The sequence below is a fragment of the Xyrauchen texanus genome, chromosome 5 (genome assembly GCF_025860055.1).
Source record: "Xyrauchen texanus isolate HMW12.3.18 chromosome 5, RBS_HiC_50CHRs, whole genome shotgun sequence".
In the NCBI taxonomy this organism is placed as follows: domain Eukaryota; kingdom Metazoa; phylum Chordata; class Actinopteri; order Cypriniformes; family Catostomidae; genus Xyrauchen; species Xyrauchen texanus.
Genome location: NC_068280.1, coordinates 32,978,494 through 33,050,582, shown reverse-complemented (window position 1 = coordinate 33,050,582; position 72,089 = coordinate 32,978,494). Strand labels below are relative to the sequence as shown.

Below are 72,089 nucleotides of genomic sequence, written 5' to 3'. Positions count from 1 at the left end.
CTGTAGAGCTTGCATCAGTGTGGGCTCTGCAAAAGTGCGCATCGAGGGCACATATCAACCACAAAGTATGCAAGAATATGTAACGAGGCACACGTGCCAGGTCTTGTGTGTCACACTTGTATAAGGTTCAATATAATTCGATATGAGCCAACTGATCAGAAGATAAGGAGCGGCTACTGGAGAGAGGGAAACAACACAGCAGGTAGGTGAAAACCAAGAGCTTTTTTTTACTGGTTGGAATCTTGTATTCGTTGAAGAAATTCTTAATTGCAATTTGTCTGGAGCATGTAAATCTCAATACTGTAATTTGACAACATACAATGTATGATAATGCTTACAATCAAATCTCTTTTTTGAAATTCCAGGAAGTTGGACTCATCAACTCAAACAAATCAACTCAATTGACAACAGTTGTCATATACTTTGTATGAAAATGAAATAATAAAATGAAACTTGGAAAACTCAGACTCAGTTTGGTTATGACCCAATAACATTTTTAGAAACAATAAACAATGTTCTCAAAACAACATATTGCAACTTAATAACTCAAATCACTCTTTCAATTTAAAATGTAACAGTCTTTTCAGCCAAATGAATCAAATGTTCAAAATCCACTGAATTGATTCAGTTAGTGTCAGTTCAGAGTCAAATGACTCGGATCAAAAGAGTTTTTGACTCTTTAGAATCGTTCAGTTCAGAATCGATGTCTCTCCGTTCAAAGCTCGAGGAAAAATATGCAAAAACAAAGTCTCGGTCCAATTTGTCCGAAAACGAAAAGGTTTCTCATACCAGTTTCGATGAGTTCAAGATCAAAGTTCAATCAAATGGTCTCCGTGGGTGGCTCGCCTTTTACATATGCTCATATGCGTTGCACGTATCCAGGATGTTGATCACAATTTCTCGGAAGAAACACACATACAACAAAAAAAAACAGCCTTGCAAAAACACAAGGCAGAACAATAATTAATCTTCCATTCAAACACTTTCATCAACAAATATCATGTATACACTTCAAACAACGTATTAACTCAATATCTTGACACTTACACACAACATTGTCACTTTTCATCGACTCGTTTGCATCTTCACATGTGATTAGCTTTAGCCCAACGTGCAAATTAACACTAGCTCACACACTATGCACAAGCGGCCTATATGAACTCTAATGTCACACTACTGATTTGCCGCTGCGTCTGCAACAGTTTCTTGTAAAATGTCAAGTCAATAAACAAAAAAACAACTCACCAAGGCAAGAATTTCACATCTTATTTTGCAAGAAGATAATTTGCGGTGCTTTTTGGCGCTCCGTGTATCTACATCGGTTTTTATTCTCGACTTCGGCTCAGCTCTTCAAAGTTATCACTTTCACTCAAATGTAATCTTTTGATTGCATTCAAGTTTCTTTTCCTCAATATCTACTTTTTAATGAGGAGTATCTGCTTCGTCAGGCTCGCTCGCTCTCTCCCAATGTTTTTTTGACAACAGCAGTGTGGCCCGCGCAGTCTCAGTGCGCTGCTACCATTGGCTCATTGGAGTGTCAGTCAATGCAGCACGATCCATAATTGGATGAAACACTTTCTCTTCTAAAGCACTCGTTGTTCTCTCTTATTCGCTTTTTCTTAATTTTCCCATCTTTTTACACATCTCTCAACTCTTCTACTGGTAGCCTGGATCATCTGGGTTACAAATATCTCAGCTCTGTTGGTCCTTTCAATGTAAGTAAATGAGAAGTGGTGAGAAACAGATCAATAATTAAGTCATTTTTTACTATAAATCTCTACTTTCACTTTCACAAGCTCTTCTCTCTTAAGAGTTCTGTTTCAGTTGTTTTTTGTTTTTTTGGGTGATTTACTTAAGCATATCACCCCTCCTGAGCAGGGTGGACAATTTATAGTAAAAAATATAAAAATACTATATATACTACATACAATATATACTATTTATCTTTTTCACACCCACACCTATAATATCCCTTCTGAAAGTATGGATTAAACCACTGGAGTGTTATGGGTTACTGTTATGTTGCATTTATGTGATTTTTGGAGCTTCAAAGTTCCAACAGAGAAATTCCCTCCCCCCCCCCACACACACACACACACAAAAAAATGGCAGGCCATTCTGTCTGTCAGAGAGAGACACAGAGAGAAAAAACACAGAATGGGAGGGGTCACTCTGTCAGGAATTCCAAGAAATCCACATTCAAACCACAATATCTGACTTTCTGTTGGTCGGAGCTAATGACTGTAAATTAGAAAGTTGTTCGGCTTGACGAGAACAATATACACGCCGAATTTTGTAACTGTAGATAGAACTAACTAAGTTATAACACACTTCATGTGTCCTTTTTTAGTCCTAAATCAATTTCCTCACCACGGCCAAACCGTTCGAGATATCAAAAATCCGTCCGGAATGTAGCATCCTCAATGTCTTGACTTCATGCCGACCGAGTTTGGTGGCGATTGGATTTATTCTCTAGGAGGAATATATATAATTCCAGAGCACGTGTTTCCAAACAACCCATAATAGCCGACTTCCTGTTGGGCTGGCGTAAAACTTAGAGCACGAAAGTTGTTCGGTCCGATGAGATCTACAAGTGTACCGAGTTTCATATTATTACATGCAAGCATGTTTGATATATGGACAAGTGTTCGAATCCCATTCCAGGGGGCGCTGTCGAGCCTCCCTGCCACGCCCGGGTACCATCTTCGGCCCGGCCCTGATGGCCGCGGGTTCCGACCCGTGTGCAAAGTTTCAAGAGTTTTCGAGCACGTTAAGGGCCCCAAAACCTTGAAAGACAAAAATAAAAGCATTCTCATTCAACAGCCAAATCACCCCCCTCCCCCCAGACACAGAGAGATGTAGGGTCAGTGAGAGAGGCAGAGAAAATTCTCCAAAACATCCACATTCAAACCAAAATATCTGACTTTCTGTTGGTCTGAGCTAATGACTGTAAATTAGAAAGTTGTCCGGCTCGATGAGAACAATATAATTACTGAGTTTTGTGACTGTGGGTCAAAGTGTAAAGCAACCCCCCCACTTTTGACAAAAGTGGGCGCTACTGAGCCCCTGCACCACACCCGTTTCTGAAACTTTGCACATGTCTACTGGCTAATAAATGTGATGTGTCTGTCGAGTTTCATGCAATTTCAAGTATGCCAAGAGTCTCAAAAGCATCAAAAAATAATATTCGAGTTTGAAGCGTTGCCGCGGCAACAGTATCAAAGATATCAATAATCCTTTCACATGTCTACATCTGCCGTGTGTTTACATTATACACCTAAAGTTTTAAGTAAATCGGGTAAAAATAAGAGGGTAATTTCAAAGCATTGTGAAAGTGACACACTTCCTTCTGCCAGTTGGTGGCGCTATAACTTTGACTCACAATAGTCACATCCATGCGATCGGCCTCTTACAGCGAAAACACTGCTGAAGTTTCATCGACATCAATTAATGTATGCAGAAGTTATAACACACTTCCTGTTTCTCTTTTCGCGCCATCATTTCGTTTCCTCGCCACGGCCAAACCGTTCGACATATCAGAAATCCGCCGGCAATTTTTCATCCTCAATGTCTTGACTTCATGCTGACCGAGTTTCGTGGTGATAGGTGGAATTCTCTAGGAGGAGTATTTCAAATTCCATTGCATGCGTTTTCCAAAAAACCCTAAATAGACGATTTCCTGTTGGGCTGAGGTAAAAAGTAAAAGTATGAAGGATATATGAAACGATGAGATCTATATGTGTACCGAGTTTCATATTATTACATGCAAGCGTGTTTGATTTATGGACCAAGTTTTCGGACCCCGTTCCAGGGGGCGCCGTCGATCCCCCCTGCCACGCCCGGGTACCAGCTTCAGCCCGGCCCTAATGGCCGCGGGTTCTGACCCGCGTGCAAAGTTTCAAGAGTTTTCGAGCACGTTAAGAGCCCCAAAATTGCCCCAATAGTCGTAAAAAAAATAATAATATTAATCCTAACGAAAACAATAGGGCCTTGCCTTTTCAAGGCTTGGGCCCTAATAATAATAATAATAATAATAATCCTAACGAAAACAATAGGGTCCTACGCACTTTGTGCTTGGGCCCTAATAATAATAATAATAATAATAATAATAATAATAATCCTAACGAAAACAATAGGGTCCTACGCACTTTGTGCTTGGGCCCTAATAATAATAATAATAATAATAATAATCCTAACGAAAACAATAGGGTCCTACGCACTTTGTGCTTGGGCCCTAATAATCCTAACGAAAACAATAGGGTCCTACGCACTTTGTGCTTGGGCCCTAAATATAGCTGCAAGCAGCGATGGCGGGCCCAAGCCGGTGGCACCGCCACCCCCGTGCCTTTAGGGTTGCTGTGCACGATGGGCAATAACGTAACCTCGCTTTGACTGTCGAGAAGATGTGTGCTGTAGACCTTGCATCAGTGTGGGCTCTGCAAAAGTGCGCATCGAGGGCACATATCAACCACAAAGTATGCGTGAGCACCCTTCTGATACCTAAAATGAAAAATGAGACACCCTACGGTCTCATGGAGTTAATGGACACATGAAATAAGTACACAAGACTGAAAATTCATATGAAGTGTGCCATTTGGGACAGGGCCTATGACCGTGAACCACAATAGTCACATCTATGAGGTAATTCAAATGTAGAATAATTTTTAATGTCATAGGATGTCATAGGCCAATATCTTTTGCAGCACTTAAATGTGTTAATCCAGAAGGCCAGTATTTATCTGGAGGTCTTTGTACAGGTTTATTAATGTAATTATAATTTACGCTTATGTGTTCCTATGATATGCAATGGAAGTATATTTTTATGTTTAACATGGGTGTATTCACAATACATAGCATACGATATCATATTTTACAATTATTTATCATTATGTTAAGTAGATCATTAAAGTTAAGATAGTAAATGTATTTATATATTTTGTAGTAGCTAATATAACAAGCAAGTACACTGTGGGAATTATGAATTATACCAATGGAGTCGTATGGATTGCTTTTATGCTCCCATTATTATGCTGTCCTTTTTATTCATAAATTAATTTCCTCGCCACGGCCAAAACGTTGGAGATATCAAAAATCCATCCGCAATGTAGCATCCTCAATGTCTTGACTTCATGCTGACCGAGTTTGGTGGCGATTGGATTAATTCTCTAGGAGGAATATATATAATTCCAGAGCATGTGTTTCCAAACAACCTATAATAGCCGACTTCCTGTTGGGCTGGCGTAAAACTTAGAGCACGAAAGTTGTTCGGCCCGATGAGATCTAGAAGTGTTCCAAGTTTCATATTATTACATGCAAGCATGTTTGATATATGGACCAAGTTTTCAGACCCCGTTCAAGGGGGCGCTGTCGAACCCCCCTGCCACGCCCGGGTACCAGCTTCAGCCCGGCACCGATGGCCACGGGTTCTGACCCGTGTGCAAAGTTTCAAGAGTTTTTGAGCACGTTAAGGGCCCCAAAAGTCCCGGAAACCTTGAAAAACAATATCTTAATGCAAATCTCACCCAACAGAGAAAACCCCTCTCCCTCCCCCTCCCCTCCCCTCCCCTCCCACACACACACACACACACACACAGAATCGCAGGTCTGTCTGTCAGAGAGAGAAAAATTCAGAGAAATCCACATTCAAACCACAATATCTGACTTTCTGTTGGTCGGAGCTAATGACTATAAATTAGAAAGTTGTTCAGCTCGAAGAGAACAATATACACGCCGAGTTTTGTAACTGTAGATAGAACTAACTAAGTTATAACACACTTCATGTGTCCTTTTTTAGTCCTAAATCAATTTCCTCGCCACGGCCAAACCGTTCGAGATATCAAAAATCCGTCCGGAATGTAGCATCCTCAATGTCTTGACTTCATGCCGACCGAGTTTGGTGGCGATTGGATTCATTCTCTAGGAGAAATATATATAATTCCAGAGCATGTGTTTCCAAACAACCCATAATAGCCGACTTCCTGTTGGGCTGGCGTAAAACTTAGAGCACGAAAGTTGTTCGGCCCGATGTGATCTACAAGTGTACCGAGTTTCATATTATTACATGCAAGCATGTTTGATATACGGACAAGTGTTTGAATCCCATTCCAGGGTGCGCTGTCGAGCCCCCCTGCCACGCCCGGGTACCATCTTCGGCCCGGCCCTGATGGCCGCGGGTTCCGACCCGTGTGCAAAGTTTCAAGAGTTTTTGAGCACGTTAAGGGCCCCAAAACCTTGAAAAACAAAAATAAAAGCATTTCACTCATCAGCAAAATCAGCCCCCTCCCCCCAGACACAGAGAGACGTAGGGTCAGTGGGAGAGGCAGAGAAAATTCTCCAAAAAATCCACATTCAAACCAAAATATCTGACTTTCTGTTGGTCTGAGCTAATGACTGTAAATTAGAAAGTTGTCCGGCTCGATGAGAACAATATAATTACTGAGTTTTGTGACTGTGGGTTAAAGTATAAAACCAACCTCCTCACTTTTGTCAAAAGGTGGCGCTACTGAGCCCCTGCACCACGCCCGTTTCTGAAACTTTGCACATGTCTACTGGCTAATAAATGTGATGTGTCTGTCGAGTTTCATGCAATTTCAAGTATGCTAAGAGTCTAAAAAGCATCAAAAAAGAATATTCGAGTTTGAAGCATTGCTGCTGCAACAGTATCCAAGATATCAATAATCCTTTCACATGTCTACATCTGCCGTGTGTTTACATTACACACCAAAAGTTTTAAGTAAATCGGGTAAAAATAAGAGGGTGATTTCAAAGCATTTTGAAAGTGACACACTTCCTTCTGCCAGTTGGTGGCGCTATAACTTTGACTCACAATAGTCACATCCATGCGATCGGGCTCTTACAGCGAACAAACTGCTGAAGTTTCATCGAGATCAATTAATGTATGCAGAAGTTATAACACACTTCCTGTTTCTCTTTTCGCGCCATCATTTCGTTTCCTCGCCACGGCCAAACTGTTCGAGATATCAAAAATCCGCCGGCAATTTTTCATCCTCAATGTCTTGACTTCATGCTGACCGAGTTTCGTGGCGATTGGTGGAATTCTCTAGGAGGAGTATTTCAAATTCCATTGCATGCCTTTTCCAAACAACCCTAAATAGACGATTTCCTGTTGGGCTGAGGTAAAAAGTAAAAGTATGAAGGATATATGAAACGATGAGATCTATATGTGTACCAAGTTTCATATTATTACATGCAAGCGTGTTTGATTTATGGACCAAGTTTTCGGACCCCGTTCCAGGGGGCGCCGTCGAGCCCCCCTGCCACGCCCCGGTACCAGCTTCAGCCTGGCCCTAATGGCCGCGGGTTCTGACCCGTGTGCAAAGTTTCAAGAGTTTTCGAGCACGTTAAGAGCCCCAAAAGTGCCCCAATAGTCGTAAAAAAAATAATAATCATAGTCATCCTAACGAAAACAATAGGGCCTTGCCTTTTCAAGGCTTGGGCCCTAATAATAATAATAATAATCCTAACGAAAAAAATAGGGTCCTACGCACTTTGTGCTTGGGCCCTAATTACTACTGGTCTTTACTGTACGATTATTATAGATTAATACTTTTTAAAGCTGCTAAACTTACTCAGTCAAGAGCAGTGAGTGGTTTTCTTGTTATGGTTGTTTGATTATTATAATGGCACACTAGACAGCAGCAGGTCTATTAGCTTACATTTACACTTATAAGGCTGACATATTAATACAAATCTGCTTTTTTCTTCACTGTTTATGTTCACTTTAGAATCACTCTCTGTGTTTACATGAATGCCTCACCAAGATGGGCATTTGGAGGTATTTTGAAATGTATTTGATCGTCCAGGCATGCATTAGCGTGAGCATTTTCGGAACACATGCACATGTTCAGCACACACACACATCTGCTGCCTATCAATCAAAAATGTTGCAGCTTTTACTAGATCACTAGCAGGGCTGGACAGGTAATCTGGCATACCGGGCATTTTCCTGGTGGGCCGACACACTTTGGGGCGATCATGGGCGGACTGGCCAGCGGGAGAACCAAACGTGCCGGTGGTGTGTCCGTGAAACATGCCAAATGGGCCCCGATAAGCAAAAATGAGCCGCCGCGTTATGCAGAACGGACCACAAAACGGAAAATGCAGAAAAGGACAGCGAACAACCCCCAGTCCAGCCCTGATCACTAGCAAATTATAAAATTAAATGCTCTAGATTATTTTCAACAGCAGAATATGAATATTAACTTTGAAATAAGTGATAAAGGCCTAGCCTATCACAAATATAGCCAGTTATGTTTTCGTTATTGACATTTTAATCAGTCTGCTTGTCCGGTCGGCAAGTAAAATTATCATTCACTGGCCCCTTCAAAGATGTGAATGTCTCCCCAACGGCACCCTGTCAATCAAGGCGTGGCAAGCTGATAGAGCAGCCACGTAAACCCTGAGAGTGGCGGGGCATGTGCCTGCTGACAATTTTTCCTGCAGAACGTCCAGAACTGAAGCAATCTGGCAGTTAACTGGATGTGCATTATGTGCACTGCACCATCTTTCAAAGACACCCCATTTATTGGCGTAACTTCTTCTATTAGAGGGAGCCCTTGCACTTAGAATGGTCTCGATAACTTCAGGTGAAAACCCGGTGCCCCTCAGTTGGGACCCTTCAGGGGCCAAACATGAAGGTTCCACAGCTCGGGCCGGGGATGAAATATTGTCCCCTGCACCTGGGACAGAAGGTCCCTCCTGTCCGGAATCGCCCAAGGCGAGCTGTCGAGGAGAGACATGATCTCCGAGAATCATACCCTGTTCGGCCAACGTGGCGCTATCAGTAAGAGGCAAGACCCTTGCTGGCGAACTCTGGCCAAGACTCCCGGGAGCAGAGAAACAGAAGAAATGCATACAGGCGCATTCAGGGCCATGCATATGCCATCGCGTCCAGACCCACGGAGGCTGGGTGACTCAGAGAGAAGTAGATTGGACATCGCGCTGTCTGTTGGGAGGCGATGAGATCCACTTCCGCTCTGTAAAATCTCACCCAGATTTGTTCCACTACCTCGGGGTGGAGTTTCCACTCCCATGTCGGTATTTTCTGTCTGGACAGTAAATCTGCTCCCACATTCAGGCATCCAGGGATATAAACTGCTCTGATCGACAGGAGCGTGCCCAGGGCCCAAAGGAGAATCTGCCGTGCCAGTCTGTTGAGATGGCGTGAACGTAGACCTCCTTGATGGTTTATGTAAGAGACTACTGCTGTGTTGTCCACCTGCACCAGGACATGGCAGCCTCTCAAATACCGGAGGAAGTATTTCAGAGCCAGAAATATCGCCATCAACTCGAGGCAGATGATGTGCCAATCGAGCTGATCACCCTCCCATTCCCCTTGAGCTGGACGACCACTTAAGACCGCACCCCAGCCCATCAAGGAGGCATCTGTCGTTAGCAATTTGTGACGGCAAGACGCACCTAGAGTGGGACCCAAATTGAGGAACCGGGGTCTGAACCACATAGAAAGGGTACGAAGTGCGCAGCACGTAACCCTTATCTGCCTTTCGGGGCTGGCCCTTGGATGAAATCCCCTGGCTTTGAGCCACAACTGAAACAGTCTCATGTACAGAAGGCCCAAAGGGATCACCGAGGATGCAGATGCCATGAAACCTAGTATTCATTGATACTGATGAACAGTACAACCTTGGCCTAGCCTGACTTTGCTCAGGGTGTTCTGAATGAACACGATTTGAGCGGGAGACAATTGTGCCCTCATCATGATCAAATTCCATACAACGCCCAGATAGGTAATTTCCTGAGTGGGAGAGAGAACGCTCTTTTTACGTTGAGTCTCGGACCCAGAGAAACCAGATGAGCTAAGACGATATCCCTGTGCTGAACTGCCAGTTCTTGTAACTGTGCTAGAATCAGCCAGTCGTTTATGTAATTCAGAATGTGGACGCCCCAGAGTCGCAAAGGAGCCAGTACTGCATCCATTCACACATCATGAATGTGCAGGGTGATAGGGCTAGGCCGAATGGAAGAACCCGATATTGGAAAGATTCGCCCCCGAAATCGAACCTCAGGAACTTTCTATATGAAAATATGCGTCCATGAGGTGATCGTGACCAACCAATCATGATGCTGGATTTGAGACATGACCGCCTTGACAGTTAGCATCTTGAACTTGAATGCCCTGATTGAGCAATTCAAGCCTCGAAGGTCTAAAATCGGAACCAGGAAGTATCTGCTGTAGTAACCTGACTCTTTCTCTGGAAGGGGAACATGTTCTATGGCCCCTTTGACCAAGAGATTTTGCAGTTCTTTCCACAGTAGACATGCTTGTTCCGGTTTCACGGTAGTGGAGACCATACTATTGAAACGCAGAGGACGGCAATCGAGCCGGTCCCCAGTCTCTACGAGGGGGAGTACGACTCGCCACGCTTTGTTTTTGAGCCTCCCTTCTAGAAGGACCGGGGAGGGGCTGGGTGGCCGACGGCCCCTCCCCCTGAGTGTGGCGAGGAAGGAATTGCCTGAAGGCTTCCTTGTTACTCTTTGCCTCCTGGAACCTGGTGATAACTAACTTTTTTTTTTTGGCCACCAGACAGAAATCTGTCTTCTAGTTTGGAGTGTTTGGGGAGGTCTCTTGTTCGTGTGGCCGGTCTAACTGTTGCCTGGCCACAGCCCGAGTAACCACCTCGAGTATATCCTCAGCCGTTTTATTATTGTGTGTGGAATGTTCAGAGGTTCAATGTCCCCCTCATTAACCGAAGAGGTGCCGAAGCGCGCTTCAGGCTTACGAGAAGGATCAGCTGGATCTGGGGAGACAGTGAGCGATAGGGACGGACCCATCTCTCGCTCCTCAGCCAGATCTATTCGAGAGCCCCATGATGAAAGAGTGGGCGCTGGCTCTTGAAAGTAAGCGAGACGAGTGCAAAGCATTTTGACTGTAAACAGATTTCAATGCTCGCACCCGCCCCGCCCCAATGCAAGAGCAGTTGTGTTCTTCCCCCAAACACACAAAACAAAACTGGTGTGTGTCCATTTCAGCCATAGAGAGTAAACATGGGAACACACACCGCTTGCTTTGTTTATCAGTCATTCTTTTTCTTCTTTTTTTTAAAGAAAAGAGAAAGAGAAAGGTTTCTGTGCACTGCTTAACAATACTAACTCCTAACAGAGGAAAGTACAAAGTTCTGGCAGTCAAGAAGCACAACATACACATAATGATCTGAAGACAAAAGATCTGACGATGCACCTGCTACAGGTGCATCCAATGATGTCACCAGGAGAGGCTATAAATTCTGGTCAATTTAATTGACATGTTGCACACATATTCACACAAGTTGTTCCCAAAGCACTAAATCAGCGCAGCATCAAAGTGTAGCTTTTTGACAGGGAACGTTTTTGTTTTTGCACTGGTGACAAAACGACACAGCAAGGCTCTGTTTCTACACTGTCTAAATGCAGTAACCACAGTACCATACACAAACATTTTAAAATCACACATAGCTTTACAAATAAGACTGCATAATAAGATCACGTAACAATCAACATAGTGTTGGGTTTAAACAATCGAGTCCGAGTTGAGTCTGAGTCCAAAAGGGACAGAGTCAGACTCAAGACTGAGTCCATAATTGTCCGAGTCGAGTCCATGTCTGAATGGATCTGTTCATGAATCTGAATTAAAATCGTAACCGTAAATTCAATATCAATATTTTAAGTTTATTTTAAACTTCACAAATAAGAAATACAGTTTGTCAATATAAATGTAACAAAAACACCACCTTTCATATTTAAATTTTATAATTAGTATCCTGCTGAACAGACTTTAAAGTGGTTCAGAATGTCCTTCAACACACTTCTTATAGAGTTCTGCTGACATTTCAATTATTTGTTGCTTTTTCTCATCCACTCAAACATACAACAAAGAAAGTGAAAGCTGCAATAGTCTTTACAACCAGAGTTATTGTTATTTAATTTAGTCTTTATTTCTACTTCATTTTCAGTGTGTCAATTCAATATCTAAAAAAAAAAAAATATAGAAATAAATAATAGTCTATACTGAGATTTCTTGCTGAATCTGCCGACTGATTTGGGAGTCAACACAGTAGTAATTAGCACTCACTGAGAAGTTACATCTCATGATTTGACTGCAAATGCTACATCCTAAAACACTGGAAAAGCCCACTGATAATATTAAGGCCATGTCATCAAGGACATGATTTTCTAGTTCATTTGAGGGAAACCGCACAATGCAGGGCAGTTCTGTATGCTGCTCATGAACCTAAATTCCTTGATGCGTCCGTGTGTGTCTCACAGCAACTGCCGCAGAAGATAAAATAATATTAATTGATATTTGCTTGAGCGACAGCCACGTTGGTCTGCAATCAGTCTGAAATCTTTAAATACCAACCAAAGAAAGTCATCAATTTAACAGAATTGTCCTTCAAATGTGTCAGAGATATAGGCTAAAAAACATGTGCATAAGTTACCCAGTGGTTTACAATAAAATTAACATTTAAAATAAAAATATTATAAACAACTCAAGTCCAAACTTGAGTACCCCAATTCTACAACATTGTACAGTTTTAAACAAATAGCATGTTGTGGCAGGGCGGAGGGTGGGGCCGGGTCATGATTCTGCACACCAGGCCCCTAATTAGGCTGATGAAGCCTGAGAGGGATAAAGGTGAGAGAGTGACAGGCAGCTGCCCGACGCCTGTGTGTGTATTTGTCTTTTTGGTTAAGTTTATCATTAAATTATCATGTATATCATCAAGCCGGTTCTCACCTCCTTCTTTCCATTGAACTGTGTTAAATATGTCAATGACTATTACCTGTTAGCAGGGGTGCCATCACTAGCGCGGGACAAACGTTCAATTAACTTTGGAATGCTGAATGAGAGAGGTAGAGTGCAGTAGAGCCGATTTGCAAGAGTTAAAATGCAGGATAATGAAGCTACACGAGCGGAGAAAATAAATATTGCCGTACAGTATATTAAGTAGTATTGGCATGGCATAGCAATGCCTGTTAGAAGAGACCCCACTGTGCTTGCATTACAAAAATTGCTGCAAACTTGCCACTGACTATTTTCACATGCAAATGAGCTTTGAGGAAAACTTGTGAATTGCAAAATTGTCCATTGTTGCCAAAGGTTTGCTGCAGATTCACCACTACCGGTGAAAAACTGCAAACTTCTGGCAAACATTTGCAGCGAATCCCAAGCTCATTTGCATGTGAAAATAATGAGTGGCAAATTTGCAGCACTATTGGCAGAACTCTAGATTTTTTGTAAGGGTGCTTACGTCAGCATGATTGTGTGTGAACAGACTGCCTACAGTATATGGTGCTGAATATAGTATATATCAGGGGTCGGCAAACTTTTTGACATGGAGTGCCATTTTTTATTTTCCTGGTCAGTAGCTGTGCCGACGAGAAAATATATTGACATCAGAATAAAGGGTTACAGCAGCTAAATTCAGATGTAGAAATCTGCTTTGCATATGAGTACTACTAAATGCTCAGTCTCAAAACACTCTACAATCATCACATCAATGTAGGGACACATACTTTTTATGATTATACTTACTGAGGTTGTAAAATGTTAATTTATAATAAAGTATCATCAAAAATCTACAAATAAAAGCACTGACCCTGTTCATAGTCAATAATCTTTGTTTACAGAGGTAATAATTAGCAAGTAGGCATTAGTGAGAAAGGTCAAGATCATTGTTTGTGCTTTTAAATAACTGTCTAAAAGTGTGAACAAAGTCATTGTCTTTGAATGGATGTGAGAGTGTTTTTTTATGTACCAAGGTGTGTACTGCATTTGTGTGTGTCTGTAATAGAAGCTGTCATTTGCCCTCGGGGCTTCAGTCACTCATATGGAGAGCATAATCAGATTGGTTTCTGTTCAAACCACTATCTTACTCGCCTAGAGCCACTTACATGAATACTGACACAAATTGTCAATTTCAGCTGTCAGCAGCTTGTAAAAAGTTGGCCCATATCTAAAAGACACATTTGCAATGAAACGCTTTAATGTGTAGTACATGCAAGTACATGCAAGATCACAGCTGCAATTTTAATCAAACTGTGTGTTTTAAGCATTATTTTAGGTGCTCATGCATTTTATTGTGATTTACTGATAAATGCTGTCATTGGACTGTCAGGTTTTAAACGTGGCAGACATCTATGAATGGTCTGTTTTGGTAAAATAACATTTACAAGGCATCAAGAATTCACAGTATACAGCTGCTCCTAAATATAACAGCATTAATGAATTATAGGTCTTTCCGAAGCCTGCCTCATCTCACTCTCCATTCTTGCATATACTGGCAAAATACGTAACTGTTAAAACATCAGGTTTAGGACAATGTGTGTGGACTGAGCAGTCAAGTGCTTGATTGACTTCCAGTAAGTGGTGGTCTATTCCTCTTGTGTTTGTTTTTATTACACATTTTGTCCAAAACACACACATATTCATCTGTCTCCCCTTGGCTTCACCACACATATCTTAAATCTATTTACAACCCTGTTGTGTAATGTTTACAACTAAAAAGTAAAACCACATCAATGAATGTGAATGGAGAAAATGTGCAGCTCTTCAACAATAGATGCATCATAAAGAATGCATTAATGACTGTCCCAACTTCTGTTACATTATGAATCCACATAGAATTAATATATGTTTTCAGCTTGCTATAACTTATAATATGAAAGAATATGTTGATACATTGAGATACTGGAAGAGAGGAAAGCACCGAATTCATCTCTCACTCAAAAAACAAGGTTAGCTCGCATTCCTTAAAATGCTGTAAGGAGATAATATAATATTATATGGCAGAATATCTGTACCAGACAATTGCATTGAAAGACAAAATAGTAATACTACTAGAACTTACTGTTATAGCCTAATAGTAATAATATCTGTATTTCATAGGTTGTACGTATTTCTTAATCATTGGAAATTAAACGCCAGCACAACGAAACTGTAAAATAAAAATGTTCAGTTACGTTTGCCAAATTTGAATCAATTTATACAAAACGAATTCTCCATTTCTTTATAATCGTAATAAATACATCAATTTGTCTAGAATCGATCACATTGCGTTTTAGAGGCGGTGCATGAAAGTACTACGGTCTTAATTCCCTTTAATCTGTCAAATTCGTCTCGTCTCGTCCCCTCTGAGACGCGCCTTATCTTTACGCCATAACGTTTATCAACAATATTATTATGCAACATATCACTCACTTTACATGAAGAGTAACACTTTAATTGGGCTGGTAAATAAATGAAGGAGTGAATTGAAGGAGGGTTAGTCCGATTGGAGTTTCTAAGCACTAGAGGACGAGAGACACTTCAGTTTAACCGTTTAATCAGCTTTCAGCGCGAGATCACTCAAATTCAAATTCAAAATGCTTTATTGGCATGACTGTACATAATACAATATTGCCAAAGCTTGGAACACATAGATTATACATAGAGAATAATTATAAAGACATCAAAATAATAAAGTATATAACTTAAATTTAAATGTACAAATTAAATTCATTGTACAAATTAACAGAGTAACAGATTACAATATTTGTGAACATTCGATACCACAGTGTTTTAACACATATATACATACACACACATACATTACGGAGGGTCACTGTGGTGGACAGTAGGGAAACACACTGAGGTCAGACACACACACACACACACATACATTCACCTGCTGTCTCTCAGGCTGTGGCACACACACACGTATCTGGCAGCCAGTGCTGCTGTCTGTCCCTCTCCTAGTAAGGTCTTTATCTGATCTATTTCAGTCATGGCTGTAAAGTCCTGTATTAAGTCAGTGAGTTTGTTGAAGTAGAGTTCTCTGACTGAGCTGTATTTGTGACAGTGAAGGAGGAAAATCTCTCTCTCTCTCTCTCTCTCTCTCTCTCTCTCTCTCTCTCTCTCTCTCTCTCTCTCTCTAAATACATACATATATAAATAAACATTGAGAAAAAAAATATTTTTATAGTGAAACATTTGTTGTAGCCTACATATAAACACATAATAAACACAAGTTTATTTACATACATTTTCCTTTTGTTTGGCCAAAACTAAATCGCGAGTGCTGTGTTGTATTGTTTGACATACAATCCACCAGATGGCACTGTACTCTTTTTCACTCATAGCCAGATTAAGAGAAGCAGACGTGAAATCGTGTGAGAAGAGAGGGCTGTCATGAAGTAGAACAGCTGGGACATTTAAAGGGATTGAACTGCGTGCCCACGATCACAGTATTCTGAGGTATTTGTTATCAATACATTTGAAAGGTCGCGGATGTATTAAGATCACATACTTGGCTTTATCTAAACACTATGGTCTCAGACAAGAACTTTGACAGAAATACCGTAAGACTGGACATTTAATATTGTCCATCTGTCAGCTAATATGCTAACTGTAAATAAACCAATAGGAGAACAGTAAATATGTTCTGTACGATTAAAACCATAAAGCAGAAAGTTTGCATCTATGCGATTAGAATGTATACGTGAATTTCAGCCATAGTTCGTATTTGCTGGATTTTATACCAGTGTTTTATCAGCAGATAATGGAAGTGGGCCTGTATTAAAAAGAACAAACTCATGCAACTTGACGCGTACCCTGTGCAACAAGCCAGTCTCAGTCTTGATGCATTGAGCATCAGTAGTAAATTACACGATATACATAGGGCTGATTTAATGACAGATTAAATTACATTCTGATTTAATGACAAATGATATCAGAATAAAAGCTGCTGTAAATGATCACAGACTCTTTGGTGTTACTGTCGGTTAGACGGTCAGTAATCGCAACAAAGACGGTGATCAAATCCTTTTCATCTGATTTGGCTGTGCAGTTCACATGAGTATGCATCGGGAAATTAAATACAGTTATTGTCTGAAAATAATAATGACAGTTAAAGTAATTCAGTTAAAGGCCGTTTAGATGTAGCTGTTCTACTTTTGTAACCTCCAAACACTACAAATTTGGGCAGACCATATCAAACTGTTGATTTGCATGTAAGGTTAAAAATGTGAAAAGATTATTTGCACGCTGTGTGGTCTGCAGGGAAAGCCTCTGGGAGGCAGGAGGGAGAGGTCAGGATGGCTGGTGTTGGGGCAAGTGCTGCTAACCTTGCCTGTAAAATCATGACCTTCAGACCTACCATGGAAGAGTTTAAGGACTTCAACCAGTACCTGGTTTATATGGAGTCACAGGGAGCTCATCGCGCTGGCCTGGCCAAGGTGGGTGGGTGTGATGCATGCATGTATATTTATGCATGTATGTATGTTTATGCATGTCAGCGAGCCATCCTTACAATGTGGGTTTGTATAGCATCTGTTTAAAAGTCAGTTGATGTATTGAAAATTTGCAATTTTCGTGATATATTTGTACATTTAATAGTATGTTGCAATGTTTGTGTGCATAGTGGTATCTTTGTGCATTTAATATTTGCATGTGAAAAACCACTTAAAGGGATATTTCTGTCATCATTTACTCATGTTGTTCCAAACTCTTATGTCTTTCTTTCTTCGGTGGAACACCGTTGTTGACAGTATTACAGCCTTAGTCACTATTCACTTTTTTTGTATGGAAAACAAACTATCATGACTAACATACCTAACAACTCCTTTTGTGTCCCACTGAAGAAGAAAAAAAGTGATACAGGTTTTAAATCACACAATTTTCACCAACTATCCCTACAATAAAGTGATTTTATATGTATATATTGAAATACACCTCTGCATATTTTAGAGCCTATGATATACGATATAGCCTATGTTAGCCTTTGCCACCAAAAGAGCACCCCTCTCCATGATTCACACAGCAGATCTGAATTATTTTCACAGGTAATTCCACCCAAGGGCTGGAAGCCTCGTAGTAATTATGATGATATTGATGATTTCGTTATACAAGCACCTATTCAGCAGATGGTGGCTGGCCAATCAGGACTCTTCACCCAGTACAACATCCAGAAGAAACCGCTAACTGTGCAGGAATTCCGCAGACTGGCCAACAGTGACATGTAAGTGACACACGCACACACACACACACAAAACTATATTTAAAAGAAGTATGTATATGGAGTACAAATTCCTGTGTCTTGTATGCACATCATCAGTACAATTGTTTTGTAAGTAATTGGCTAGGAACTAAAGGCTAGGCTGCTGCTTTGTATTTCCCAAAAATGCAATGAAATGCATGTTTATGCAAATGTTCATTTTCTCAGGAAAATATTAGGGGATGCAGCAATTTGTAGGTTCCAAGGATGTAGTGTGCAACATTTGGAATTATTTATGATTGTATACTGTACTGAATGCAATAATATATACACACGCACAGGTGGATAAAAGTTTGGAATAATGTACAGATTTTGCTGTGTTGGAAGGGAATTGGTACTTTAATTCACCAAATTGGCATTCAATTGATCACAAAGTATAGTCAGGACATTACTGATGTAAAAAACAATCTTGACAGGCATAATTCTTGACAGGCATAATTTCTTACAGCCATCACTCCAACACCTTATCATTGATTAATCATGCTAAATGGCTAATTTGGTTCTAGAAAATCTCTTGCCATTATATCAAACATATTTGAAAGCAATTTGGTTCATGAAATGAAGTCTTTGTGTTTGTTTTTGAGTTGCCACAGTATGCAATAGACTGGCATGTCTTAAGGTTAATATTAGGTCAAAAATTGCAAAAAAAAAAAAAGATTTCTCTAGAAACTCATCAGTCAAACATTGGTTTGAGGAATGAAGGCTACACAAAGCTTGAAATTGCCCAAAAACTGAAGATTTCATACAAAGGTGTACACTACAGTCTTCAAAGACAAAGGGCAACTGGCTCTAACAAGGCCAGAAAGAGATGTGGAAGGCCAGATGTACAAATAAACAAGAGAATAAGTACATCAGAGTCTCTAGTTTGAGAAAAAGACACCTCACATGTCCTCAGCTGACAGCTTCATTGAATTCTACCTGCTCAGTTTCATGTAGAACAGTAAAGAGAAGACTCAGGGGTGCAGGCTTTATGGGAAGAATAGCAAAGAAAAAGAAAAGGTTAGAGTGGGCAACGAAACAGACACTGGACAACTGATAATTGGAAAAGAGTTATGGCTAATGTTTGGAATAATCTACAGATTTTGCCCTTATGGAAAAAAAATTGGTACTTTTATTCACTAAAGTGACATTCAACTGATCACAATGTACTTTATATAAAAATATATATATGTATGTATGTGTGTGTGTGTGTGTATATATATATATATATATATATATATATATATATATATATATGCTATGCAGTTGACCTAACACTTACTTAGTTGGTTTTAATTCATCGTTCCATGCGTGTGCTAGACTTCTGTTGTACTCTTAAGCTATGTTCACACAGGTAGACATTTTTTGTCATATCTGACTAAAATCCATTTAGGTGTTTTTTGTCTGAACAGGACAAAATCACAAAGCGTCACAATTGTTGACATGCCTGATCTAAACCACATTCATAGGTGGTTTGGAATCTGATTAAAATAGTTTTTTTCTTAATCCGTCTCAGTCTGAATGGTCAGGTAAAATTTGTATGTGTTATTTCCATGATTTGTTGCGCACGACTGGTTGTTTGGTCAGGTGTTGCAATGAGAAGACATATACTGTGTTCTAAGCGGCATCAATGAGCGCGTTTTCATGCACGTTCTTACACCAATTATGTTTAATAAGCCGACAATGCGTGCAGTCATGTAAACTAAATAAACCGCATTCCTTTATCGCCTTAAAGGCTGTAAACAGCTAAAAAATAACCCAATCGACATTTAGCCCATTATATCAATTTCACGTGCCACATGAACACCTTACCCCATGTTCTTACAAGCTCATCCAATTTGAGCATGTGTTGAGCGCATGCCTCTTCACAGTGACATCAAAGTAGAGAATAACGAGATTATTTAAAAAATAATGTAAACGTGGATTTTTCCCTTGTCAGATTTTTTAAATGAGCTGATTTTAGAGAGTAATCGGCATATTGGTGTTCATGTATGATGCCATCATAGGGCACTTTGAAGATAAAACAATAATGATTGCCATGCTGTAAGAGAAGGAAAATAAATTATCACTTTTGAATGGTACACACCCATATGTCATTTCTATGTCACAGGGCAGCCAAAGCAGTGAGATTTATAAAATAATACAGACACTGGCTTTACTCATCAGTCAGAGAAGTGCCAAGATGCACCCGCTGTAAGCCATCACGACTCAATAATGTATCGAATACGGGAAGCTTGAGCATTTTTAAGTGCTTCAATTCAGATTGGGGTTCTCTTCAAAAGTCTCGCTGTCCAACCCTTTTATGCTTTAATATGGGACGCAAAGCCTTCAATACACTAAAAATATAGGACAGTAAGTGTCCCCGTATGGGATAAAATACAGAATGTCCGACTAAAACGGGTCCGTTGTAAACCCTAGCAGCAATTAACATTGCATATGCCTCAAGTTTTTTAAGCTGTTGTCTGTGACAAATGTGTTAATATCTGTATACTGCCTTGTGAAAAGCATCCATTGCTAAACACTCACGCATGGTGAACCTACGCAAGTTTGCATCATTACTATGACAGCAAATGTGGACGTGCTAGCAAAAGTGACTGCAGTTTGAAAAGAGAAAATATCTGATCTGTCCACACATAACCTGCAGTTAAAAAAAAATCTGATTTGAGTAAAAATCTGAATTTTCATGTTGTGAGAACTAAACCTGAGTTTCCTATGAATGAGGTTACCCATCATGAGATGTGTGATTTACCTACTCAGGTACTGCACACCCCGCTACCTGAACTATGAAGACCTGGAGAGGAAGTACTGGAAGAATCTGACATTTGTCTCTCCCATCTACGGTGCTGATGTGAGCGGCACCCTCTATGATGAGGTGAGGATGCAGGTGCACTTCTGAACGTCCAGCGTACAGTTATGTACCTCAAATGATACATTTAACCACACATGAGATGATAGTGTGAATATACCTTTTCTTTATGATGGGAATGACAATAAGACTGTTAGGTATAGACATACAGCCTCTTCAATGGGTTGTACAGTTGTTTAATTATTTTTTTTTGGATTGTTCCACTGACTAAACATTTCAGTAGACAAAAAAACTCCAGACAACATGAGTTGTGGAAAATAAGATGTGATCTAGAAGCTTATGGATAGTTTTGTACAGTGCATGCCTTTTGAAGAGGTGGTAAGTCTATCCCTCACAGAATTTTAATTCATGTCAAAAATCAAAGATGGTGCTACTGTGGACAAGGTCTATACATGTGTTTTATAAGAATTGCTTACTACAGGTCAACATATTAAAGCAAAAAAAAAAGAAATTTTTTGAAATTGATAGAATGTGTAAAATACACATTTTCATAACTGTGTTACAAAACTAAGACATAGTTCTGGTTCTTTTTTTATATAACTTGTATACCATGGAACTGAATGATTATCATATTTATGTACAATGTTACATGGAATTCCATGATATTTATATAAAAAAAAAAAGATTACCTTGGAACATATCCAAAAACAAACAAACAAACACAATGGTACTTTTTTGTTAGTGTTGTATTCTAGTAAGAAGGTGATAGTTGAGATATTGTGTTCCCCCTTGTATCTCAGGATATTGAAGAGTGGAATATTGGGCACTTAAACTCAATCTTGGACGTGATAGAGGAGGACTGTGGTGTTTCCATTCAGGGAGTAAACACACCCTATTTATACTTTGGCATGTGGAAGACCAGCTTCTCCTGGCACACAGAGGACATGGACCTCTACAGTATCAACTACCTGCACTTTGGCGAGCCCAAATCCTGGTAGCACTCACTTTGGTGTATTTTATTAGATGTACTTCATACAGTGACTATGAGGATGTCTTTCAGTCCTGAAATATTGCTATTGAACCACCATTTTATGTGAAAAAAATAAATAAGTGTACAAATTCTGCAGGTATGCCATCCCTCCAGAGCATGGGAAGAGACTAGAGCGTCTTGCTATAGGTAAATCTCTTACAGTAGTATTCTTTCAAAAAAGTATAATAATAATAAAAAAATTATCAGTAGCCAAGGAATGTGCTGCATACAGATATCTTAACCATAGAAGTTAAACCCATTCTGGTGAACCATAGTATATTTCTATTTTTGCAATTTTTATATAGCTCCTGTAATCTACATATTAGAATTTTCTTTAAAGCATTTTTCCATCATTGGGCTGAACAGTTCTGAGCATGGTGAGTAAACGGTTCCAGTAGCATCTCCATTTAAGAACAGTTTGGTATGGTACGATTACAAACCATTCACGCCCTACATTTTCATGCTAGTAGAATGCTTTTAGTATTTGGCGACTCACAATTGGTGACTTGCGTAATCAGATCATTCTAATCCTGATTTAGCAGCACCACAGCAACAAAACAAACTGTAACTGTGCCAACGTCCCAGGACCAATATGTAGCGGTATGGTTCCGTTCGGAGAACCATTCGGCTCGATGGTGGAAAGGCTCCTTTATATTTTTTACAATGTTGTATTTGGTGTGATAAATGTGTCTTTGTCTTTAGGTTTCTTTCCTAACAGCTTTAAAAGCTGTGAGGCATTCCTGAGGCACAAGATGACACTGATATCCCCATCTGTACTAAAGAAATACAGCATACCATTTGATAAGGCAATCCAGTCTTTTTGAATACATTTTAATACATTCATTTTAATAATTTTTTGTAATATTATGCCTTAAGAATACAGTTGTGGTGTCTCCGTTCTCCTCATATATACTGATACATCATACCGTTATATTATTACAGATAACACAGGAGGCGGGCGAGTTTATGATCACATTTCCTTATGGTTACCACGCTGGCTTCAACCACGGCTTCAACTGTGCTGAATCCACCAATTTTGCCAGTATCAGGTGGATCGATTATGGCAAAGTTGCCACACAGGTATTCAGAGGCACTTTTAAAGAACTGTGGCTGATATGATGCAAGTCTGACAAACAGTTACATCTTACATGTTAGCTTCATCTACTGCTGGTGAACATTTGACACCTTTTTGTTTTGAGGAAATTAATTAAATTAATTGGGCTGTATATTAATTAACACATTAATTCAGTTTGATTAAAGGGATAGTTCACTAAAAAATGAAAATTCAGTCATTGTTTACTTACCCCTGTGCTGTTAAACCCATTTGACTTTCTTTCTTTTTCTTAACAATGGGAGACATTGTGAAAAATTTTGAGCTCCGTGACATGCAATGGCAGTTTATTGTGACAACCTCTTTGGCTGTCTTCAGGCTCTTCTATTTCTCCCTGTTTGATTTCTGAGTACTCCGGTTCAAATAAATAAGGCTGGGCATAGAAATGCATATGTTTTTCGACTTAGAACACTTTAGACATGTTTTGGAAGTTACATTTTCTGGTTTGTGTGCAGCTGTGTTTAGTTTTCTGTTGTTATTATTGCTGCTGGTCCAGTTGAATCGAAACTAGGGCTGCCCCCGACCAAAGATTTTCCTAATCGATTAGTATCCATTAATTTAAGCCATTAGTCGACTAGTCATCGCACGTTTATGATATTAATTTAATTACTTAAATATATATATTTTGGGGGGCATCCGATAATGGTTTGAGTTCCAGGGCTGAGAGAGAATGTTATAAGTAACATTGCTAACACTGTTCTACATTACTGAGAAATATTAAACCTTATTAATGAGCCTTTAAAATATAAATTTTACTAGCGCACGCACAAAGTGAATTGCAGCAACACCGGCAAAAGCGGTTATGATTCTGAATGTATCGAAAAAACCAGCAAGAGACTGTCTGAACATTTTGTTAATTTATAGAGAGAAATGCACATTAGGGTTGTGCCGACAGACGATGATCTAGGAGATCGACGATGGTCAGGGTGATCGCCAATAGCTGATACCTTTGACGATGTCAAGACGATAGTTGGCTTGTTTTCCCAATAATCTATTAAATTATTATGATAATCAGACTTATTATTATCAAATTAATATTACAAATAATTTGCCTGTAGACACACCGAAGAAACACACGCGCTTGAAGAAACACACTTTATTATATTATTAAGAACAGATGACAGAGAAGCCGTCTATGCACATATATGACATGCTGATACGGAGGCATGCAATCTCGTGGAACACGCGCGTTTGATTTTAAATATTTTGTTTTTTAAATAAATACATTTTCAATGCAAAATCACTAAAGCAAGAATATTCACTGATCCCTCAGCTCGGGGTTGCGATGTAATTGGATATATATATATATATATATATGAGGGGAACAAAACAAATTTATTCAAACACATGATGTATTTTCCTGGACAACGAAATACCCGACGGGTAGAGAATGCACAGATGAAGCAGGTTCTTTGCCAGAGAGATGTTGTAAAGCCTTCAATCTTTCAAATAGGAGAACAACACACAATTTAATTGCACTTATTGATTTCCAGTTTCATTTGAACTTTTAGTTAAAATAAATAAAAAATAAAGTTTAAAGTTTGAAATCAAGGTGTCTTGCTTTATTGTATAGGTTTAACCCTAACCCGACAAAAAGCTCACTTGAAGCAGGTGCAGCCACGTAAATTCTGCTGTCGTGCAAGTAGCTCTAAAGCTTGCGCAGGAGATCAATGGTTGGTCAAGAGTTTCACTTAATAATAAATTAGATTTCAGTTTGTCAAGTTATTTTTTTATTTTCATTTTCATGTGCCTTCAGAACAAGCATGAGGTGCATACAATAATTTATTAGACTTATGAATTATACTTTTGAAGCTCAAATAGGTGGTCACCATAAACTTCCATTGTATGACATCAATGAGCACAATTTGTTCATAATTTCTCCTTTTGTGTTGAGAAAAAGAAAGAAAGTCATATGGGATAACAACATAGAGGTGAATAAACAATGACTGCATTTTCAATTTTGGGTGAATTATCCCTTTAATACTATAAAAACAAAATATACATATTTTCTTTAAGCATGCCCCTGGACCATAATTAGGAACAGTACAACCATCGAAGTAATTCAAGCTTGTCTAAATATATATATATATATTTTTTTTTATTTGTTCTTTTGATGGTTCTGCAAGACCGAAACAAGTCTGATTATCCTTTAAAATTTCCATGTCTACAATTCTACTAAGAGATTTCAGCACTGCATAGTGTTTAAGCATCATAAGCGTTTCCCCACAGATGAAAACTGGAGTTTTTATCAAGCTATACAAAAAAAGGGCAACAATATTAGGCATAAAAATTATGTGTTTCAGTAACGTCTGTATGTCGTTGTAATGTGGTCATCACTTTTATTCATAATTAATCTGGCCTAATTTTATTCATAATTAAAAATTATATTTTCTCGTTGAACGAGATTGCCGAACTGATCAAACGACTTGTGTCCTCTTGTTAAGCTAGTCAGCAGATCCTCTTTCATGAACAAGATGCCTGATTTATTCATTTAGTTTGTGAACGAGTGTATTGGCTTAATTTTATGCAATGCACTGCTGTCACATGATTGGCTGATTAAATAATCGCATGAATAAGCACCTTCTATATTTAATTATTTGGGGCCCTTTCTCTGCAAATATTGACATATGCGATTAATTCGATTGACAGTCCTATTAATTATTTTTATTTTATTTTTTATAAATTACTTAATTTAAATCGGTCTTCTTTGCTTGCAGTGCACATGCAGTAAGGACATGGTGAAGATCTCCATGGATCCGTTTGTCAAGCGATTCCAGCCAGACCGCTACCAAGCGTGGACACAAGGCAAAGATACATTCCCATTGGATCACACCCTGGCCACGCCCAGCACTACTCCTGAGCTGCAGAACTGGCTTCAGAGGCGTCGTTGGAAAATGCCCACTACCCAAAGGTATGAAAGAGTTGACCAAACCAATCTTTTATGTATAAGGCATAAAGCATATTTATGCCAACATATGAATGCTTCTAGCTTTGCCAACTTGATTTTTTCATTGCATTGCAATGTATCAGAACATTTCACAGTGAAAGATTACAAGTATGCTTTGCATTCTCAGTGTTGCAGCAAGGGCTGCCATAGTAGGCATCAGCATAAACTGTCTTCAACAGTCAGTTTTCTCTTTCAGATCAACCACAGACTTGGCAGCACAACAGTTTGAAGAGAATCTTGCTTGTAGAAATGTACATGTTAAAAATGTTCAACTCTGTCTCCACTTCTTTTAAATAGAGCAGATAGCTCAGACATTTGAGGGTAATTCTATTGCCCCTCTGTGTACTGAGGATTGTGACTGCCTCAGTAATGCATGAAAGCATGTTACATGTGTTCAGTGGGACAGCATGCTTACAACAAAAGAAGCAATCACCTCTGTATTTGCGTACCTATGCATAATACTACAAAATGCTACAAGATATATAGTAAAGAAATTTGAATTTATTGTCAGTAAGAGAGCCACATGAATCCAAATAGCCAAATGCTTCCTCTGCCAGCATCATTATTGGAAAAACATCAGTCTCTATTAGCTAACATAATCGGTGTCTATTAGCCATTATCTTGAACCATAAAGTTTTTAATTTGCAAAGAAAAAAACACCCTTTACTAAGAAGCTCAAATAAATGCATCCATTTGCTTGACATGTTCTATTCTTTCATGGTGATTTGTCAGTCAGTCTAGGACAGTGAGTTATACGTCTTTATTTATTTTGTTTAACAGTCTCCATTACCCACGCACATGCTCCAAACGATTGAAAACAGTGGACACCATGCCAATGAAAGGGATTGGTCGAAGGAGTAGAGGGGCAGCTTTAACATCAAGAGACAAGGAAGAGGAAGACCCAGAGAAACCCCAGAAAGAATTGCAGTACTCAAGTGAAATAAAAGGCTAGTACCTTCTCTTTCATTCTCACAATTTGACAGAGTGCCTTTTTCTTAGTTTTAGCCATACACTTAACAATAAGTAGCTAATCTGAATGTTTTACTTCAAATGTTTGTCTTTATTTAGGGCTCACTGGTCCATGTCGACAAATGTGTGTCGTTAAGGTAACAAGAGTTGAGAGTGATTTGTTGGCACACTCCACCAGAAAACTTAAAGAATCTTCTCCTGAGCGAACCGTGACCCCTCCACTGACCACAACATCCAGCCAAAGTGACCCTTATCCTGGTCACACGAACTCCCAGGCATCTTTAACTTTAGAAAAAGGTCAGGTATCCACCAAAACAAGCTCCAATGCACAGCCTGGGCCTGAAACATCCTCAGATAGAGACATCACTATGGATGTGACTCTCGACTCACAAAAAACTTCTAAATGTTCAAATCAAACATTAATGCTAAACTGTGAATCTGCCTCAGAAACAAGTGTACCTTCTATTTCTGTGACCTCCAGTGGTGAAGTTTTATTTTCAGAAAGTGATTCCCAACAAGCTAAAATGAAAACCGATCAAACAGCCACCGATATCTTGATTGAAAGCGGTATTGACTGTTGCACCTCAGCACTTTACAAAGAGCAAAGCTCAATCTATCGACATTTTGAAGACGCAGAACACAAAACAACCTCAGAAATGCAACAGACTATTCAATTTTCCGAAATGCCTCTTCTGACACCTGAGCTCACTGAAGAGGAGAGAGTGAATCCTCAATGTCTTGCACCTGAAATGCCCTCACTGACTCTCGCTGTCCGACCTGACAGTCAGAACACTAGTGTGTCACCTGATTTCCATCTGGAAAAATCACACTCACCTTTTATAACAGATGATATGGGGACATCTTCTGAAATCACCTGTCCAAGTTGGCGATTCACTTTACCCCAAGAAGTTGTCAGCCTACAGAATTTAAACCCAAACATGTGTACAACAAAGCCAGTATCTCCTTCCTTGGTCACACAATGGGAACCACCAGAGAAGAAGTACAAACAAGAAGGACATGAACACACACTCCCATCTGTAGAACAGAACACTGTGGACACTCACACTCCAGTGTCCACTGCACAATTTAGAATCACTACTAACAGTCTTTTACAGCTCTCTACAGTAGCAGAGATGGATTTTATATATGCGCACGACTCTGCATTGATTGATAACTCATGTCCTCCCTCTATTTCATCAGACAGCGAGAATAAGCAAATTTCTCTATGTCTTGAAAAGCAGTCCTGCTCTCTCACTGCGTCCCAGAGCTCCTTCTCAAATTCTACACCCTTTACTTCCACCATTTGGAAAAACCTCAGCTCCCAGAATCCTGCAGTGCTGATTGAGAGCTTACAGCCTGAGCTGGTTGTGGGTCTTACCAAAGGTGAGAGCAATATCACAGACTATGCCCATGACACAATGCCCTACACCCTGTGGTCCGATTCAAGCTGCCAACAAGACAAGTTTCCAGATTCTCTAAACTGCGCACAGACATGGGGCAACCTGGAAACCAGCTCCCTGCAATGCTCAGAGTCAGAGATGGCACAAAATCTACCACGAGATCTGAAACAGCTGAAGGTGGAAGCAGCTGAAGCTTGTGAGCTTGATAAGCAGACTAGCTCTCAGCAACCACAGGAGAATGAGATCAAAGGTCAAGATTATTTTGAAGGTACAAAGTCAGAAAATGATGGGTCAGTGAGTGATTCTGATTCCTGTGAATCTGGAGAGAAAGGTGCTGACACCAGCAGTGAATCCAGTGAGGAGAATGCCATGAGTGACCCTGAATTTGTGGAACCAGGTCTGGAGCCAGGGGAAGTCTGCTCAGTAAGTCCTGGCTAGTGTTGCACCAGCTGTGTGTAAGGTCTCACGTAAGTTGGGATGTAAAGTTCACACTAAGGGGTTAGCAACTACGAGTTAGTTTGTAAATAAGTCAGTGATTCATTTGGTTGCACCACCTGTTCTTAAGGCAAGATTTAGCTAGTAGGTCGTAAGCTCTCCATAATGCGTAGTGGCATAAGATGATGTATTGATCTAATAAGTACCCTTCAAATTTGTACACAGACATATTAAAAAGCAGTGAATTTTAGTTTGATCTTGATACATTGATGTTCAAACCTTGTTTACTTGTGTAAATCTCAGATGTAATAAATTAAATCCCCATTAATATATGATATGTAATTATACATATGCATATACATATGAATGATAATAGATTAGATAAATAGTATATTTTTTCATATGTAAATGTATAAGATCTGTATCTAAAATAAATGAAGGGTGATAAATAAATTCTAATACAACAGGCTGGAAAAATAGACATTTATTAATTTTAATATCCTATATATTTTGAATGTGTTTACCGTGCGACGCCCATAAACTCTGCATTGTGTCTTTACAAGGCCTGCAGAAATAAAATAACAAGCAATAAATCTTCTTTTTCATATGGACCCTTTTCATAGTCTGACACATTTCCACATTATTTAGCAGCAAGTGTAGACTTATAACATTATACTATATATTATATTACCATGGTATTAATTACAAAAAAAGTAGTTACCACTGCAATGGGGTTTTAAATGCAGCTGCTGACCTGGTAGTGTACATCAAGTACATCTTTCTCTTTTCTGACTGTCGAAGTTCATCGCTCACTATTTTTCTTTTTCCTCTTTTGAAAAGTCGTCGAAATAGGCCTTTTTTTTTTTAACTGTTGAGCAAATAAGAATAGAGAAGTAGCTCAACAGGTAGAGCATGGCGCTAACAACACCGAGATCATGGGTTTGTTTCCCAGGGAACAAACAAACTGATACAATGTATACTTTGAATGCATTGTAATTCAATTTGGAAAAAAGCATCTGCCAAATGCATAAATGTATATGAAAAATCATATTTGCTCTGGTCTACCATTCACAACTATAGCAGTTTACCATGCAGTAGTTTACTTCTAAAAACCTGTAAATGGAAAATTGTCCATTGAGCAGAGCTTTTGTCCTAGCCAGCAGAGATTGTGACAAATGATAAGACAAGTGAAAATAAATTTAGTTGATCTTTGGTATCAAGAATAAATATCTTCTGTTTGACTGGTTTTGTTTCGCATTTTCTCTTTTAGTGTGAAATGATCAATAGCTTCGCTGGCAACTTGTCACAACGCACCTGGTTAGGACACACTGTTATATTAACTAGATTTCACTATGAAGTATTAAGTGTTCTCACCTTCATTTCCATCACAATTTGCACTTTTTAATCTGTTCCTTTATATACTTTTACTCTTTCATTATTGAAAGAAAGTTCTATTGGCACAATAAACAAAGCGTCCCATTGCTAAAGCATCAATAAATGTACATATGCATATACACAGATGCACAATAAAGGGAACAACGGTATTTAATGTTTGTATGCTTTCTCTCTCACTGACTTCTCTTCTATCTCTCTCTCCTCACAGTATCAAATGCAAACTTGTAAGAAGACCACCAAAAGTTGGCGTCACCCCCTAAGAAAGCCCACCGCAAGAGCCGTTCCCAGTGCAGTAAAGCAGCAGGCTACCAGTGATGACGGTTAATGTTTAACCATTTTAGTTGTCTATGCAATCAAATTATGATATTATTGGGGATTAGGGATGGGAATCTTAAGAAATCTATTAGTTCTGGGGCTTTATTTATAAAACATGCATACAATCAGATTTTTATCCTAAATTCCATGAATTATATCCTAATTCAAAATAGAGGAATAAATCTGGATTTATAAAGACAACATTTTCTCATATGTACATCAACTGACAAGCATGTGTAGGAATGTTTTTGTGCCCGTGCTCTGGTGTGCTAGTGCACTGACTTGATTTTGATTTTTAGTGGTGCAAATGTGAATCCGTGACAGAATGAATTTATTTATAAATGAAATACATATTAATCCACAGTAACAGAATATTTATTTATAGCCCTGCATGTTTAAATAAATAAATTTTGAGACCTACGAGATGACAGGCTGGAATAATAATTGGTATGTTATATGTCAAGCACATTTTGGGAGGGTAAAAAACATTCACAGATCACATAAAAACATATTTATTACTATATTTTGAATTTGACAATAAACAATAATAGTTATACAAAATATTACTATTAATAATAGCCTACAAAATAAAGGCTGTAAAAGTATTTTTATTGTTAGTTCATTTTGTTAACTAGTGTTAACAAATGGAATGTTTTTGTAGAGTGATTTTAAATGATGTTGCATTCAAGTGTCTTAAGTCCAAGATGACAAAGTCAAACGTTAATGAGTGCACCTTTAAGATGAATTATGATTTGAAAATAGGATGCATTTAGGAAATAGTTTTCAAGTGTACAGACATTTTCATAAATCATTTGTAGGAACATTTATGAAATTGTTTTATGTTCACATTTAAGATCATTTTAGGAACGTCTTAATAAATTAGGCAATTAACAATTTCAATTCCTTGAGAAAGCATATAATTATACTTTATATTAAGTATTAAGGTGTAAGAATATGGACATTGATTGAAGAATGGTGTGGATTTACATTATGGACATATTATGTGATTGTGCTACTGTATAATTTTGATGAATGCAACTGGCTAGGACATCACAATAGAATTTTGTGGTTGTCTTGTTTATTGCCTGTGTCTATTAATTCATGGGCCTCAGTCTTTATCAGCACATGCAGTTCAGGCTGCAAGTTCACTTGCTCAACTATACAATTTGTTGTACTATATGTACTGTAGAAGTGCAGTGGTTCTTGAAAATATTTGTACTTCTCATTTTAATAGAGGGTAATGTGAGTAAATGTTCATGTGTTTGTGTGTGTCTCAGAGACCATAGAGGAGGGCATAGATGAGGAAGAGGAGCCCGAGACTGAGGAATGGGCAAAGCCTTTAGTGCATCTGTGGCAGCACAGGAAAGTGCATCTCCAGCATGAAAGAGAGTACAACATAACTGCAGCTAAAACTGCTCCACACTGTGCTGTCTGCACCCTCTTCATGCCGTATTATCAGGTAACGTTTTGATTGATACTGGACAACCATAGGTACTAATCTTGTGTACAGTATATGCATTATATATCGAGATAAATGCATTTATTTCAAGGTTTTGTTTTGTTCTCTGTCAGCCTGAGAATTCAGAGGAGAGAAGGCATGAAGACTTGATGAGTGCTGCTTCAGAGTCACATGAATCATGTTTACGGGAAGTTGGCTTGAGATCACGACCCCTGATCCCTGAAATCTGTTTTGCGTACGAGGAGGGTCCATGTCCCTTGAATACACTCCTGGAGGAGGATGGATCCAGTCCACTTGTGGCCTGCAACAATTGCTGTGTTCAAGTTCATGCCAGTATGTTTATGAGATCACCCAACAACACACTATCTCTTAACAACACACTAACTTATACTAACTAACGCTAATATTAATGCATACACAAAATGTATGTTTGTGGTGTTCAGTTGCACTTTAAATGACTATATAATGTGTTTGTCTTAAGTACAAAAATCATTCAAACTGACTTTATAAAATTCCATAAAACTTATACCAGTAATAGGCTTCTGCAGATAATTTAACTAGAAGTTTTTTTTTTTTCTTCCTTTTGTTTGATAATAATTTATTATGTGAGAATTAGCCACACAATGTGTACTGTATTTGATGAAGGATTAACTTTTAGGCCAATAAAACAGCACGTTATTTTATGTATGCATGCACAGGGACGTGGGCATTGTCTCGTGACAATGCCCACGTAAAAACAACTGTGAAAACTATCTGCTCTGGTTTTGTTAAACAAGCACCATTTAAGCACAAGGAACAATTATCTTGGTATATATAACACTTACAGTTTAGAAGAGCCGTCTGACTCACGATTCACCGCTGTTCATTTATACCCAGTATTTTGAACATCATGTCGCCTCAGCTGACTAAGTGTCAAGTCGATCCGCACTTCTGGAAATAGTAGGTCATCTGGGTATTTCTCGCTTACTGCTTCAAGAATACTGTGGTCTTGGACGTACTACTCCATTAGCGTACAGTTTTTTTGCATACTATGTAGTAGGGAAATATGGATATTCGGATGCAGCATAGATCTCAAGATCGGTGCTCCATTGCTACAGGCTTTGGTCATACTTGATTTAGAAAAAAATTATATTTAGTAAGTGGTGCTTTTTAAGGCAAGCATCATTTTTACTATTGCTTGCAAACTTCAGCATGTAACTTTTTCTGCACCATTCGTGCTACTGACATGAATGATACCTTAAAAGTCGGTGTTTAACAGAAGTTGTGACCTACTTGCATATTGTGACCTGAATGCGAGTTTGCAGAGACACAGGCCAAACACACACCCCTTCCACCGTGCTGCTGTTGTGCACAGTTGGTTACAGGGGAAATTGAGCAGCAATCTCGATGCACAAATGATCAAAATGGCAACATAAACGCATGAGTGCAATTGCTTACAATGAGGCTGCAGACATTGAGAAACAAGCGAGTAAAAGTTCACATTATTTAAACCTTTTGAACCACAATACACTAAATATAAAGGAAAAAAAGCCCACCGCAAGAGCCGTTCCCAGACTATTCATATTTCATTAGCTTTATTTTTCATTTGCATTCATAAACACTACCTTTCATTAGCACAATGGAGATAATGTAAGCGCTTGATTGGTCCACAGGTTGCTACGGTGTTGCTGCTCATGATTTTGGCCCACCATGGACATGTGACCGATGTTTAAGCAGAGACTTGACAGCTGTACGTAATCATTCAATCAAAGTTTCTTTATCACTGTCACCCGTTTCTTTTTTTACAAACACTTTTTTAACCTAAAAATGGAAAGTGTGGCTGTTTTTTGGTTGCTGATTTACTATGTTTGTCTCTGTTTGTGTGTGTTCTAATAGGAATGCTGTTTGTGTAACCTGAGGGGAGGTGCATTGAAAAAAACCTCAGATGATAGGTAATTTACCCCATTTAGTGCCCATAATGGATAGCTCAGCCAAAACTGAAAATTGTGTCAACATTAGCTGAATCTCATGTTGTTCCAACCCAAATTACTTTATTTCTTCCATGGAACACAAAAGGAGATTTTAGGTTGAATGTTAGCCTCAGTCACCATTACATTTTATATTGCAATAAAAGTGAATGTTGACTGAGGCTAATTAGCTTATTATTAAGCTATTGTTATCTGCCTAACAATTCATTTTGTGTTCCACGGAAGAAAAAATTTCGTACAAGGTTGGAAAAACATATGGGTGAGTAAATTATTTAAAGACAGAATTTTGGGCTGAACTATCTTTTTAATATGAATATAGTGTTGTAAATGTTGAATTACTGTTTATACAAAACAGCATAAGATTGGGCATACGTTTTTTTACAACAATTCTCCACTATTTAAATAGACATATTAAGGCCAGTATTCTCAGATGTAGTGCAAGCAGCTCATGAATTATACATGCTGTAGATGGGCCCATGTGATGTGTGCTGTGGGTCTTCCTGAGGTGAAGTTCATTGATGTGGTGAAGAGAGCTCCTATTGACATCAGTGGCATACCTGTACAGAGATATAAACTGGTGAGCAATAAGCACGAACACACACGCACACACACACACACGCACACATATTCACATTCATAGACACAGACAACATGCAGGGCCACATAAATGTAAAGCCCCCGATTCCCTCTGGAGCCCCATTTGCCGTGTCCAGCAACATCCCCCAGCCAGAGGTCGATCGGCAACATGGGAGGTGCACATGTAAACACATTTTAAATGGCGTGAAACGTTGAAAGAAATAGATGGGAGTGCCGCAACTGCAAAAGACGTTCGTGTAGCTTATGTTTATGTTGAATAACAGTCTGCAAAATATCCAAAAATGAGCCACTTTCTATTGAACGAAGATTGCATGGGTGTATGCTTGATTTTATGCACCTGTTAGTAATGAGTATAGCTGAAATAGCCAAACCCTGTAAGAAGAAGAATAGGAAGCGTCTCCATTCTTTTTGCTGCATAGTGTAGGTAGCTATGTTTGCAAAATTGCAAACCAAATTTAAATTTGTGCAAAACTCTTCAAAGCTGAGCATGTTAATGTCTCTTGGAGCACCGGTTTAGTACAAAAAAGGTCAAAGAACTGTTCTCTTCTCATTTCAATTTTAGACAGTTTGAAGTCTTGACCTTCTTTTATGTGTACTCTGTATACTTTCTCTCTCTGTCTGTAGAAGTGTATATATTGCCGTAACAGGATAAAAAAGTTGTCTGGAGCGTGTATACAGTGCTCATGTGGCCGTTGCCCCACCTCTTTCCATGTCACCTGTGCTCACGCTGCTGGAGTGCCCATGGAGCCTGATGATTGGCCGTATGTGGTTTTTATCACCTGTCACAGACACCAATCACGGAGCTCCAGTGCTGTGAGTATACTCACTGCTGCTGTACTTCCAGACCAATATGAGGACCTCTTATACAGACATACTGATTGGATGAAAATGCTCAGATAAATTCAGTTTGTTACAGATTCTTCACGGACCCTTTTCACTTTTCCGGGTTTCATTGTAGAAGTAAATTGTTGCAGGGTAAACTTCTAAGGTAGTGAATGAGAGACCACAGCAAATATAATTTTTGAATTCCCATTTGCTTCACCATAAAAAAACTGTTAAACTGTAAAAATAAATAAGAGTGCGGTGGATTACGACAGAAGAGAGAAAGATGCCAAATTTACTGTCACTCCCTTAGCAGCTGTATTAGAAAACTTATCACAGCTGTGGTAAAACTTTTTAAACTAATTTCAGTGTAATATAATACAAAGTATCATATAAATTTACTGTAAATAATTTAAACATTTTAAATATAAAAAGGATTGCCTTATTCACTCTGCTAAGTAAAGTGGAAATGCGTCATCACAGTCTGAAAAGGTTCCATTGCTATCTGTCTCTTGACAGATTGACTTGGCCCATTGTTCGGATTTATAATTCTCGATCAGTTGTCTTTTCTTATTTTTTAGACATGGGCTTAGTCTCTTACAAAACTAAAGAAAAGAGTTCTCTTTCTAACATTTGTTCAGTATCTCACTATGGGTAAACACCTCTGGTTTGGCCAAAGCTTGGAAGCACTAATAACACCACGTCTGTCAGACCAAGTGATGAGGGAGTCCCACCTAAAATAAACCACTGTCATAGTTGCCTACATCATTCTCGTTCTTTTCCTCTTGAAGATCATTGGAAACTATCCTCAGCAGGACTCACAAGAAGTGGTCGTTAAACAGATCATCCAACGAGCCGTTCAGGTACGTCGCAGAACACGGCTGTTCTTTTTGCAGGTATATTTACTGTCAAAGTGAATATACTTTCTGCTGTATTTATATTGTGTTTCTTCGGGTGGTGTTAACCAGCGCGTGGAGGTGAGCTTACGTTTTGAGTTTTGAGCTGATATAGTTTCTACCTCTCTGGCACGTTGTGGTGGTGTGGTAGATCGGCTGCTCTTGTCACATTAAGGGTATTACCACAGAATCAAGTGGCACTTTATGGCAAACTGCTTCTTTGTTGTTGAGTTCTGGTTCTGTCATGGCAACTGAGAGCTCACAGACCGGCAGAGCGAAGGTAAAGGATCCCTCCCATCCGTGGGCTTGTGGATCTAGGATCTCGTCTAATAATTCTGGGGATCAGGCATGCACAGGCTGCACTCGATAATCCCGAGCATTATCCGCATTGTTCCTGTTTTGTATGGAGAGTCTTGGAAAGGAGGATGTGGGTCGCAGCTTCGAATATTGAGATCCCTGTTTTACTCTGCCGCTAACAGAGAAAGACCCCCTCCCTAGGTGCAGGGACAGCGAAGCTGGGGTGAACTCATGGACAAAGTCTCTCCCAATCTTCCTCCCCTGTTTGAACCAGCCCCTTTAATGGGGAAAAGGGAAGTGGATGAGCATGATAATCGTCATTTAGAGGACAATGCGAGGAGGTAGATGATGCCATTCTCACTGCTGTTCTCCTTACTGGATGGCCAGCCAGGGAGAGCTGGACCTTATTGAGATCTGTAGCAGGGTGGCGGCCAAGCTGTCCATTGACTGACTGCCACAGCAGGCTGGCCAGGTTACAGAGAGGGATCTGTATGATGACAAAGGCTGCCGTCATGTGCTGCCCTGGTCAAACAATTCCTTCCGCTCCAGCCTGCACTGTGAAGTGTCGTTTTTGGGACAGCTGTTTTCACACAGAGTTCCTGTAAAAGGTTTCTCTAGACTGGATGTACACGAGATGGAGGAGCTATAGATGTCCAGCACCCCTCCAGTGGAGGCGTCGGTGGTGAATCAACTTGCGATCTTCGGGCAGCTGAATGGCTCCCCCTTTATTGCCGGGATGGACGTTGAGATTGTTGGCCTCCATTTAACAGAAGGTCTACCGATCTTCAGCCCTATCTGCAAGGGCTCTTAATGCCACCTCGCTCCTCACAGCTTATCAGACTAAGTTTATGGAGTAGATGGGCCGACAAATTGATGTGGGGTTACCGGATGCAGCATTGTGGGAAGAGACCTGTGTTTTGCGGATCTCAACCTACGTACGCCAAGAGAAGCCGTCCAGAGCTGCGACCGCAGCTGAGGTCTCGCAGTTGTGGGCGAACGGGCTATTTGGCTCGGTCTGTCTGGCCTGTCTGAGAGGGAGAAGACAGATTTCCCGATGCCTCAGTGGATCTTAAAACCCAGAGCTGAGGGCACAGCAATTTGTGAAAACTCAGAGCTGGAATCCATAGCTCCACCGCTAGATGTTGCCACAGCACTATCATTCAGTGAGAGCTTCAGCAGCCCCCTCTCTGTTCACACAGAAATTTGCCGCTCATGCGCAGATCACCCCTGGGTTTTGTCTTCGATAAAACAGGGTTATTGGCTGCAATTCATGGTTAAACCACCTCTGTTCAACAGTGTGTTAATGTCAACAGCGGAGGGGGAGTCAGCTTGGATTTTGGAGGAGGAAATAGCCAATGTAAAGTCCCATTCTGGATTTGCGGAACCTCAACAAACACCTTGGAAGGTACAAGTTCAAAATGCTCATGCTCAAAACACACTCAATTTATTAATTTTAGAAACTGGTTAACGTCTGTCGATCTGAAGGACGCATACTTTCACATATACATCTAATCATCACACAGAAATTTCCTGAGATTTGCCTATTAAGCTCCCATCAGGGAGTAGATTATAAATATTTGAAGGTGCCTTTCGGACTTTCATTAGCACCAAGAGTCTTTTAACAAGTGTGTCGAAGCACCAATAACACCACATCTGTCAATTGACAGACCATTCACAGCAGTGACGAGGGAGTCCCAACTCCCTAGTAAAAACCACTGTCATAGGTGCCTACTTCATTCTACCACATATCTCTTCTCCGTGCAACTGCAAGGAGGGAAGTGTGGTGCAGGGTTATTGTCGTTAACAAAAATGAAAACTAATAAAAACATTTTCGTTAACTAAAATAAAGTAAAATATAAATTTTAAATAAAAAAATAACTAAAATTAGATGAAAGCAAAAAATCTAATTCTAAAAACTAAATTAAAAAATAAAACACACAAAAACGATATTTAGTTTTCATATTTTTTATTTTCATTTCATTATTCCATCCAAATTACAGTATGTGAATATCAAGAAGCAATATAAACTCTGAATTTTGAATGGTATGATCATGCCTTACAACAATAGGTTGAGGTGTTCGGCACCACGCCTACTCTGTGTCTTCAAAACGTGCGAGATGTGTTTCATGGCAGAAAGCAAAGGAGTGCTGTGTGGGAATACCTTGAATAGAACAGTGACTCTAAAAAGCAAATGCGTTGTTGTGTCGCAATTCATCTGTGGCAACGAAATGAAGGGTAAAATCCTCACTAATTTGAAGTCGCACCTGTGCTCTCACAGAGATTTTTACCAGGCATTCCTAAACTGTGGCAAAGACAGCAGAAACGAGGTAATGAAGGAAAGCATTATACAAACTGAATAAAAGACACAGCAAACGTTATCATCGTGTCTTGAAAGATATCACTCCTGGGCCACTAGTGCAAATTAGTATTAAACATGAGAAGATGCATTAGTTAAATTATTCACAGACACAGGCATGTCTAAAAGACTTTGCAATGCACCTACATTCTTAAAAATATAAGTAGAGGTGAGGACCATTATTGTAAAAAAAAAAAAAAGAATCTCCCTGTTTGTTTTAAATTGACATTATATAAAGATTTTTTTTTGTTCCTTAGTTGGCAGTAATTGGAAATACATTTATCTCGGTAGCGAAGTGCACAGTTTGCATTGATTCTGTATAAAATAAATAATATTTTGGTTTAATCTGTATAGTTGTATAATTATCTCTGTTAAAGAAATGAACTATTTAGGTAAGTTTAACAGAATCACCAAAACTTAAAGGGATAGTTTACCCAAAAATTATAATTCTTTCATCCTTTACTCTCCTTATGTCATCCCAGATGTGTATGACTTTCTTCTGCTAAACACAAATATTTTTAGATGAATATCTTGGCTCTGTAGATACAATGTAAGTGAATGGTGACCAGAACTCCAAAAGCTCCAAAAAGGAGATAAAGTCAGCAAAGAAGTAATCCGTATGACCCCAGTTGTTTGTTTAATGTCTTCTAAAGTGATGCACTTGGCTTTGAGTAAATACAGACCAAAATATAACACCTTTTTACTATACATCTTGTCATTGCAGTCTCTAGGCACAATCGTGATTTCAAGCTCTATTAAACTTCCTAGTTCTTGATGCATGCTCGGAACACTAGATGATGTTATAGGAAGTGTGATTGGTAGTGTAATCAACTATCTCAAGATACAGTGTATAGTGAAAAAGGAGTTTTGGTCTGTTCTCACCGAAAACCCAACTATATTGTGTCAGAAGACATTGATTAAACCACTGGAGTCTTCTGGATTAACTTTATTCTGACTTTATTTGCTTTTTGGAGCATTAGGAGTTCTGTTTACCATTTACTTGCATTGTATGGACCTACAGAGCTGATATATTCTTCTAAAAATCTTTAAAAAAAAAAAAAGTCATACACATCTGGGATGGCATGAGGACAAATTATGAGAAAATTTTACTTTTGGGTGAACTAACCCTTAAAGTGTGCAATAAATAATGTTTTATTCCATTTTAACTCAGTCAGCTAAAGTACTTCATACATTTGTCAATTCCTAAAATTACTAAAACTGAAATAAATATAAGTAATAACTAAAAAGAAATATCTTTGTTTCAGAAAAAATAATAAATACTACAGAAAACATAGAATGCTGAAACTAAAACTGCAATTCCAAAGAAATTTTAAAATAATAACAATAATAATAATAAATATAGCTGCAAGCAGCGATACTGGGGTAAAGCCAAGTATCGGAACCATGAGCAGCAAAATAAGTTAATAAGTATTAATAATATAAATAATAAGTTTGGTATGAATACAATAAAGCGTTATGGAGATACACCCTCACGTCCATTTTGGCATACTCTTTGTCCAATTCGTTGAAGAGCCATTAGAGAACGGTATGGTTTATCAAAATTCTGTGAATTATAATTTTGCCTTGAGTGCCTCTAAGTGATGCAGAGTTTGAAAAAGTAGGTTTTTCAGAAAATGTATTCATAGAAATTAATAGAATTTCATTTCTTGGACTAGAGGTTTTGAGGTAGAGATCCCAAATTTGTTGTGGTAACATATCAGGCTGTAAGCTGTTCTATGGGCAGCCATAGAATGGAGCGGAATAATAATTATAATAACAAGTGGTTTGGACACCTTGTACAAAAGCCTTGCGCTCCTCATAAATCTGCAAACAAGCGGGTGAAATGCTCTCACACACACAACTGAAATGCGCTCACACACGCAACTGAAACGCACTCTCACACACACAAGTGAAATGCTCTCACACACACAAGTGAAATGCTCTCACACACACAAGTGAAATGCTCTCACACACGCAACTGAAATGCGCTCACACACGCAACTGAAACGCACTCTCACACACACAAGTGAAATGCTCTCATACATACAACTAAAATGATTACACACACACACAACTGAAAAGCATTTCAGTATGTTGTATGCAAGCATTTCAGTATGTTGTATGCAAGCATTTCAGTATGTTGTATGCAAGCATTTCAGTATGTTGTATGCAAGCATTTCAGTTGTGTGTGTGAGAGCATTTCAGTTGTGTGTGTGAGAGCATTTCAGTTGCGTGTGTGAGAGCATTTCAGTTGAAACGGAAGCACATTTCATTTGAAACGGAAGGTGGTTAAAGTACCCACTCCACTCCAGTTGGTGGCAGTAGTGTATGGCGTTTAATTTTGGACAAAACAGCGCAAGCGCAAAAACACAGCGCGCAAGTGAATTTCAACAGTGTGAGCACCATGACACAGCTCGCACGTAAAATTTAAACCTGCAGAACTTGCAAATCACAAACTCGAGCACAAAAATATGATTGTGCACACAAATTAACAAGTCCCACACACGCGCGAGTTTTTTCTGCACGCGCGCAGAACTGTACACACACGCGCGAGTTCTTTTCTATGGGAAGCCAAACAAAGCAAAAGTGGGACGAGACAAAGGGGGTTTACAGAGCTCGCGCCACGCTGACATGTCATCTCCGCGGTTCAATGGTCCGAGCCGCGCGGCCAGTTCGTCAGCGCAGCGCGGACATGTTTCCTAGCGACACCCAATGGGCAGCGCGGCGCGAACAATCCTCAACAGCGCTGCGCTGGCCAATTTAAACAGCGCAGCGCAAACAATACATGCAAATAAATGTAGGCCCTACAATAAAGAAACCCCTCCTTCCTTACAAAAAATTGGTTCTCTGCTGAAGTTTAGCAGTTTTTCCCTACAGAAGACAAAGAAGAAGAAAGACAAGATGAAATGCATACATTTCTTATGTTTATTATCTTTAATAGTGTTAGTAAAGAGTACTAACTAGTAAAGAGTGCCCATTGGGTGTCGCTAGGAAACACGTCCGCGCTGCGCTGACGAACTGGCCGCGCGGCTCGGACCATTGAACCGCGCAGATGACATGTCAGCGCGGCGCGAGCTCTGTAAACCGCCGCTGTCTCGTCCCACTTTTGCTTTGTTTGGCTTCCCACAGATCTGCGCGCGCGCGTGTGCAGAAAAGAACTCGCGCGTGTGCAGAAAAAACTCGCGCGTGTGTGGTACTTGTTAATTTGTGTGCACAATCATATTTTTTGTGCTCGAGTTTGTGATTTGCAAGTTCTGCAGGTTTAAATTTTACGTGCGAGCTGTGTCATGGTGCTCTGTATGGCGTTTAATTTGTCCAAAATTAAACGCCATACACTACTGCCACCAACTGGAGTGGAGTGGGTACTTTAGCCACCTTCCGTTTCAACTGAAATTCTCTCACACACACAACTGAAATGCTTGCATACAACATACTGAAATGCTTTTCAGTTGTGTGTGTGAGAGTGTAATCATTTTAGTTGTATGTTTGAGAGCATTTCACTTGTGTGTGTGATTGCGTTTCAGTTGTGTGTGTGAGAGCATTTCAGTTGTGTGTGTGAGAGCATTTCAGTTGCGTGTGTGAGAGCATTTCAGTTGCGTGTGTGAGCGCGTTTCAGTTGCGTGTGTGAGAGCGTTTCAGTTGCGTGTGTGAGCGCATTTCAGTTGCGTGTGTGAGCGCATTTCAGTTGCGTGTGTGAGCGCATTTCAGTTGCGTGTGTGAGCGCATTTCAGTTGCGTGTGTGACAGCATTTCAGTTGCGTGTGTGACAGCATTTCAGTTGCGTGTGTGAGAGCGCGTTTCAGTTGCGTGTGTGACAGCATTTCAGTTGCGTGTGTGAGAGCGCGTTTCAGTTGCGTGTGTGAGAGCGCGTTTCAGTTGTGTGTGTGACAGCATTTCAGTTGCGTGTGTGAGAGCGCGTTTCAGTTGCGTGTGTGACAGCATTTCAGTTGCGTGTGTGAGAGCGCGTTTCAGTTGCGTGTGTGAGAGCGCGTTTCAGTTGTGTGTGTGACAGCATTTCAGTTGCGTGTGTGAGAGCGCGTTTCAGTTGCGTGTGTGACAGCATTTCAGTTGCGTGTGTGAGAGCGCGTTTCAGTTGCGTGTGTGAGAGCGCGTTTCAGTTGCGTGTGTGAGAGCGCGTTTCAGTTGCGTGTGTGAGAGCGCGTTTCAGTTGCGTGTGTGAGAGCGCGTTTCAGTTGTGTGTGTGACAGCATTTCAGTTGCGTGTGTGAGAGCGCGTTTCAGTTGCGTGTGTGAGAGCGCGTTTCAGTTGCGTGTGTGAGAGCGCATTTCAGTTGCGTGTGTGAGAGCGCATTTCAGTTGCGTGTGTGACAGCATTTCAGTTGCGTGTGTGAGAGCGTTTCAGTTGCGTGTGTGAGAGCGCGTTTCAGTTGCGTGTGTGAGAGCGCGTTTCAGTTGCGTGTGTGACAGCATTTCAGTTGCGTGTGTGAGAGCGCGTTTCAGTTGCGTGTGTGAGAGCGCGTTTCAGTTGCGTGTGTGAGAGCATTTCAGTTGCGTGTGTGAGCATTTCAGTTGTGTGTGTGTGTGTGTGTGAGCATTTCAGTTGTGTGTGTGAGCGTAATATTTTCAGTTGTATGTATGAGAGCGTTTCAGTTGTGTTTGTAAAAGCATTTCACTTGTATGTGTGTGAGCATTTCACTATAGTATGTGAATGAATTTGGTTTCATAATGTGTATGTGAGAGGAAAAGTACATGTATGTGCATGGTAATTCTGAATAATGTCCCTAGGGGCACCTCATAGTTTTATGTGACTACCTCAAACATAAAAAAAACATGGCGTGTCACAGTGTTTGTGTAGCCTACAGTTTTAACTCCTGTTTTTTATAAGGACATATTTAAATGCAGATAGAAATGTGATCCCACATTAATAAATTGCTCAAGATTGCCAGAGATGATATTATGCCTAAGAATAATGTAGTGTAATTACTTTATTATTTATAAACCTTTTAAAGTGGATGCACTGTAAGTTGCTTTGGATAAAAGCATCTGCCAAATGCATAAATGTGAATGTTCCAGGATTGACCACACCCAATGTGTTTACCCATAGTGAGATACAGTACCTCACTCCTGTTATCAGAGAACTGGTATTTGGTGAGTAACCTTTAAGTTCTTGTAAATGTTCTTGGAAGTCCTTTTTGGTTTGGTCAGTAATAACCTTCTGGTATTTGTTAAATATGTGAAGGTACTCTGACTCCTCTAGCCACTGATAAATCTCCTCATTCATTTTACAAACTCTTTGTTCTGCTTGTGTGTTCTAAAGGACTCTAAAATTACCCTAAAAATAAAATAAAATAAGCAGTATAATCATCAAGTAGAAAATAGCATGTGTTCCTTGCACTGAATAGATGTTATCAAAAAGGTTTTTAAATTATACTTTTAAATGTAAAAAGTATTGTTGTTTATAAATTTCTTAACTTTTTATTGATTTATTGAATATCATGACTATTGTCAACCTGAATTCACCTTGCAATGTCTTAACGTATTATTTGATATATATTTGTTTAACCATTTATTGACTTTTGGGTCAATTTGACCCATTTAAACTTTTAACAGTGATTTACATCCTTACATTTTTTGGCTTGAAACTTCATGACATCCTCCACAGAGGTGATCTGAACCTGACAATGTAATTTAAAAAAAACTGTAATGTGTCTATAAACAAAGTTCATCTGGGTCAGTTTGACCCAGATCACATACCAGCACAAACGCATACACACACACACACACACACACACACACACACACATACATAAACTCACCTAAAGGATTATTAGGAACACCATACTAATACTGTGTTTGACCCCCTTTCGCCTTCAGAACTGCCTTAATTCTACGTGGCATTGATTCAACAAGGTGCTGAAAGCATTCTTTAGAAATGTTGGCCTATATTGATAGGATAGCATCTTGTAGTTGATGGAGATTTGTGGGATGCACATCCAGGGCACAAACCTCCCGTTCCACCAAATCCCAAAGATGCTGTATTGGGTTGAGATCTGGTGACTGTGGGGGCCATTTTAGTACAGTGAACTCATTGTTATGTTCAAGAAACCAATTTGAAATGATTCGAGCTTTGTGACATGGTGCATTATCCTGCTGGAAGTAGCCATCAGAGGATGGGTACATCCTCAGAGCATTGATGGGAACAATGCTCAGGTAGGCCGTGGCATTTAAACGATGCCCAATTGGCACTAAGGGGCCTAAAGTGTGCCAAGAAAACATCCCCCACACCATTACACCACCACCACCAGCCTGCACAGTGGTAACAAGGCATGATGGATTCATGTTCTCATTCTGTTTACGCCTAATTCTGACTCTACCATCTGAATGTCTCAACAGAAATCGAGACTCATAAGACCAGGCAACATTTTTCCAGTCTTCAGCTGTCCAATTTTGGTGAGCTCTAGCCAATTGTGGCCTCTTTTTCCTATTTGTAGTGGAGATGAGTGGTACCCGGTGGGGTCTTCTGCTGTTGTAGCCCATCCACCTGAAGGTTGTGCATGTTGTGTCTTCACAAATGCTTTGCTGCATACCTCGGTTGTAACGAGTGGTTATTTCAGGCAAAGTTGCTCTTCTATCAGCTTGAATCAGTCGGCCCATTCTCCTCTGACCTCTAGCATCAACAAGGCATTTTCGCCCACAGGACTGCCACATACTGGATGTTTTTCCCTTTTCACACCATTCTTTGTAAACCCTAGAAATGGTTGTGCGTCAAAATCCCAGTAACTGAGCAGATTGTGAAATACTCAGACCGGCCCGTCTGGCACCAACAACCATGCCACGCTCAAAATTGCTTAAATCACCTTTCTTTCCCATTCTGACATTCAGTTTGGAGTTCAGGAGATTGTCTTGACCAGGACCACACCCCTAAATGCATTGAAGCAACTGCCATGTGATTGGTTGATTGCATTAATGAGAAATTGAACAGGTGTTCCTAATAATCCTTTAGGTGAGTGTACATAAATGCATGTGAAGTTTATAAAATAAAAATAAAAAAGTCTTATGTCCAATCTAATTACTGCCTCTGTAAGCCCCAAATGGCCACAAACTGGTTGTTTTCTACAAAATATGTCTATTTTTACTAGTCTCTCAGCTTGTCTGGGTATATAATCCACTGTTATGTCTCTAATGCAGTTCAGCAAAAAAGGACTAATTAAAAAAAAAACAAAATCATCATTTGAATATGTTCCTGACTATTGATGATTCAATTTTATTTACAATAGTTTTTAGGTTTTTAACTTTCAAATGACACCAAGATCACATTTTAAGTCCAGTCAGAGGCCAAGATATTCCAAAAAACATGCAGGGCTTTCCAAAAAAGACTGTTTATGGGTGGACTCACAAAACACATTGGGGCACCCCCTTTTTCAGATCTGTAAATTGAGATGGATGCTGATTAAGAAAATATATATTTTTCTAGTGTTTGCTGCCATCTAGTGGAACGATCTAAAACTAAAGATAGGGAGATAACACAAACAGAGCCTTTGTAACAAGCTATTGAAGCTTTGACTTTTGAAGCTGCATTGAGGTGTCTCCTGACTTTCAGATCTGTATATTGTGAGAGAAGGTGATGGAGAAAAAAAAATTAAATACTAGTATTTGCTGCCACCTAGAGGAACAATTTAAGACCAAAAGAAGAGAAATGGAGCAAACAGAGCCTTTATTACAAGCTTTCAAAATTGAAGATAAAGAATGGGTTCATTTGACCTGGCAGGTTCAAAGTAGGGAGTTGAGCATTATGACCATCCAAGGGTTAAAAAAACTTGATGATCATGACAGAATCATGAGGGTTTTCAGGGGTCCTCGCTCCATGTTTCGCAATTTTTCACATCACATGGTAACAAAATGGTTTTCTGCATTTTGGTTATAACACACTGACTTTGAAGTAACACAAAATTACTTTACTACTAATAATTTGTCTTGGTTGTGAAATTGGAACAGTTTTTAACTTTACCCCATAAAAATATAAAAATGAAAATAGACATATTAAAATAATTCTTTATTTGCATTGCATTTTTTTTAATGTATTTTTAAATAAATTAGTAGATCAAGGCACTGAAAATTAGTGTTACGTCATTGACCTATTAACATTAACAGGATTTTTTTTCTCCCCTTAGAAAGTCAAAGTGAGCAGAAGTGAGTTGGCTGTGGGCCAGACCGTGATCTCCAAACACAAGAACCTTCGCTACTATAGCTCTCGTATTACCCAGGTTACGGCCCAGACATTCTACGAAGTCATGTTTGATGATGGTTCATTCAGCAATGATACGTTCCCTGAAGACATTGTAGTGAGTGACTTTATTACTGCTAGTTTCATCATGTCTTTGAAAAAGTTGTCTTTCTGAATAGTTTGTGGCATGTTTTTAATTAACTGAGGCACACAACCAAACAAACAATGCAAGAATGGCTATCCATTTCTCACTGACCCAATTTTCACCTTTTATTAAGATGTGTATGGGGTTATCCGATCACAAGTGGACAGCACTAAGTACAGGTGTAAATGCCATCCAAAATGTTTTGTGATTGTATCACTGAAACCTCATACAGAGATGGTCAAAAACACATGCGACCACATTGCATTTTAGATGTATATGTTAATCCGTTCTGATTCGTCACTTGCATTAATCTGCTTTCTGAGTGGAATTCCTTCATGTCCATTGCAGAGCAGAGATTGTGCCCAGCTTGGGCCTCCTGAGGTGGGGGAGGCTGTCCAGGTGAAGTGGCCCGATGGACTTTTTTATGGAGCCAAGTACCTTGGCTCTAACACTTCATATATGTACCAGGTACACGTAAACTCTCACAGCCATATTATTTCATTGACCCCGATATGAATGTCTGTTAAAGACAACCTGGAATCTGGTTCCAGATACTGCTACTCTACTAATCATCTATGGTATGTTCTTTGTTTTGTATGTGCAAGGTGGAATTTGAAGATGGATCTCAAAATTTGGCAAAGAGAGAGGACATTTACACACTGGATGAAGATCTGCCCAAAAAAGTAAAAGGTCGTTTGGTGAGTTCTAACTAATAAAGATCAATTTATTAGTTTTTGAATCTCTATTAAAGACTAATAGAGATTCAAAAACGATATGACTTTCTCTCTTATATGGAAAACAAAAGGAGTTAAGCAGAATGTTAAAGCTGATTATACTTCTACTTTCAACCTACGGTGTAGGCTCCACATATTGGCCAATGCATTGGTTATAATTTACATTTCTGTGTTGGCTTCTGCGTCATTCTGTGATTATACGAATGAATAATCAAATTAATTAATAAATGTACCTCACTTGGTGAACTCTTATCAGGTGAAATATTTGTATTTTTTATTTGATGGTTATAAAGTGCACCAGTTAAAGCTCTCGTGTAGCTTACAACAGCATAGGTTCGAAGGAGAAGTATAAATCGACCTTTAATCTGAGTCACCATTCACTTTCATTGTATGGACAAAAAGATACAATGAAATGGGGAGCGAGGAAAACACTCTGCCTAACATCTCAGCTGAATGCATGATAGAATTTTAGTTTTTTAGTGAACTGGCCCTTTAATGTCCTCTTCGTTCTAATCATGTACTTAAAAGGAATGTTCCCCCAAAATGAAAATGATGTCATCATTTGCTCACCCTCGTGTTGTTCTAACAGAACACAAAAGGAGAAATTTCGAATAATGTTCCAGTGCTTTATTTCAATACAATGGCAATGGATAGTGACACCTCTTTAAAGGAAATTATTAAAATGGGAATTTTGATTGGATTCTCCTTTTGTGTTCCACAGAAGAAAGAAAGCCATACAGGTTTGGAACAACATGAGAGTAAGTAAAATATAACAGAATTTTCATATTTGGATGAACTATTCCTTCATACTATACAAAAATTTGTATTTCCATATTTTGTTGAGCTGTTATTCTGTGTTTGTTTAATTAGTATCTGTGGTCGGTAAATGCTTGATTGTTGTTCGTTTTTTGCATGAATCTATTGGTTGTGTGGTTTTGATGTGTTTGTATACATTTGTGCTTTGCAGTCCACGGCTTCCAGTATGCGTTTCGAAGATGCATTCTTCACCACACAAAGTGAAAGGAAAAGGCGACGGACACCAAATTCTCGGTTCCAGGAAGATTACATCGCCCATATCAACCCTCGAACCTTCGCTAGATCCTCAGAAACACACAACAGCAAAGCCAACTAATGGAGAAAAGGAGTTCTGTTATAGGTCCACTTAAAGTACAAAATGGACTATTACATTTGAATTGATAAAGATTGTGTGTCAGTGAGATCATGATTTTTAAAAGTGGCAGAAATACTGTGGTCTCAAATGTCAGGGACAAGAATGTTTTTCTAAATTAGAAGTTTTTCCTGTTATATTTGAGAGGTTTTTCTAGCCTCAAATGGTATTCTGTAGCATTGTAATGTCATGACGCCCCACCCTCCACCTCCCAACGCTGTTGAGAATAATTTATCCTGCATGCTTTTGTAAATGATTTGTCTTGTGCCAGGCACCATTCCTAGTCACTAACACTATTAGCGTTGAGCTCAAAACAGTATAAATGTCTAATAAAAAACATTGCTACTGATGTCCAGCAAAGCACATGTCACCTTTTACTCTACTACTGTTTATGAATATTCTTTATTTATTTGGATATTTTTGTTTCTTTTCTAAATGGTGCTTAAAGCTGTAAAAAAAAATTAAAGTGTATGTTTTCTTTGTGATCTGTGGCTTGTTTTTAATTGATGAATGTTTCACTGTTTGTTCTTCAGCTAATGTTTCTCATTTTATACAGCCTATAGATATTCATCAATACTAACTTAATTGTAGCTCGCAATGGATGGTTAAGTGATACTGACGTTTTGAAAAACCTATGAAAATAATACAATCTGATCTTACAATTTAAAAACTGGCTGTTGTTTTTCAATTAATGCTAGCAGAATAAAACAGTGTTTGGATGTGTCGTCTGTAGATCGAGGAGCCTCATGTCAAGGGCAGTTCTTGGGTCACTTGCTTTCTTTTCAGTTCTAAAGTGCCAGAAGGTTTTGAGTGGTGTGCAGACAATGGTTAACATCTTATTTTAAAGTTGAGTGTCAAGGAAATTTTTATTTACCGGTTTCTGTTACTGTCTCATTACAGAACAGTTACAAATACAATATGCATAGGTGGAGCATATTTTCAATAATCAATGGAAATGTTCTCATAGTTTTACATATGTGACAATTGTTCATGTGCATATTTGTCACATAGAATATTTAAGTGTTGACTATAAAATTTACTCTATTTTATTATTAACAATAAATAACAACACTGTGGCAGAAGGCCTCTACAAATGTGATCTCTTTGAAAAGAGCACTTTTAATGAAGGCCAGGTAAGAGTGTTTTATTAATTGAGGGGATGGCATTAACCAGTTCAACAGTAGTTCAAATTCCACCATTTATTTCATCAAACCACGTCAAAGAACTTACTAAAAAACAGAGGAAATGGCTTTTGATGTTTCAGAGGTAACAGACCCACTCTTTTTTGTCCGCTTGTAAAGAGTAATCTCAGACAGTTTTAAAATATACAGTAATAATAATGATATATATATGTATATGTTATAAGTGGCTAATCTAATCAGTAATAATAAAAAAAATTATTATAAAATAAATTATGTAGGATGGCTTCACCTTTAGGGTTGTCATAATTAAATGAATTAAAACAAATTAAGGATGTGACACATGAAATTATTTGCACAATTATTTAATGGCTTAAAGTGAAAAACAAAATACACAAACAACAAAACATTAAAATATCAGACGAGAGAGATAATGTTTTATTTATTTTTTTTTTTGAGGTTGTGTCATCTTTTAAATGGGGTCTGGTTTAATTTGCTTTATCATAGGGGAATATAGCTGTGGGGGAAATCATATTTAAATCTATTATATGTGAAATGATAGCTGACCCAAGCTGATATAACACCTGCCTAAAAAAACAAAAAGTAATTTTATGGGTTAGATTGAGTATACAGGTTACCAATTTTTGCAGTGCAGCTGGTGCAGCTGTTGCATACTGTAAAAATTTATTCTAAATGTAAAGTCCCTTGACAAGTTTTCTTTTTGGGCAAAGTATCCAACAGATGAAGTAAATGCTAAAGAATAAAAATATAAAAAAAAAAATTCTTATTTTAATTCTTAGCCAAATTGTCATTCTTATTTTTATTATTATTATTATTATTTTATTTTTTATAACAGAGCTGGATGCTTTTATATTTGTAATGCACCGTAACTTTTGATTGGATTTGCGGAGGTGAACAGCCTAACATTCACTGAACTTCGCAAGGCAGATTGATTATTATAATGACTTTATAATGACTCATCTTAGAGATATCCAAGCCCTTTGTTCTTTTAAGTGTCTTCTTCTCTCAGTTGACTTCTTTACTGATTGATCTTTCATCAGGCAAGTTAATTCATTATGACTTTTTTCTTCGATTAAATTTGATCAGAACTGAAAATATGTACAGAGGAGAAAAGGTAATGGATGTCCAGGGTTTAAAGCCATTTAGTTAAATTCTCCTTTGGCAATTTTCATAATAGCAAGTACATAGTTCACAGAGTTTAAATTTGGTATTAGCAGCATCGTGGTAATCACATTTAAAACCATGCTTCTCATTACCATGGTTAGATGTAATTATTAGGGCTGCCCCTAATAGTTTACCAAACTTTAGCCGATGAGAAGTGTCTTGGTCGACCAAGTTTTGATTGGTCGGTTGGTCGCATAAATAAATAAAATAAAATAAAAAACTTCCACAGGAAATTGACGAACACCAGTATTTCCGCTGGTTGGACACTAGGTGGTAGCCTACTATGGGGTTAGTTAATTAGGGTTAGTGTTAAGCCTACACAATAAAGCAAGACACCTTGATTTCAAACTTTTCAGTTATTTTAACAAAAAAATTCAAATTAAACTAGAGAAAAAATTAAGTTCAATTAAAATGTGTGTTGTACTTTTTGAACAGTTGTCAACATCTCTGGCAAAGAACCTGCTTCATCTGTGCATTCTCTACTGGTCGGCATTGGAACAATACATTTAACGTTAGAGTTTGTAAAATACAGACTGATGTCTATGTAAGTGGTAATAATAATCATTTCCATTATAATTCGACACGTTTTATTCATATCAGATACACATTGTGTAAGTAACTTTAATGTTTACTCTATTCTTCTCACAGTTCACCAGCCACTTACTTTTAAGTATTTCGGGAGTGGATGAATTCACGTGTTGTAAATCCAACAGTTCCGATTCTCTGAACTGCGTCTGCGGCACAAACTAACATGGCGGCGCCCATCGCGCATACAGCTAAACTAACGCGATCGTTATAAAGGTGTTTAAACAACAATACACTTCCACTTGCATGTATTTGACAATCGGAATATTAGATATTCCATGCCATAGCTAACACATTTGTGAATATTCTGAATAAAAAGGAAAAATGACATAAAAGCAGATCATCATTCATTCAGCGCTGTTGCTGCTGCGGTGTGTCACGTGACAAGAAATTATGCGTCACCATGGAAACCATAAAGTGACACATTCTAAATAACGGTCGCCTAGAAAAACTCAAGCTGGGGGGTCAGTTATATGTTGTATGCGCAGCCGCAGCGGAGACATAATTTAAGGACGCGAGTACCGGAAGAATATGATTTTATCCTCTTAGTGAAGAAAGCAACATTCCGGTAATGACACATAAACGGATTCAAATTTCTTTTCAAAAGCTCCCACAGCAAAGCGAATAAGAGATAGGGGGCCAACATCACTGGATTTGACATCCGATTCATCGTTATGTGTAGCACCACCAGCTGAAAGCCGCCGGGATGAGCCGGCGGCTCCACCTCTCTCGCGTCGGTGGACGGCGCCACCGAGAGAGGCTACTCCTCCATCCTCCCGGTCGAGGACTCGGTAGCAGCACACCTTTGCCCGCCCTCCGCTAGATGGCTATCTAAGCCTGTGCTCCCGTCTAAGGCCTGCAGAGCGACTTCCGCCTATGTTGGCCGCGCCTATTCCACCGCCGGCCAAGCCGCATCTGCTCTGCACTCCATGGCCGTTTTACAGATCCTACAAGCGGACCTTCTTCGGGAGTGGGATGAGAAAGGCAGGCACCCAGAGGCTGTTACTGATCTACTGGCGCGACAGACCTCGCCCTTCGCGCTACCAAAGCTGCAGCTCAAGCTCTAGGGAAGTGCATGGCCTCGCTGACTGTGACCGAGAGACACCTGTGGCTAACGCTAGCCGACATGGGAGAAGCAGAACGCTCCACGTTCCTCAACGCACCGCTCTCTCCGACCGGTCTCTTCGGCTCCGCGGTGAGTGGCATTGTTGACCGCTTCTCAGAAGTCCAGAAAGCCAATCAAGCCATGAACCTCTTCCTGCCGCGTCGCACTAGCTCCTCTGCAGGCCGCTCACGTGATCAGCCTCCTGCACGAGCCTCTTCACACCGCCCAGCTCAACAAACTCAGACTTCTCAGCGTCGACAGGGCGGCCACTTTGTTGAACAAACGACGGCTCAGTCCCGCCGCGGCCGGACCACCGTCAAAGCTTTGCCCCCTGTCAGTCCCCTTCTCTCAGGCTACTACAGTGGTGAATTTAGCAGCCAACAAGCCGGTGACACTGCCCGCTTGCCTGCACTCAAACGCCGTTTTTACGGCGACCCAAATAAATCTTGTAAAGAGCAAACATGTCTTATGTGTAGAACATGTGCCCACAACCCAGTGTTCACCCCTACACACAAGCATAACACATTCCGTGCCCCTATAAGAGCATCGCCGCGATAAAGCGGTTACTGAACCGCTCGAAGCATCAGAGTCAATGAAGGCGCCCACGAATGCGTGCTCGCGCCCATTCTCTGGCCGCTCTGTACACGACCAGCCCTATGTGTAGAAAATGTGCCCACAATCCAGTGTTCACCTCTACACACAAGCACTACATGTCTCGTGTCCCCACCAGAGCACGCTCACATAAAGCGGTTACTGAACCGCTCGAGTGTTAGAGTCAATAAATGCGCTCACCGAATACGCGTGCACGCCCATTCTCTGCCCGCTCTGTTACACGGCCAGCAAACATTCCTCTGTGTGTAAGTCCCGTGTCCATGACTATGCTTAGCGATCAAGTACCAGATGTGACTCTTTCCCCATTCATTCCAATCGGAAGTCACTCACAAAACAGCCTGTTCATGCTGTCTGCGAGCAATCATGCATAAACACACTAAACGCGCTCACACATTTTGTTCAGCGCTCTGTGTGCGGCAATCAGAGCGAATTGGCCATTCACCCTCTAGCGTTACGCTTCAAAGCGTGGGAAGCTATTCCAGGGATATCCAAGTGGGTGTTAAGCACAATACAACAGGGCTATTTGTTACAGTTCGATCGCCGCCCTCCTCGCTTCAGAGCTGCTCGAAACCACTGTGAACACGGAAGCAGCGTGCATGCTTCGTTCAGAAATAGCAAGCCTTCTGTGCAAAAGGGCCATAGAGAAAGTGCCACCCTCTCTGAGCGAGTCGGGGCTTTACAGCCGTTATTTTCTTGTTCCCAAGAAAGACGGCGGCCTCAGACCCATATTAGATCTCAGGGTTTTGAACAAGGTGCTTGCAAAAAGACCATTCAAAATGCTTACAATCAGGAAACTCCTCGCGCATGTGCACCAGGGGGACTGGTTTATTTCTCTGGAGCTGAAAGATGCATACTTTCAGATTCAGGTAAATCCCCGTCACAGGCCATTCTTGAGATTCGCCTTCGACGGCCAGGTTTATCAATACACCGTCCTCCCATTCGGCCTGTCCTTAGCACCCCGTACTTTCACGAAGTGCATGGATGCGGCGCTCGCACCCCTGCGGAGTCAGGGTATGCAAATTTTGAACTATTTGGACGACTGGCTGATTATGGCACAGTCACATATGGAGCTTCTGTCTCACAGAGCAGTTCTCCTCAGCCATCTGAACAGTTTGGGTCTTGCAGTCAATTGGACCAAGAGCTCACTACAGCCCAGTCAGACAATTTCCTTCCTTGGAATAGAACTAGACTCCGTGGCAATGACGGCTCACTTATCTACACAGCGCACGCGCCGTGTTCAGCGACTAGCCGCATCTTTTCAGATGAACAGCCTCACGCCTCTGAAGAAATTCCAGAGAGTGCTAGGTTACATGGCCGTAGCAGTACTTCAGCTGGGTTTACTGCACATGCGCCCGCTTCAGCATTGGCTAAACACCCGCGCGTCTCGCCGGGCTTGGGCCACAGGCCGCCAGCCCATCATGGTGACTCAGACCTGTATATCAGCTCTGCAGCCCTGGACAGTGGCCGAATGGTATCAGCGGGGAGTGACAATGGGAGTTGTATCTCGCCGAAAAGTCATCTCGACAGACGCATCCAACACGGGTTGGGGCGCGGTCTGCGAGGGCTCTCCGGTTTTCGGCCTATGGTCAGTTCAGGAAAAGCTCCTTCACATAAATTGTCTGGAAATGATAGCAGTCGAGTACGCTTTCTCCCGGTCATTCAGGGTCACCACGTCCTGGTCCGTTCGGACAACAGATCTGTGGTATCCTACCTAAACTGTCAGGGCGGTGTCAGATCCAGGAACCTCTTCCATCTGACGAAATGCATACTGAGTTGGTCCCAGTGCCACCTGCGCTCGCTGAGGGCGACGCACGTGCCAGGCCACCTGAACGACGGCCCGGACAGACTGTCCAGAGAAAATATTCCCCAGGGAATGGTCCCTGCACGCTCAAACAGTCCAGACGCTATGGCACCTGATTCGGCAGAGCAGAGATAGACCTCTTTAGCGCCCAAAGAGAACTCTCACTGCCCAATATTTTTCTCGAAAGCGAGGACGCCGCTGGCCCAGGACTGGCCCAGACGCCCGCTTTACGCCTTCCCTCCCGCCTCGCTATTGCCACAGGAAATGCAGAGGATCAGAGAAACGCGTCACTCGGTGCTCCTCATAGCCCCGCGTTGGGAGAATCAGACATGGTTCCCGGAGCTTACGCAGCTGTCACTGACAGCGCCGTGGCCCATCCCAGTGAGAGCAGATCTCCTCTCTCAAGCTCGCAGCACAATCTGGCATCCCCACCCAGAGCGCTGGGCTGCATGCGTGGGTGATCAACGACTACCCGTCGCTCTGCCAGAAGGAGTAATAAACACCATCATACACGCTAGAGCCCCTTCCACGAGAAGACTCTATGCGTCAAAATGGTCTGTGTTCTCAAAATGTTGCACCGACAGAGACCTGGACCCGCGGACATGTGGGGTGTCGTCGCTGCTCGTATTTCTACAAGAGCTGCTGGATAAGGGCAGATCCCAATCCACGCTCAAAGTGTATGTGGCGGCCGTTGCGGTGTTCGCTGAACCCCTGCATGGCCAGTCATGGGGTAAAAACGAGCTGGTCATCCGCTTCCTCAGGGGAGCTAGAAGGATGAACCCCCCGCGCCCCCCATCGGTTCCTATCTGGGATCTTTCTATAGTTCTCGAAACTATGAAAGCCCCCCCCTTTCGAACCACTTCAATCCGTGGATTTTAAATACCTTTCACTCAAAACCGTTTTTCTGACTGCCCTGTCATCAGTCAAACGTGTGGGTGACCTTCACGCGCTGTCTGTCAGCGCTGCGTGTCTTGAGTTTGGACCAAGTGACTCCAAGGTCATTTTAAAGCCTAGACACGGCTATGTTCCCAAGGTGATCGGTACTCCTTTCAGAGCACAGGTAATTTCCCTATCGGCGCTGCCAGCACCCGATAGCGAACGCGACGCCAATCTCCTTTGCCCGGTCAGAGCACTGAGATTGTATACTGCGCGCTCCGACGCTTTCAGACGCTCTGAGCAGCTTTTCGTTTCGTTCGGAGGGCGCACCAAAGGTCTCGCCGCCTCGAAACAGACATTATCTAGATGGATAGTGGACGCTATTGCTGCTGCATACACGTCAAAAGACCTGCCATGCCCGTTGGGCATTAGGGCTCACTCCACTAGAGGCATGGCATCCTCGTGGGCATGGTCCAGCGGGATTTCCATTCACGACATATGTGTGGCAGCGGGATGGACTTCCCCTCCACCTTTGTCAGATTTTACAATATGGAAGTGCCCGCTCTGCAGGCAAAACTACTAGCGGTTTAATCACGCTACAGCTCCCCTGGTGAGCTGCACTGATGGGACACATTCCACACAGACCAGCACCGCCGCTCTGTCGTTCCCTTCCCACTATGTGCTTATGTATTACACAATCAATGACCCGCATTCTTGCCGGCCAAATATTATTTCCCCACTCATAAGGGCTCCCCGGGTCCCCCTTAATTCCCTGGGGCTCATACAGTGGATGCTTGGCGCGCACGGTGTTGACAATGGGTTCCCGTGAGCGTAAGCTAGCTTACGCAATACGAGAGAACCTCTCGTAAGAGAACGTATCGGTTACCTAACGTAACCTCGGTTCTCTCTAGATGAGGGAATGAGTATTGCGTAGCCGGCCGTGCTCGCGCCACGCGGCGACTTTTCGCTTCAGTCAATGAAAACCAGGGTTCCAGCCTACGAACTACGCTTATATGCACTTTAGTCTCGCCCATTTTGGCGGGCTTTGATGCAGTGAGCGCCGGACGCTCTCATTGGATGTGAGTTCGCCCAAGCTCGTCTATAGGCTGCAGCAGTTGCCGCAGAGCAACCTATGAGCTCGCTAGCTAGCCCGCTCAAGGTCTGTAGCTGCCGCACTGCGTTGACAATGGATACAAAAATTAAGGATAATTTTTTGGCTTCAATATCTCAGAAAAGATGAATCTTTCCCGTAGCGTAAGCTAGCTTACGCAATACTCGTTCCCTCATCTTGAGATAACCGAGGTTACGTTAGGTAACCGATACGATATCCGGCAATTTTTTAAGCGCCGTCAAGACGGCAGTCCTCCACCTCCTGAGGCCAGCAAACGGCCTCGGCTACAATCCCAAAGTGAGTGAGCTCGGAAAACAGTACTAAACTTCATGTTTTTGAGGTTAATTTGGTTAGATTAATAGATAATTAGATTCATGTCACTGACTCAACAAGTCACCTCTACCTTTTCCCATTATCCAATGTTACAAGTAAAATTCAGGATACATTATCAGATAAATAACTGGATGTAATTATATGCATTCTCTGGCATTTAAACCACTGAAAGTTTGTGACAACAAGCTCCCTTTTGTAACGTTAGTCAGATAGCTAGTTAATGTTATCGCTATAGCCGTTCGCGGGTACGGTAAACGCTTCTATGGTAACAGCGAGTTGGACCAATCAGAGGCGTCGCTGTTAAGCTTAGGACTGTGGGTAGTAGTGTAGTTTTTCTCCATAAGATTGCGCGGATAAAAACCTATTTGTTACAGTCTATGATAAAAACATGTTTTTCTTGTAACAATGTTGATTTCATACAGAACTATAGCTTCTACAGAAGCAGAAACTTTCGTTTCACAAACACATAGCTCGTGGTCAGTCTACCTCAGATGCAGGGCCTGAATTTCATTCAGAGGGGCTGAATCCCCCTTAGGTTATTCTTATCGGGGAATTTTTAATTTGAGGGGGAGTTTAGACTTTTTTTTTTAAATTACATTTATCTCATCTAAATGCTCATCTATCTGGATACAGTGCCCCTCTTCCCTATTATTTATGTTTATAGCTATGTTATTTAAATGTATATAGTTCTCTTTACAAACCTATACAGAGTGCCTGTGTTTACTGTCTGTTGAATGCCCTCTTTACTGGACCTGCACTGTCTATAGTTCCTTTTCCAGACTTATACAAGCAGACTGTTGGAGTGATTTATGTGTGTGTGTGTGTGTGTGTGTGTGTGTGTGTGTGTGTGTATAGATAGATAGATAAATAGATATAGATAAATATAGAAAGATAAATATCTATATACACATTATATATATAGTTTTATATTCATTTTTTTAAATATTATTTAATATTCATGTATTATTTATTTGTGTTTCTGTGAATAGCTGTTACAGTTCTACAAATAAATCATTCTATCTTTTTACCTATCATTTAAAATGCTAAAAAAATGCACCTGAATGCAGGAAATGAAGTGTTTAATGGCCAACATTTCATGGGGGAGGTCCCCCAGACCCCCCATTTATATTATTATTGCTTATTATTATGTGCCTATGAGTAGAAGAAGTAGTTACCAAAAGCGAGCGGGTGGGTGGGTGGGTGGGTGGATTGGAGACTGGGCTAAGCCCCCAATGTATCAAGATCCTAGCAACGCCCCTGACCGCCACCCTCACTACGAGCCACCCTCATCCCCCGTCGCCACACGCGGATAGTCAAAAAGCAGATGAAGGTGCACAGTCCTTCAGGCCTCCGCCTGATTATAATTTTCCAGTCAAAAAAAAAAGTGGGGAGAGCTTCGCACGCAGCTGTAGGGACTCCTGGTTCTGAGAGTGGAAGTGGCTGGAATATATTTCGGACAGTGATGGCATCGTGTGTGGGGTGTGCAGATCGCATGTTAAAAGTACAGGTGAAACTCGAAAAATTAGAATATCGTGCAAAAGTTCATTAATTTCAGTAATTCAACTTAAAAGGTGAAACTAATATATTATATAGACTCATTACAAGCAAAGTAAGATATTTCAAGCCTTTATTTGATATAATTTTGATGATTATGGCTTACAGCTTATGAAAACCCCAAATTCAGAATCTCAGAAAATTAGAATATTGTGAAAAGGTTCAGTATTGTAGGCTCAAAGTGTCACACTCTAATCAGCTAAACACCTGCAAAGGGTTCCTGAGCCTTTTTAATTGGTCTCTCAGTCTGGTTCAGTTGAATTCACAATCATGGGGAAGACTGCTGACCTGACAGTTGTGCAGAAAACCACGGAAGGCTCGGAGGCTTTGGGGGCGGAGCCGTGGAGAGTACTGGCAGAAACAGAAGAGAAGGTGCCCTCTTCCTACTCTTTCTCCTTCGGCCAGCAGGGAGCGTGGTTACGTGGATGGTAGAGGCTACAGGCCCTGGCTCTGGGTCGGTCGAGGCTACAGTCTCTGGCTCGCTGTCCGTGGCAGGCATGGGCTCTGGCTCTCTGACCGTGGCCGGCATGGGCTCTGGCTCGCTGAAGCAGTGAATCGACCACTGGAAACAGTATAGGATTGGTCCCTATAAAAAACTCTAAGGAAAATGTAAAGGAAATTTTTCCAAACTAAGTGTTGTAGTATAACCAGCAGGAGGCCACTGAATGTTTGACCTGAATTTGGTGACACTAAAATGTGTAACAGTGAAGTTATTGAATATTTTCCTAAAAATAAATTCCCAAAAATATGAAAAAGCAAATTTTTCCAAACTAAGTGTTGTAGTATAACCAGCAGGAGGTCACAGATGTGTGAACTGAATTTGGTGACACTAAAATGTGTATCATTGAAGTTATTGAATGTTTTTCCTAAAAATAAATTCCCAAAAATATGAAAAAGCAATTTTTTTCCAAACTAGGTGTTGTAGTATAACCTGCAGTTGGCCACTGATGTGTGAAGTGAATTTGGTGACACTACAATGTGTATCATTGAAGTTATTGAATGTTTTTCCTAAAAATAAATTCCCAAAAATATGAATAAGGAACATTTTCCAAACTAAGTGTGGTAGTATAACCAGCAGGAGGACACTGATGTGTGAACTGAATTTGGTGACACTACAGTCTGTAACATTGAAGTTATTGAAAACATTTCCCCAATAAAATTCCCCAAAAATATGAATAAGGAAATTTTTCCAAACTAAGTGTTGTAGTATAACCAGCAGGAGGCCACTGATGTGTGAACTGAATTTGGTGACACTACAATGTGTATCATTGAATTTATTGAATGTTTTTCCTAAAAATAAATTCCCAAAAATATGAATAAGGAACTTTTTCCAAACTAAGTGTTGTAGTATAACCAGCAGGAGGTCACAGATGTGTGAACTGAATTTGGTGACACTAAAATGTGTATCATTGAAGTTATTGAATGTTTTTCCTAAAAATAAATTCCCAAAAATATGAAAAAGCTATTTTTTTCCAAACTAGGTGTTGTAGTATAACCTGCAGTTGGCCACTGATATGTGAAGTGAATTTGTTGACACTACAATGTGTATCATTGAAGTTATTGAATGTTTTTCCTAAAAATAAATTCCCAAAAATATGAATAAGGAACATTTTCCAAACTAAGTGTGGTAGTATAACCAGCAGGAGGACACTGATGTGTGAACTGAATTTGGTGACACTACAGTCTGTAACATTGAAGTTATTGAAAAATTTTCCCCAATAAAATTCCCCAAAAATATGAAAAAGGACATTTTTCCAAACTAAGTGTTGTAGTATAACCAGCAGGAGGTCACTGATGTGTAAACTGAATTTGGTGACACTACAATATGTATCATTGAAGTTATTGAATGTTTTTCCTAAAAATAAATTCCCAAAAATATGAATAAGGAACTTTTTCCAAACTAAGTGTTGTAGTATAACCAGCAGGAGGCCACTGATGTGCGAACTGAATTTGGTGACACTACAGTCTGTAACATTGAAGTTATTGAATATTTTTGTAGTATCGCTTTTCGGTTTTGCACTTTGCAGACGGTCCCTGCGGACTTGTGTCTCAGCCGGCTGCGCTTAGAGATCAATGTAGGCTAATTTGTCCAGCTCCGACGGAGGCTTGATTTGATGTAAACGAGGTTGTAGCTCGTTGTCTACATTACTGCGGTTGGAAAGAGGTGTTGTTTGTGTTTTAAGAACGTTTCGCTTATGAGTTATTGATCCGGGAAGTTCGAATTTGAGAATATATGTCCAACTTTTTGCATTATTGTGTGTCAGAGCCAGTGTATTTCTAGAAAGAATTCAGGGCCCGTATCCCTAAAGAATTTTTGTGCAAAAAGTGGCTCCTAGCGGCCAAATTCTAAGAAAATTCTCAGAGTCATGACTTTTTCTTAGAATTTCCCCTAAAAGTGACACGCAAATCCCAGTTAATATAAAAGCTATTCCTCAAGATTCCTAGCGCTTAAAAGGGCTCCTAAGGCGAGATCTGCTAAGAGCAGGGAAGAGGACTTTTAGTGGCTTAGGAGTTCCCCTAAGCAGCTGCACAAAATGGCCAACAGAGGAGGCAGGAGAGATGTCCTGCAAACACTGGATGACAGGGAATTATTGAGACGCTACAGATTGGATCGTGCAGGAATCATGTTTGTGGTGGATCTCCTTAGAGATGCAATTACTTCACCAACTCGACGCCACAACGCTATTACACCGGAGAAGAAAGTAATCACAACCCTGAGGTATTTGGCAACAGGGAAAATGCAACAATGTAGCAGTGATGACTTGGGTCTGTCCCAATCCTCCGTCAGCAGCGTCATCACCCAAACACAGACAGCTTTGTCACAACCTAATATTGTGACACAATTTGTTTCATTCCCGCTGGATGCCCGCACTTTACACACACATAAAAGGGTATTTATGGACATTGCAGGATTCCCTGGCATTGTGGGTGTAATTGATGGAACACATGTGAGAATAATTGCGCCATCAGAGGACGAGGCTGTCTTTGTTAACAGGAAGAATTTCCACAGCATCAATGTGCAAATAGTGTTCAATGCGGCCTGTAAGATTTTGGACATTGTGGCTAAATGGCCAGGCTCCACACATGATGCGAGAATGCTCTCCGAGAGTGGCATCAGACAGCTTTTTGAGAGACGCTATGTGCCAGCTAATTGCCACTTGTTAGGGGACAGTGGCTACCCATGCAAACCATGGCTCCTTACACCTTACCTCCAGCCACGCCAAGGGCCCCAACTAAACTATAACAGGTAAGCCAAACAATACAAAAATCATGGAAATGAAATGCAAGCAATATGTTAGAGCATCCAAGTAGTGCAATATTTCCATCAAATAATTAAAGGTCTGTATTCTATTGTAGGGCCCACAAGACAACAAGAGCGGTGGTGGAGCGTGGCATAGGCCAGCTTAAGAGGCGCTTTCATGTTCTCCACGGAGAGATGCGGCTGAGGCCTGAAAAAGTCAGCAAAGTCATCATAGCCTGTGCAATATTACACAATATTTGTAAGGTTAGACAGATTGCAGAACCTCTGGAGGATGGCGATGAGGATGAAGACAACGATGAGGATGGTGGTGAAGAAGATATTCACATTCCACAGGGGAACCTAGCCCAGAGTGGACTGCCTTACAGGGCAAACTTCACAAATTTACATTTCAGGCAAGCTGTAGCCCCATGTCATTTGAGAACTTGTGATGGTATTAAGAACTACCACAGTTTTACTGCACATCACCTGCAATTGTTAAATGCAAGACACAGAACACAATCTCTAAATGGTTTATTTTTTAGGTGTTCAATTTTAAGGCGGTAGTACTCCTCCTGAAGGGAAAGGACTTTTTTTTGTTGTTCAAACACATCAATTGTGAGTTGCAATCTTCTCTCCTGCAGGGATGCTGACAGAGCAGGTGCTGCGGATGGGAATGGTGTTTGATCCGCCGGGCTATCCTGAGTAGCAGCTGCAGGTGGTCCACCCCCTAGAAAGAAACAGTCAATGAACACAGTACTTAGGCATGTAAATTAACTTTGCCAGCAGGAGCAAGTTGCCAGATTATGTGGTAGGCTATAGTATTTTGCTCACCTGTGAGTGAGGATTCCCGCTTGTGTGCTGCAATCTCATCTTTTGCCTTGGACTGCAGCACATACCACCTTTTCTCACAATCGTCGCCTGTCCGCACCACCAGTGGAAAAGAGGCATTGATTGTTTGGGATATTGTGTCCCAGGCGCACCTCTTGCCTTGGCTAGTGACAGTTGGGCCAAATTTTCCTCGTAACATACCTTTATGTTCGTTCACCAACTGGGCCAGCAACAAACCTTGCTCCTCAGTCCAGTTCGGCTTGCGATTCCTTTTTTTCTCCATTTTCTGTGTTTGTAGGATATTTGTTAACAAGCCTTCATAAATAGACCAGCCAGCAATCACAGACATTGATAAAAGCTGAGCCGTGTTACCCTCGTTAAGACCACACTGAGTTGTAACGTTGCAATTTCTACTTCATTAAGAACAGCCCCTTGAGATAGGCCATCTTGTTTTCAATGGGGTCCATATGGGAGTGAAAGTACAAAATATGCCAGCTAGGATATTAATATGAGCAAATAAGACACGAATCATTATTTGAACAGGGTGTAATGAGCTTAAGTTTTCACATATTTTAGATTCTAATGTTAGGCTATAACCCCTACAGCTTAATATTCATTTTCCAGATATTTTCTTGAATGTGAAATATTATTTACAATTACAGTCTGCATAAGATTAGAGTGTATAATTATGTTTATTGATTTGAGGGTACATCCTTTGCTCATTATCACCAAAAGTTCATTTTCATCAAACTTGTAGGATCAACCAATCACGGCTTTTGAAATGATGACTCATACCTAGCAACGGGGTCAACCACACCTCCTCACTAAGATAGGATTTTCCATCCATTCCTTGCTCAGAGTTCACTGAAAATGTTCTGGAATCACTTCTAAGCTAAAACTCCTGGCAAGGAATTTTTAGGTTAAGTTAGGAGCTCTCTGAGAGGATTCTCAGAATCTTTAGGGATACGGGCCCAGGTCTTGAAAGCCCCCATACAGCAACTAGCAAGAGTAATGTAGCTGAAAGGATCTTGTGTGCAACACAGGAACTATTCTCTAAATGTAATACATGCTTCACATAATTTAAACGACATCATTCATGCAATTAAGGCCAATCTCTTTTCTGAAATCAAAGACTTTGCCATCGACTGTTTCATACCACCGATCAAATTTTGTCCTGGCGCTATCTGTCATGGTGTTGTACCCGTAGTAGTTTTTCGCAGGGTATATAGGATATAACTCTGATTCTCCTGTCTGTTGAAATGGTGGGGAAAGAATCCTTTTTCTTTATTTTGAAAATTTAATGGTGAAGACATCTTAGATAATGCCATGTGGAGGAAGAAGTAAGAATCAATATAACGCTGCCTTAAAGTCTCATCATAGCCTACATTTAAATTATTCTACATCCCTGCATAACTGTTAAATTTGAGTCCGGTGTTGTGCCGAAATCCCTGCCAGAATGTGCACTCGAATGATATCAGTTGACGAGACAGCGGTGCAGCAAGTTTAGAAATTTTCCGTCTACAAAGCCATTCATAATCAATCTTTTCCACACAATTAACTACAAGGCAATGTAGGAATTTGTTAATTAAAATCATGAATGTATGAATTAAAAAAACATTTTATTAAGAAGTATATTAATTTGGATAAAGTATCAACTGAATCTGAAACTGAGCAGAGGCTTTGACAGTGCAAGCAGACAGTTTGTGCACTTCTCTTTGATTTGGTGTTTTGCCAAACTCAATATGTTTTACATTTCCATGCAATTGATCTTAAATGTCCCGCTGCCTCAGCGTTTGTGATGTTGGATGTGTAAAAGAACATCATATGTTGCTAGCATTGCAGTTGTGAATAATCTGTTTGTGTAATGTGCATTGTTATATGTTTATGTCAAATGTGTACATTATGCTGAATAGTGTAATATGTATATATGATGTGTAAGAGGAAAGCACTTTGGTTGAACAAGCATTCAAGGAATTTCACAGATGAAACAAAGTAGAATTGAACTGCATTGACATACTATTCATGTAGGTTATGGTGTCATTTTAGTAATTTTATATGTAATATTGACTATATGCACTCTTATCATTGGAACTAAATATGAAAATCATAAAAATGTATACTAATTAATCTGTATCATTATGGTTTACAAATACAATTTCAATAAACATACTAAAGTACATTAATAAACTTAATGTACTTTAGTATGAGTATATACAACAACACCATACATAAAAGAATAAGTAACATTGTTATAGTAAGGCACACAGACAAATCTGACAATGGAAGTGAATATATTAGGGTAAGATAAATAAGTGAGCCAGTATGTTTTTGGATGGAATACTCACATTTTCACCAAAGGGGAAAGGTAGATCCCAATATTGCTAAAGGATTTAATGATTTTACTTTGTAATATACAGGTGCTGGTCATATAATTAGAATATCATCAAAAAGTTAATTTATTTCAGTAATTCCATTCAAAAAGTGAAACTTGGATATTATATTAATTCATTACACACAGACTGATATATTTCAGATGTTTATTTCATTTAATTGTGATGATTAAAACTGTCAACTAATGAAAATCCCAAATTCAGTATCTCTGAAATTTAGAATATTACTTAAGTTAATATTACTCAACTCAATACTTAGCTGGGGCTCCTTTTGCCTGAATTACTGCAGCAATGCGGCGTGGCATGGAGTCGATCATTCTGTGGCACTGCTCGGGTGTTATGAGAGACCAGGTTGCTCTGATAGTGGCCTTCAGCTCTTCTGCATTGTTGGGTCTGACGTATCTCATCTTCCTCTTCACAATACCCCATAGATTTTCTATAGGGTTAAGGTCAGGCGAGTTTGCTGGCCAATTAAGAACAGGGATACCTTGGTCCTTAAACCAGGTACTGGTAGCTTTGGCACTGTGTGCAGGTGCCAAGTCCTGTTGGAAAATGAAATCTGCATCTCCATAAAGTTGGTCAGCAGCAGGAAGCATGAAGTGCTCCAAAACTTCCTGGTAGACAGCTGCGTTGACCACTCAGCAGCAGCCCAGTCCTTTTTGTCTTTAGCCCAGGCGAGACGCTTCTGACGCTGTGTCTTGTTCAAGAGTGGCTTGGCACAAGGAATGCGACAGCTGAAACCCATGTCTTGCATACGTCTGTGCGTGGTGGATCTTGAAGCACTGACTCCAGCTGCAATCCACTCTTTGTGAATCTCCCCCACATTTTTGAATGGGTTTTGTTTAACAATCCTCTCCAGGGTGCGGTTATCCCTATTGCTTGTACACTTTTTTCTACCACATCTTTTCCTTCCCTTTGCCTCTCTATTAATGTGCTTAGACACAGAGCTCTGTGAACAGCCCACCTCTTTAGCAATGACCTTTTGTGTCTTGCCCTCCTGGTGCAAGGTGTCAATGGTCGTCTTTTGGACAGCTGTCAAGTCAGGAGTCTTCCCCATGATTGTGTAGCCTACAGAATTAGACTGAGAGACCATTTAAAGGCCTTTGCATGTGTTTTGAGTTAATTAGCTGATTAGAGTGTGGCACCTGGTGTCTTCAATATTGAACCTTTTCACAATATTCTAATTTTCTGAGATACTGATTTTGGGGTTTTTCATTAGTTGTCAGTTATAATCATCAAAATTAAAAGGAATGAACACTTGAAATATATCAGTCTGTGTGGAATGAATGTATACATTATCCAATATACTTATACTTTTTGAATGGAATTACTGAAATAAATCAACTTTTTGATGATATTCTAATTATATGACCAGCACCTGTACTTAAACATTTATTCCCACAGTGCAAGTATTATTTGCTCGTATAAAGATTAATCTTATCTGTAATACCAATTTTCTTTTGCTATATCATATCAATTGTAATATCCATACATGGGTTTACCTGTGGGCAGAATAATTTCAGCAATGTCATCTGAACACCTGCTAAAATGATATTGCTCTCCCTCAACTCAGCATTATGAGGTCACATCACATTACGCTGGTGACAAATCTTCCTATGAAGGCTGTGTCCTCAAAAGCATTTGACTGTAGCTTTAATAAAATAGGTTTACCAGGGGGGATTATCATTTTGGCAATTTTATCATTACACCTGCCAAAATTGTAGTGCCCTCCCACTCTCAGGATTAAAAGATCACAGAGACATCACATTTAGGCTGGGGAAATATCTTCCTATGGAGGTTATGTCCTCAATAGCATTTGACTGTAACTTTAATAAAAATGGGTTTAACAGTGGGGATTATAATTTTGGCAATGTTATCATTACACCTGCCGAAATTGTAGTGCCCTCCCAATCGCAGGATTAACAGATTACAGATACATCACGTTTACGCTGTGGATATATCTTCCTATAGAGGCTAACATCCCTGGAGTCACGAGTTTGAATCCAGGTTGTGCTGAGTGACTCTAGCCATGTTTCCTAAGCAACCAAATTGGCCCGGTTGCTAGGGTGGGTAGAGTCACATGGGGTAGCCTCCTCGTTGTTGCTATAATGTGGTTCACTCTCAGTGGGGCATGTGGCGAGTTGTGCGTGGATGCTGTAGAGAATAGCGTGAAGCATCCACATGCGCTACATCTCTGCAGTAACGCTCAACAAGCCATGAGACAAGATGCACCGGTTGACATCTCAGATGTGAAGGCAACTGAGATTCGTCCTCTGCAACTGGGATTGAGGTGAGTCGCTACTCCACCATGAGGATTTAAAGTGAATTGGGCATTTCAAATTGGGGAGAAAAAGCAGTTTATTTGGTTTTCAGTGAGGATTTACACTATATTTATGCTACAAGATCATTTCACTCACAATCAGATAAGGAAAAACTAACAGAAATTGTTAGTCTTATTAAGGTGTTGGGCCAACACATGCCACCAGAAGAGCTTCAATGTGCCTTGGCATTTATTGTACAAGTCATCATAGGAGAAAGGTGATCATTCAGAACAACTTTGTATTGATTTGCTCTAAATGTTACTGAAATGGCAATGATTAGAAGGGATTGACACTTCCCTCTTTGGGGACAAGTGGACCCAAACGATGCCAGGAAAATTCCTCCCACAGCATAACAGTGCAACCGGATCCCCTCACTTTATTCAGGTTTTTCCTTTCATTTGTCACCCATTTGTATCTTTGAAAAAAATACTTTGTAAATGCATACCTCTTTGCATCCTTTAACCATATCTTAGTCAATCGCCTTCCATATGATCTGAGAACAAACTGAGAGCACGAAGAAGGATGAACGATTCCCACCTTTTCAGTCTTTGCCCAAGCCTTATCTTTCACTAGAATAACATTTTTGCTTATGGCCACATTCTGCATAGAAATTTGTTTTGCTTAATTTCTTCACTTGTACTGCATGTACATTTCTGACAGAATATTTTAATTTAATTTTCTTGCCATTAAACTATGTTTTGTGTCTTGCTTTTATTTGTCATTTGAGTACATCAGTAATGTGATTCCATACACACCAAGACAAATTCCTTGTATATTATAAAGATGAAGTTGTAATGTCTATACAATAATGTGTGAAGTAAGCATTAAATGGAATTTAACACATTTGTTCACATCTTCTTTGTAATCTTTACATTAAATTATGTAATCTATATATACACATTACAGCTTATTGTTCAATCTACTGTCTTGGTATTTAATTGTTCTTGTTCACATTAAATATGTAATTGACCCACTAAATCAAACTGAAAATCATAATTTATTATTATTTACATGTGTATGAATTTTCTGTTTTCTGTTAAATTTTAGATTCTGTAGATTTCAGTTGTATTAAACTTTAAATACAATTTTTATTGGAAACTGTTCAGCAGGTGGCTGCCTTTTACTTTGTGGTCTAAACAAGCAGACAACAACTTTTCAAGGTACAAAACATTCACACTCTAGTATTCAGCAAATAGAGAATTAACAAAAAAATAAATAATTATTTTATATATATATATATATATATATATATATATATATATATATATATATATATATATATATATATATATATATATATATATATATATATATATATATATATGAGAAAGAGAACACCAAACAACACGTGACATATTTTAAAACATATGAACAGAAAATTAAACTGATTGCCTCAAGAACTCAGAAATATTTGACTAATATATTGATGCAGTCACAGTGGAACCACCGCAGGCACACATCACAGCAAATCTTAACATATTGATGCATACAGTTATTTAGGTTTCGATAAGCAGACTATTAAGCCATTCAAATAAACATATTTCTCATTAACTCTTGAAATAAATTTATTTAAATACAAAAAAATCAAAAAAAAAAAAAAAAAAATCAATGTTAAAACTGAATAATTACCCAGTCAGTTCCATTATCTTTTTTCACCACAGAAGTAACCGGTGTTTCAGGTCATCTAGAATACAATGATGTTAGAGTATTACAGTAAATGCAGTGTTATGTTATAGTACGACAACAGTGTATTTAAAAACAACAATACATTTAAGAGATTTTTACAGTTACTACATACAGTCATATGCAATAATGTGGACGACTCAAGCCAAATTACATGTTATGTTGATTTTCCAAGTAAGAAAAAGACCACACAATCTTTTCAGTGGGCACACTTAAACTAGACGTATTTCTGGAAATTGATGTACACAATTTTTTGTAATGTATTTGCTAACATTAACTTATGAAATGAACTGAAATCTCTGGATAGATCTAAAATATTTACATTTGCGATTTTTCAGAAGCTTACAGTGCACTTATTACAGGGACAATCCCCCTGGAGCAACCTGGAGTTAAGTGCCTTGCTCAAAGACACAGTGGTGGTGAACTGGGGGATCGAACCAGCAACCTTCTGATTAGCAGTCATGTGCTTTAGCCCACTATGCCACCACCACTATAACTAAAACATGCAGTGCATGCAGACGCTCTAAGAATATTATTAGAAGCATTTTGTAAGGAAGAGTGAAGGAGAATTCCTAAAGGAAGAATAGAAAGACTGTTAGCAGGCTACATAAAACATTTGGAAGCTGTGGTTTCTGTACTAAGTACTGACTACAAGTGTTTCCAAACTTTTCATCTGCCACATATATACAGTTTTATTTTATTTTTAATCTGTTAAATTATGCATTTAAATAATAAATGTGCTCAAAAGTGTTCACTATTCAGTTTCAAAAAGAAACGTATGCATTTTATGTGTGTTCACTGAAAAGATTGTGTCGTTTTTACTTTTTAACTTTTGCATACAACTGTAATTTCAAACTGCAAGACTAGTATTGTTACCAATGTTCTGTAGGAGGTAAGTTGCTATTGCCATCCTTAGATCTTCAACGCCACTGGCAGATGTGGACAACTGTATTGGCTTGTCATTTAAGATGCATTCAGAAAACTAAAAAGGAAATCAATGAACAAACAATGATGTGGTTTTAAGGCAAAAAGTTGTGTCCATCAAAGATAAAGCTTGCAGTTTATAATGATAAATCACAGGTTAAGCTTATCAAAATTCCATGATTCATGATTCATCCTAAACTACTTACTTTTAGGACAAAGGCACCACAGGAACTGTTAGGTCACTTAGGCGTGGGTGTAACAGTGTATCACATGTCCATCTGGATATGTGCACTCCCTTTTGTCTCATGAATGATATGTAATCTATAAAAATAATAAAAAGTGTTAAAGTGCTCAGCGACACTGTCTATTTCATGTTTATTCATCATGTTCCCTTTCAGAAGACTGGCTGAGAAAGTTGGTTTACCTTGTCACATCCTGACATCTCTTTACAATTGCTTGGCTCTCCCCCATGGGATCCAAGAATAGAGCCATCTTCTCTTGTGGGATCATGACCTGAAAATATTTTTGTTTTTGTTGGAATATTCAAACTCACTTTCACAAAAGCAAAGAAAAGAAACAGTCACACCCACCAACATATAAAAATTGGTTATGCCTCTTATATTTATATTACCGTTAGAGTCTAGTGATGACAGTCATTAATGATTCCCAAGATGTATTTGTAGATCTGGAGATCCATCTGAAAATGCAGGTTACATTTAATCTAAAATGCTTGTAAAGAGGTGGAATTACCACCTCCTCTTTTGCCTAATTAGGTGTTTAACAGTCACAAAATAATATTTATGTAATTTATTACTGGGTGATATCATCCATCCATCTCATCTCTCTCTGTCTTGTTTTTTATCTGTCTGCCTATTTGGCCATCAAAGTTTGTCTTGTCAAAGTTGACCTATTTAGTATTTTTATAGGTGTCATGCTTAACAGTTAATTGTGATTTTAAAGCCAGATTTATAATAAAAAAGCATATTTTATCAGAGAAATTGCTTAGTTACCAAAAAAATTATTTTAAGATGCAGAAAAGTGCTTGCATTCATAACTTCAAGACTTCATTATTATTTTTTAAGGATGCCCGAAAGTCACCAAAAATAAAGCTGCAACTTTAAAAAAAAAAAAAAAAAAAAAAGCAGCAGAACAAAGATAATATGATTATAGCTGTCTACGTTTATCAGAGCAACACTGACCATTGTCATGAGTTGGCAAACCTGGTTTCCAATTATTGAAACAAGATCGGATGCTCAGGGTGAGGTAAAAAAGAACCTTATAGTGACAACAAAGTACATGAAGGAATCATTGGAACTGGTTAACATCTCTGTTCATTACTT

The 72,089-nt window shown here is 39.8% G+C and overlaps 1 protein-coding gene across 3 annotated transcripts; it reads left to right on the top strand.

The window, feature by feature from the left end:
- Nucleotides 1-16,151: 16,151 nt before the first annotated feature.
- LOC127644168 (lysine-specific demethylase 4C-like) lies at nucleotides 16,152-49,688 on the top strand. Of its 3 annotated transcripts, XM_052127212.1 has the most exons (23): nucleotides 16,152-16,252; nucleotides 17,057-17,232; nucleotides 17,839-18,014; nucleotides 20,787-20,901; nucleotides 21,636-21,829; nucleotides 21,963-22,012; nucleotides 22,568-22,671; nucleotides 22,808-22,945; nucleotides 25,694-25,887; nucleotides 26,704-26,870; nucleotides 26,992-28,715; nucleotides 30,331-30,442; nucleotides 31,715-31,896; nucleotides 32,010-32,229; nucleotides 33,549-33,625; nucleotides 33,772-33,827; nucleotides 34,332-34,440; nucleotides 35,085-35,273; nucleotides 46,962-47,132; nucleotides 47,508-47,627; nucleotides 47,765-47,857; nucleotides 48,615-48,651; nucleotides 48,861-49,688. In XM_052127212.1, exons 2-23 carry the CDS (start codon nucleotides 17,092-17,094, stop codon nucleotides 48,911-48,913), a joined length of 4,422 nt encoding a protein of 1,473 aa, XP_051983172.1. In that variant the 5' UTR covers nucleotides 16,152-16,252; nucleotides 17,057-17,091; the 3' UTR covers nucleotides 48,914-49,688. The 3 variants fall into 3 exon arrangements, with proteins under 3 accessions (XP_051983172.1, XP_051983171.1, XP_051983173.1); XM_052127211.1 differs by lacking the exon at nucleotides 48,615-48,651 and having other exon boundaries at nucleotides 48,861-49,686; XM_052127213.1 differs by lacking the exons at nucleotides 35,085-35,273; nucleotides 48,615-48,651 and having other exon boundaries at nucleotides 48,861-49,685.
- The last annotated feature ends 22,401 nt before the right edge of the window (nucleotides 49,689-72,089 follow it).

What these genes read in the sequence shown, in the direction of transcription:
- LOC127644168 (XM_052127211.1), top strand. Translation starts at nt 17,092, where the DNA reads ATGGCTGGTGTTGGGGCAAGTGCTGCTAACCTTGCCTGTAAAATCATG. An exon ending in AGCCAGGGGAAGTCTGCTCA is followed by an intron (nt 28,716 to 30,330) that starts GTAAGTCCTGGC and finishes CTCTCCTCACAG; the next exon opens with TATCAAATGCAAACTTGTAA. An exon ending in GCAGGCTACCAGTGATGACG is followed by an intron (nt 30,443 to 31,714) that starts GTTAATGTTTAA and finishes TGTGTGTCTCAG; the next exon opens with AGACCATAGAGGAGGGCATA.